The 72,089-nt window shown below is 45.0% G+C and overlaps 2 pseudogenes; both read left to right on the forward strand.

Moving 5' to 3' along the window:
* The first annotated feature begins 13,229 nt into the window (after window positions 1–13,229).
* Window positions 13,230–15,019, forward strand: LOC147705860 (18S ribosomal RNA; annotated as a pseudogene).
* Window positions 15,020–45,051: 30,032 nt separating this feature from the next.
* Window positions 45,052–45,839, forward strand: LOC147705861 (28S ribosomal RNA; annotated as a pseudogene; the record flags this gene model as incomplete).
* Window positions 45,840–72,089: the final 26,250 nt, after the last annotated feature.

The raw sequence follows: 72,089 nt of genomic DNA on the forward strand, positions 1-72,089 counted from the left end.
CCTTGAATTTGGTGACAGCACCTGAAAGAAAAAACAAGCATAAGAAAGACTTTTAATCAGTGTGGTAAGATGCAATACCGCACAGCAGTAAGCAGAGGAAAAATTAGGTTAGTGCACTAATTAATTTTGTTAAGGACTCTTGTGTTGAAACATCATATAACTTTAAAAAATGTTTTTATTGAAATCAGACATGATACATTGGAGTAGCTTGGTAATGAGACATTATACAGTGGGTATACTGAATAAACAAACAAAAAGAGAAGAAAAGAAAAACATATCTTTCTGGCATTATCATTTCATTGTGATTCATTATAAGCATGATCGAATATATTCCTTTAACCAACCCCTTGTCTATTTAGTTCCTCAATCCAAACAATAAGTGACTTCCAGACTTTCATACCTTTTTTCCTAGTTTATAAGCCTTTACATTTATATAAAGAAATTTCCTGCTTCCCAATAAATATTAATCGATTTAGCCACTGATAATATGTTGGTGGTTCGGAATCCTTCCATACAGTGGCAATCAGAAGGCGTGCTATTGATAAACTTAAGAACACAAAATCTCTTTGTGGCACATCAAATTGCATTCTTACATCATAGCCCAATAGCATTAGTGTAGAAGAGATCTTAACATTCCTCCCCAGTGTCTGTGACATAAATGACTCAATTCCCATTTTTAACTCATCTAATTTTACACAAGAATAAAACATATGTATCATGTTAGCTGGTCCAGTATGACATCTTGGGCAACCATCCGATTCTCTTTCACCCCATTTGTACAATTTCGACGGTGTATAGTATAAACTATAGATCGTTTTGTATTGTTGAGCCTTAAGGTTAGATGACATAAAAGCATTTTTACCTATTTCCAGCACCTTATCTATATTAACCTCCCCATCACTTAGTTTGCTGGACCAATTTGCTTCTGTTCTTTTTTACAGACCGTTGGGCGTAAATTTTTGCAGTTCCTGATAAAAATCTTTTATTCTATTTTTAGGATTACTCATAAGCTGAAGTATTGGTATTGAGTCAGAGCTAATACTCTCTATTGAAATACCTCTTATGCAATTCCTAACCTGTAGATATTTAAAACATGAATCACTTTGCAAACCATATTTCTGTGCAATTTCTATAAGCCTGAGCATTTCTTGATTTACATAAACGTCTGTCAGCATTACAGTCCCCTTTTCTTCCCATTTTCTGGCCATATCATCATATATAATTGAGTGCAGGAGATCAGAATGCCAAAATGATGAATAGTTGGTGAACCTGTTTATCATACATGTTTTCCCTATCTTTCTCCAGATTTTAATTGCACAGTCAATGCATTTGTAGCCCTTCTTTTGATATTTTCTCAAGTCATCTTGGTGCTGAAATATTCCGCCTGCGGCATCCCCAATCGCCAATTAATAAATACTTGGTACTTCAATCACATCATTTTGGATCTTCTTATGATAGTACAGAATACCCAGATGTTGCAGGGCCATAGCCCAATAATATAGCTTTATATTAGGAACGTTCCACCCACCCTGATCAATCGGTTGACTCAAATATTTGTAAGCACGTCGAGTTTTCTGATAACTCCAAATGAAATTAGTGAACATCCCCTCAATTTTCCGTATTTTTTTAGCCATTAATTCTAGGGGGATGGCCCGCATTAGATATAAAGTTTTTGCAAACAATTTAATTTTAATTACGTTTATCCTGCCGATTATTGTGAGGTGTAGATGCTCCAGTCGTTTCAGCTCCCTACTGATTGAGCCCATCACTGAATCTATATTTATTGTCCAGATATCGCCCACTTTCGCTGTTAGTCTAACTCCTAAATATGTTGCAGACTCCTTTACTCGAGAATCATGTAATATACTGTGGGCCTTTGAGCTGTTTAGCAGATATCCTGATCTCCTCCCAAATTTTTCTGCCAACCTCTCTACCTCTGCAATTGCTTCTTGTGGGGCTAGTGTTAACAGGGCAATATCATCGGCATATGCCAATATGTTTGTCTCATATCTATGGGAAACTACTGATCTAATTATAGGATTATTTAAAATCAGGGAAATAAAAGGATCCAAATAAAATGCAAAAAGGATTGGGGAACATGGCAACCCTGGCGAGTACCTCTTTCTATTTTCTGCCTTTTTAATATATACCCCATTATCTGAATCTTGGTGTGAGGATTATAATGCATAGCCTTTATTGCCCGAATGAATCCTGGCCCAAAGCCTCTCTCAGCCAGTTTATCCCACAGATAGCTCCAAGCCACCAATCAAGGGCTTGCTCGGCATCTAGGAGGACCACAGCCACTGCTCTTTCCTCTATCTCAGCAATATCTAATATTGATATTACTTGCAGCGTGTGGTCTGTGGTCCCCCGGCCGGGAACAAAGCTGTGTGGCTTAGTGAGATAATTGCAGCGACGTTCTTTTGTAATCGGGTGGCAATAACTTTCAAATATATTTTTGCATCTGTGTTCATGAGCGAAATTGGGCGATATGACGAGGGGAGTTCTGGGGGTTTGTATTTCTTTAAAAAGACCACAACATCTGTGTCCTGCCATGAGCTTGGGGGTATTCAACGATATTGAACATCCAAAAATAGGTCTTCCATAACAGGTACTATTTGTGCTGATAGCATTTTATACAGCTCAATTGGAATTTTGTCTGGCCCAGCTGCTTTACCAGATGAGAGAGACGAAAATGCCAACTGTACTTCCTCTAGCGTAATTTCCTGCTCCAGTTCCTGAGTCATTTCACTATTTATCCTGGGGAGTGATATACCACAGTTATCAATATCTTCTAGATCGTCTTGCTACCCTTGACCCCCTACCGATAGTTCTGCTTGATATAGTTTACTGTAGAAATCCCCAAAGATTTTGATAATCTTTTCAGAATCTGATACCAATACCCCCTTCAGATATTTCATTTTTTTCTTAAAGCTAATAGTTTCCTAGTTGTCTCTCCATATTCATATAGCTCCTTGCAATACATCTGGAACTTTTGGGCCACTTTCTCATAAAAATATTGATTAATTTCAGCTTTAACTAGTACTATCTTAGATAGATGTTGTACTACTACATCTTCCAAAGCTCTATTACATATTATTTGTACATGCTCTGATTCCAATTTGACTAATTCATTCACTAATTGATCTGTCTGTTTTTTCTGTTCCCTCCGAATGTGCGCAACAAACCCTATTATTTCCCCCCTCAGCGCAGCCTTGTACGAATCCCAAACCAGAGCTCGGGAAGTGCTAAATCTATTACAATCAAAAAAAGATTGAGTCCACTGCTTGATGTATACACAGAACTTATCATCTAATAATAGCTTTCTATTGAAAGTCCATGGAGTTTGTCTAATCAGACCCTGAACTTCCCTGATTTCCAAATTAGCCGATTGTGATCTGAATAGAGCTGTGGGAGTTTTACTATGTCCAAGTTATCTAACCATTGTGTAGGGACCAGATAATTTTTTTGGAGGTGTGAGTAGTATGTAAAACCTGGGTAGTTTTGTTGTTTTTCGACCCAGATATCCGCTACCCCGTGGCTACGTTTGAGCGAGGAAAGTGCTTTAAATACCTTAGGCTTCCTCCCTGTGAAAATATTAGTATTGTTACTTCCACCCATATGCATGTTAAAATCCCCACAGATAATCAAAGAGTGTGACCACTGTGCTAGCTCCGACTCTAGCTCCTCCCAGATACTAGGATCGTCTAAGTTTGAGCCATATGTATTAACAACAGAAAAGCCCAATGATATCTCCATTATGGCCCAGCGACCCCATTTGTCTTCTTTTGTTCGATGAACTGCACCACTCCAGTGTTTAGTATAAGTAGCCACACCTCTCGTTGTTGTTGTTTGGGTGGAGCACACTGCTAGGTTATACCCTCTGATTTCAAGGCACGTTTTACTCGCCCATGGAATGTGTGTCTCCTGTAAGCACAGGACATCTAGGCTCAGCTTTGTGATTATTTCAAAAGCCTTTGTGCGTTTTGCCTTGTCATTTAGACCACCAACTTTTGATGAACAAATTCTAAATGTAGCCATATTTCTCTATTTGGCATATCTTGTATTTCCATTGGCACTGCTTATGCCATCTTTGTCTGGTACAGCATACCCCCTTGTACATCCATCTGCATCTGTCTGAATTTCGTCTTTTTTTTCTTTCAGCCCATCCACCCCCTAACCCAGCTATCCCTATTACCCACCCTCCTTTCCCCCCTTCCGTAATCCCAACTCCCCCCTCCCTTCTCATCACCACCACCTGTGCTTCCCCTCCCGTCCCCGCTCCCACCCTCCACCCTACAACTAAGGAAAAAAGGGCTTATGGCCCTTATAGATGGGAAGAGACTTTACTCCAGTCCCCTCTCTACTCTGGCTCTTTAAATCTTAGTCACCGTATTGAAATACCAACGATATTGGTGTTTATGTTCTTGATCATATTCATCTTCTCTACATTCCTCATGAACCTACCCCTGTTAGATATATAGACAGCTTAGTCTTTTTTAGTTTATTCAATGTTCTTATTTTCAAATATTCCTATCCGGAGCACATTGATTTTTCATGTCTCAAAATGTGTTCAAGTAGTCTTGGGCTTGTATCTCTGATACAAAAAAATGCGTACGACCTTTGCAGAGTACTTTTTGAGTTGCTGGGTTCAGCAGAAAAGCTTGTGTGCCCTTATTTTGAAAAGGAGTGATTAATCTCCTTAGATGCCACCTCCTTTCCACAGTATGGTGGCAGAAATCAGGTCTCACGAAGAATTGGAATCTTTTCCCTTGTCGTTTCTTATCGGGCCTTGCGAGATCATATAGTGCTTCCCGTGCTGAAAAGTTATTCAAGTTGATCAATATGGCTCTGGGATATTTTGCTGCTGAGCCTTTTTTCCCTCAGAGAGCTTAAAGGGAAATCTATGGGCTCTCTGCAGCTCACTGGGCCAGTTCCACATTGTTAGTTCCGGAAATGCCTCCTAAAAGAGTTCCTGCACAAACTTACGAACATCCGACTCTTCCGCCCCCTCGGGTATTCCCAGTATCCTGAGGTTGTTTCTCCGGAGTCGATTTTTCAGGTCAGCTATTTTTAGTTGCATATCCTCATGGTCAGACGAGATTGTATCTATATTAGTTTTTTGCAATGTCATTTGATCTTCTATTGCTGATATCTGCTCTTCTGCCGGATTTATCCTTTCTGAGAATTCTCTGCATGTCTTAGCGACTCTCCTCACCGCATTCTGTAGTTTGCGGCAAGTCGTTTGTGTTTTCTGGCTCTGTGTTCCATTATTAGTTGATAGATTATATTCAGTGATATCTCGTCGGGATTACTAGGTGCTGTCAGTGTGTCTGCCAAGGCTCCTTCTGTTGCTCCCTCTTCTGTCCCGGGGGTGGGTTCAGGGTCACTTTGAGCCTCTGGAGAGAGAGATATTTCCCAGGCTAAGCTTTTGCCTATTCCAGCTTGTGACATATCTAATCTTGGAGTCTTTTGAGCCATCATTTTATTGTGCACCATAGTAATATTTGGGGTCCTCTCTTCAGACGTTGAATCCATAGCTGAGTCATTCTGCTCACTTGCAAGACTAGTTATTTAGCCATCTAAAGACTCAGCCTTTTGTGCTTCATCATACTCCTCATCTGAGGTGTCTGAATGGTTAGAGAGTGAGAAGAAGGGTTCACTTGAATCACTCTCACAGATCTTTTTCATCCCTTTTTCTACACTCAATCCAGAGCTTGTTTTCGCCGTCTTGCAAGAATCCAGTGCTTCAATAGACTGTACTGTTGACTTTGTCATCTGGCCCTCCTTTTCTACTTGGTTCCCAGCTGGTCGCTTCTCTGTTAATTTCACATTTTTTAATTGGGTTGTTATCTCTGGTATGCGATTTCGCTGGCTCTCTGCATAGTGCACTGTTTTATTTTTATCCTTCTTAAATGAAAACATTTGAGGAACCCTCTTGCTTTTCCCCTCATTCGAGTCCACTTTAGTATTCAAAGAGTTCATCTCCCCAACTCCCCCTCCAGGGCTCTTTTCCTGCTGCTACCTCCTATTTGGGGGTCCTGAAGCTGATTACCCAGTGGAGTATCCGTCATTCCTCTGCTCTTTCCACCTCATGCTGTTTTTGGTGGCATCTCAATGTGTCAATGAGTAAGACTTTCTTAAAGAGAACGTAGTTAATTCATATACTACCGGCTTGTGCTCCGTTGCGCCCAGTATCCTTTAACGATTGTCAGTCTGGGTTTGCCCTTCCAAACCTTAGATGTATAAAAGTGTTCTACCTTACACATCCACCCTTAAATATTTGGCTTGTTTCAATATGTGGTGCCCCTTGTGAAACCCGAACGTGATAGCAAGAGACCAATCTCTCCCTCAAGATGTTTAGAATGTCCAACAGATCATACAATCAATATAATTGTTATATAGTCATTTATAATCATTTGTGCTTTACAACTTTTCATACGCTCAACATCATATTATCTGTAATCTTGTTTTCAGCAAGACACCAAGGGCTTATGTCCAGCCTCCATAAAACCTCCCTAGGACCACAGGGACCAACAATGCATCTGTCAGGCTGCTATGTGCGCTGCTGTGTTCACTGAACCTCGATCCTAGAGTCTCTTGCTGTTGACTGCCTGCCTGTTTGTAAATCACTGCTTTCTTATTTTCTCCTTCTTCAGATGGGTCGTCATTGGTCCAGCGCTCCAGAAAATGAGGAGACAGCGCCTACCACCGTGTCTGCAGGGTCCGCGATATTCCTATCAATGACAATGCAGTTGCAGTTAAGTCCGCGCTCCAGTGCTCCCGGGTCCATTGATGTCAGGTGCTTTTTCCTCAGCAATTCCGAAGCCAACCTCGGCTGAAGGTGACATTATCATTGAACTGCAATTAAACCGCCACTTTTCACTATCCTTCATGCGATGTCACCATCATTCTCCGGTTTCTCCGGTCTCAAATGCCGAGTAGAGAGGAGCTGTTGCGGAGCTAGCCTCTCACTCGTCCCCTCACAGACGCCATATTTTTTCCCGTCCAAAAAGGTTTCCTCATATAACTTTTAAAGAAACTTGAAACTAATTGGGCCGAGAGCTCACGAAAGACAAACCCCAAGACTCCCAAGAAATACGAGTCAAGACAAATCATTGAGAACTCAGTTAAATAGACTATAGATAGCTTTTGGTGGGCAAGGAGGCAGCTGCCTCTGATAGAGTAGGGCGCTTGTAAATGCCCACTGTAAATGTTGTTTGTTATTAGTTCAGGTGCCCTTCCATTTACATCCAGAATAGTCACAATACAAAAATCAGTTCCTTTCATTTGGGTATGTTCAACTCCAAGACAGAACAATAACAGATAACTCATCGCATCAGAGAAGCACAATCTCTCTGTGCACAAGAGCAATACAGTTGTGATATTTTTATGAATAGCTAACTATATATCATTTAGTTATTCAGAAAGGTAACACCTTTCCACTGAAGAGAGAACAACCATTCTGATCGATTTAATGCAAATTGTTGGAATCCTAGACATATAATCCATAGAGAAACTCCCCAGTAGTTTGTTTTTCCCTCTCTTCCCAACCCCACTTCCTCTAAGGGTTAGTCACTGTTGCGCAAAATCTGTGGAAAGAGACTAACCCTCAGAAGAGTGGGCAGATGGCCTTCTCTTCTGCAGAATCCTAGAATTTAGGTCAGTGACCTTGACAGCAACTATATAACATCATTGTCGGACAGAGATTATAGGGACATATATGTTTTTTTATAGATGTTAGAAGTGTACGGCTTTCAAATGTATTATTAATGTGATTGAGTATTATGTCCTCTAAGAAGTCATAGGAAATATTAACAAAAACATCACGAGAAACACTGATTATACAGTGTATGTCAAGAAAATTTACATTGGTTGCACTATTCAACCACTCAAGAAAAGGGTGTTAGAACACTTTTGTGCAATACAGAATGTAGATCCACACTTTCAAGTAGCAAGATATTTATGGGATGCTCACAGGAGCTGTTGCAATTTAACCCCTACCGTGCTCATGACGGTCGGGAGCCGTCATGAGATACGGTGGGCGTGTGCTCATGACAGCTCCGGGCCGTCATGACACATCGCACCAGAGGGATTCCCTTTATAACCAAAGAGCTTCGGGAGCTCCCAAAACTCCCCTGATTTCCCTGAAATGTAGATCGCAGTGCACATCACACTGATGTCATTTCAGTGAAACCAAAACTTAAATGAACCAAGTGGCTCATTTTAGTTTCCCTTTCTATGTGCTCAGGGAGCTATCTCAGCCCCCTGAGCATGTAGAAAGACCTCCCCACAGGATCCCTGCTTGGGGATCACAATAGGAGGGCGATCCCCAAGCAGGGATACACCCACTAGACACCAGGGGGGCAGCGGCCTCTTGGGAAAGGGCTTTTGTTCCCCCCAATTTAATTTGACTCACTTTAGTCTTTTTGCCCCTCGGGCGCAGAAAGCCCACTAAACACCAGGTATTTGTTTTTTGAACATTTTTATTTAGGGGGGGGCTGTTCAAAATGGTCACCCAACGCCCCCACCCACCCACCACCATAACAGCCTTTCTGTCCTCCCTGGGGGGCAGATGGGGCATTGGCCCCTAATCTGCCCCTTCGGGGGGGTGGGCAGAAAGCCCACTTGATGCCCGGGATTTTTTCTTTGCACAATTTTATTTAGGGTGGGGTCTGCCCACAATGGGCACGCCAATGCCCCCACCCCTGCCACCATTCCAGCCTTTCTGCCCCCCTGGGGGGCATCCCCCAATCTGCCCCCCGGAGGGGCAGAAAGCCCACTAATCACCATCTTTCTTGCACAATTATTTTTTGGGTGCGGGCTGGCCAGAACGACCATGCCAATGCCCCATCCCACCCACAAAAATGACAGTCTTTCTGCCCCCCTGGGAGGCAGATGGGAGCTGTAGCCCCCAAAATGCCCCCACCCACTAGAAACCACCGATTTTTTTGTTTTATTCGTCTAGGTGTAGCGGCTGCCCAAAAGGGCATGAAAATACCCCCACCCCACACCCAGAGAAATTCCCGTCTTTCTGCCCCCCGGGAAGGCAGATGGGGGCAGTGGCCCCGGATCTGCCCCCTGGGGGGCAGAAAGTCCACTAGGCGCCAGCAATTATGCGTGGGGATGGGGGCTTCCCTAAATGGTCATACCAATGGCCACACCACCCAAAAAATAGCCACTGTTTTTCTGCCCTCCTTGAGGGCATATCGGGACGAACCCCCCCCCCCTTACCCCAATCCCCCCTAGGGCAGCAGAAAGCCCAATAGGCTCAGACTTTTTTTTAGCAATGTGCCTACCTGTAGATTTTGGGCCCTAGAGCAGCTGGTAAGTACAGAAACCTAGCACACCTGTACCTTTTTGAAAACTAGACACCCAGGGGAATCCAGTATGGGGGACGTGACTGGCTCTCACAAGGTTCTGTTACCCACAATACCTTGCAAACCCAAAAATATGTTTTAAAAAAACACATTTTCCTCACATTTCTGTGGTGGAAAGTTCTTGAATCTGCGTGGAACCACAAAATTCCACAAATCCTGCGTTCTCCAAAGTCTTGCGAGAAAAATGGTACCTCACTTGCGTGGGTAGGCCTAGTGCCCACGACAGGAAATGGCCCAAAACGCAACATGGACACACCACATTTTCACAGTAAAAACTGACCCTTTTTTTGCAAAGTGCCTAGCTGTGGATTTTCAACCCTATCTCTGCCGGCACCTAGGGAAACCTAGCAAACCTATACATTTTTGAAAACTAGACACCCAGGGAAATCCATGATAGGGTGACTTGACCTGCTCTCACCAGGTTCTGTTACCCAAAATCCCTTGCAAACCTAAACATTTGTAAAAAAAATACATTTTCCTCACATTACTGTGGTGGAAAGTTCTGGAATCTGCATGGATCCACAAAATTCCACCCACTCCGCGTTCCCCGAAGTCTTCAGAGAAAAATGGTACCTCATTTGCATGGGTAGGCCTAGTGCCCATGACAGGCAAGGGCCCAAAACCTATTGAGGCGACATCAAAATTACCTATCACAAAACAACCTAGTTTTGCAAAGGTTGTCCCATGAGTTTTTGGTTTTTGATGAAGACCCGCCTTGGCTACTTAGTAGTGCAGATCCTGGGTTGAAACGTTGACACTATCCCCTGGTCCAGTCTAAAGGCTCTGTGGAAAAGGACTAACTAATGTAATCAGTAGAATCATTAACTTTTAATATTTTGGTTTCTGGCCATCCATTTTCCCTGTACATATTTTAGTCACCTTGTACATACTACTCGCCACCTTTGTATCACTGAGCACAAGATGTCACTTTGTCACATATCACATTATACTTCACTTTATGTTTGGGTATTTATAACTTATGCAATTTATATAAAATAACTCAATAACCAGTAGGGTCTCTATATGTGTTCCTTGAATTTAAAGTGGATATTTTGATGAATAACTCAGTGAATTGTTTGGTCGTTGTAAGAAATATTTAAAACACAACAGTATCACTGCTTTTCTTTACATACGATTGTCCAGGTTCTGAGGGATACTGGGTTACCCATTGCTATTACACAAGTATCCACGAAACCTATTGAGGCGACATCAACATTTCCTACTGCAAAACAACTTGGTTTTGCAAGGGGGGGTCTCATGAGTTTTTTGCCCCGTGCTCGGAGGGTGGCCTCCCCACCCCGGGCTCTGCCCTCAGTCCTGCTGCATGGCAGGGTGCCCGGGACGGGGTCCTATGGGCCCGGGGAGGCTTCCCTTGTGCCTCCGGACCTGGGAGCCCGGGCTGGGTCCATGGGCCCGGCTCGGCCCCAGGTTGGGTGCTCCAGCCCTGGGCCCCCTCTCCCATGCAAAGGCCCGGGATGGGGTTCCATTGTGCCTGGGGAGCCTCCCCCTGCTTGGCTGGGTTCAGGGGCTCACAGGGGCCCAGGGGAGGGTGGCCCCCCACCCCGGGCTCTGTCCTCGGTCCTGCCGCATGGCAGGGTGCCCGGGATGGTGTCCTATGGGCCCGTGGAGGCCTCCCCTGGGTTTGGGAGCCCCGGCTAGGTCCAGGGGCCCAGCTGGACCTGGGTTGGGGGCTCTGGCCCTGGGCCCCATCCCCTGGTCTGCCGCTCTGCCAAAGGCCCGGGAGGGGTTCCATTGTGCTCAGGGAGCCTCCCCTTGCTTGACTGTGTTCAGAAGCTCTGACCGGGGCCCCTGAGGGCCCTGGGGAGGGCTGCCTCCTCAACCCAGACTCTGCCATTGGTCCTGCTGCGTGGCAGGGTGCCCAGGATGGTGTTCGGCAGTCCTGGGGAGGCTTCCCCTGTGCATCTGGGCCCGGGAGCCCTGGCTGGGTCCCAGGTCGGGTGCACCAGCCGTGGGCCCCGTACCCCGGCCTGCTGCTCTACCAAGGGCCCAGGACGGGGGTCCGTCATTCCTGTGCAGGCCTCCTCTGCTTGTCAAGGTGTCCGCGGGCCCCGGTTCTAAGGACCCATTGGGTCCCCCTCACAGCCTCCATGGCTGGGGCCTGCATGCCTTGGTACCCGCTCACTCTTTCCTTGGGGCACAGAGCGACCAGATGACTTCCGCCTCGTGCCCGGCCATCCGGTCATACCTTTCCCCTCGGCCATCTGCTCACACCTATCCCTTAGCCATCTGATCACACGCAATGCTTTCCTATGGGGTGACCAGATGGCCGATCCCTGGAAAACCCGATGAGGGCTCATTTACCTCCCCGATCCCAGCGAGGGCTCCAGGAGGTCATGTACTTTCACACCTTGGGTCCCCTCTGTCCATTCATGTGCAAGAATTACAAGAAAGGGGGTTAATTTTCCTCTGGATTACTAGGGAGAGGATCAGTCAGATCTCAGTGAGGTCCGGTGATTCAGAAACAGGGGAAGGCAGAACCCGGGCCTGCCAGTCTGGGCCCCCAGGGGCCCGGGTACGTATCTGTCTCTCAGCCCCTTCCCGATGGTCCTTTTTCTCTGACTCTGCTTGCCCCGGGAGCAGGCAGGGACACTAAGCCAGCATACCCCCTGCACAGGGTGACCTGCCAGGGGATGCCCCAGCCATACTCGGATCAATTGGTTACTCTCAGTCCATTTAGGGATGGACTGCATGGCCAGCCTCGGCTGTTGTTTCAAGCAAAGCGCTTCCTCCCTGCATGGACTGTCCGACTTGAGGGCCTGCCGCCTGGTGGGAGGCCCTTCACCCTACCCAGCAGAGCAAAGTCTGAGTGGCCCTGGCGGCTTGTGCCCCCCAGTGTTCTGAGTGGAAGGGGTCAGGTGGCGCCAGGCCCTCGGATGCTGCTTCCCAGTAGGTTTGTAGGCCCAATGCGCCATGCTGTCACCCCTCTCCTCCTAGCACATTTCTACAGCAGAGGGGTGCTGCCTCCGTCAGGCCCGGCACCCCTGCGTCTCACTCAGGCTGCACCTCGTCCCGCCTCTCCCTCCCGGGGGTGACTGCTGGGTTTGCCGCTGCCCATGCGACCGCACCTCTCCAGCGAGCCCTCCTGCATAAACAGGTGGGCTCCTTCCCCCAGCAGGCTCCCAGAGGTAGTGGTGCATGAAGGTTGCCAGTCAGGGAGATGGGTATTCGGCCCCCCGAACCCACCCCGTCAGCAGGTGCGACTACCTGGTTGATCCTGCCAGTAGCATATGCTTGTCTCAAAGATTAATGCAAACTGCAACTATCCTGGCTGAAGATGGCTGATAGCCAGAAACCGGTCCTAGGATGCTTGATTCCTGTCCAGGAAAGACATGGCTTGGCAGTTCGGGCTAGACTGTTCTCATGAGGCACAGGGTCAAGGCTGATTTGCATATGGCCATGTCTAAACTGTGGTGGTGTGGAGTGCAAAAAAAAACAAAATGATGGATTTAGGCCCAGATCTCTGTACTGGGGTGAATGTATGACATTGTGCTGCATTCTATCCATCAACTGTTGTTTTGCATTTGTCACCCCGAGTGGGATGGGTATGCTCAGACGTGAGTCCCAGGCTCTCCACATCACTGGAGTCAAGCTATCCTGGCTAATGACGGCTGGTAGCCAGAAAGTGGTCCTAGGATTCTGGATTCCAGTCCAGGAAAGACATGGCTTGGCAGTTCGGGCTGCACTGTTCCCATGAGACACAGGGTCAAGGCTTATTTGCATATGGCCATCTAAACTGGGGTGGTGTGGAGTGCAAAAAAAGAAAAACGATGGATTTAGGCCCAGATCTCTGTACTGGGGTGAATGTATGACATTGTTCTGCATTCTGTCCATCAACTGTTGTTTTGCATTTGTCTCAAAGATTAAGCCATGCATGTGTAAGTACACACGGCCGGTACAGTGAAACTGCAAATGGCTCATTAAATCGGTAATGGTTCCTTTGATCCCTCCATCTGTTACTTGGATAACTGTAGTAATTCTAGAGCTAATACATGCTGACGAGTGCTGACCCACCTGGATGCGTGCATTTATCAGACCAAGACCAATCCGGGCTCGCCCGTTGCTTTGGTGACTCTAGATAACCTCGGGCCAACTGCACGTCCCTGTGACGGTGAGGATACATTCTGATGTCTGCCCTATCAACTTTCGATGGTACTTCCTGTGCCTACCATGGTGACCACGGGTAACGGGGAATCAAGGTTCGACTCCGGAGACGGAGCCTGAAAAACGGCTACCACATCCAAGGAAGGCAGCAGGCGCGCAAATTACCCACTCCCGACTAGGGGAGGTAGTGACGAAAAATAAAAATACAGGACTCTTTCGAGGCCCTGTAATTGGAATGAGTATGCTTTAAATCCTTTAACGAGGATCCATTGGAGGGCAAGTCTGGTGCCAGCAGCCACATTAATTCCACTTCCAATAGTGTATATTAAAGTTGCTGCAGTTAAAAAGCTTGTAGTTGGATTTTGAGATTGAGCTGGGCGTACACCGTGAGGCGAGCTACGGCCTGTCCCAGCCCCTGCCTCTCGGCCCCCCTTGATGCTCTTGACTGAGTGTCTTGGGGGTCTGAAGAGTTTACTTTGAAAAAATCTGAGTGTTCAAAGCAGGCCGGTCACCTGAATACTTCAGCTAGGAGTAATGGAATAGGACTGCGGTTCTATTTTGTTGGTTTTCGGTACTGTAGCCATGATTAAGAGGGACGGCGGGGGCATTCGTATTGTGCCACTAGAGGTGAAATTCTTGGACCGGCGCAAGACAAACCAAAGCAAAAGCATTTGCCAAGAATGTTTTCATTAATCAAGAACAAAAGTCGGAGGTTCGAAGACGATCACATACCGTCGTTATTCTGGCCATAAACAATGCCGACTAGCGTTCCGGCGGCGTTATTCCCATAACCCGCTGAGCAGCTTCCGGGAAACCAAAGTCTTTGGGTTACGGGGGCAGTACGGATGCAAAGCTGAAACTTAAAGAAATTGACAGAAGGGCACCACCAGGAGTGGAGCCAGCGGTTTATTTTGACTCAACACGGGAATCCTCACCGGCCCGGACACAGAAAGAATTGACAGATTGATAGCTCTTTATCGATTCTATGGGTGGTGGTGCATGGCCGTTCTTAGTTGGTGGAGCGATTTGTCTGGTTAATTCCGATAAAGAATAAGACGCCTCCATGCTAACTAGTTAAGCGATCCCTAGCGATCAGCGTCCAACTTCTTAGAGGGACAAGTGGCATTCAGCCACACGAGATCGAGCAATAGCAGGTCAATGATGCCCTTAGATGTCCGGGGCTACACGTGCGCTATACTGAATGGATCAGCGTGTGTCTACCCTTCGCTGACAGGTGCGGGTAACCGTAACCCGCTGAACCTCGTTTGTGATAGGGATTGGGGATTGCAATTATTTCCCATGAACGAGGAATTCCCAGTAAGTGCGGGTCAAAAGCTCACGTTGATTAGGTCCCTGCACTTTGTACACACCGCCCGTCGCTACTACCGATTGAATGGTTTAGTGAGGTCCTTGGATCAGCCCCACTGGGGTCGGGAACGGCCCTGTCGGGGAACCGAGAAGACGATCAAACTTGACAATCTAGAGGAAGTAAAAGTCGTAACAAGGGGAGGTCCTGACTGAGACATGAGGGACTGGGGATGGGGGGCGGCCCTCATCCCTTGTCCCTCTCTGAGACGGAACCCAAGCTCACCCAGCACAACCCCCCCAGTGGTGGGAAGACACCGAATGGCAGTGCATCCCCGGGCTGGTACCACCCCTCCCTCGAAAAGGCCCTGCCGCTGGCTGGGCCCTCCGGCACCTGAGTCCCAGCCTGACCGGGTTCCGGGTTAATTCGCCATTGCAGGGTTAGCTCCGCTTCTACTTTGTCCCCTTTGTACCCCCCACAAGTTCAGGCCCAAGGTAGGGTCCCTCACCGGGTCAGCCGCTGAGACTGCCTGGCCCCGAGAAGGGGGTCTGGAGACCTTTCTACCTCGGACCTGTCCCGGGGAGGTTGGCTGCATGCTGTTTGTGGCTGTCTGTGGTGTCCCACCAGCTGCCTGCGAGCACGTGCCTCAGGCACCCACTTCCCCGGCCGGCTTCCCGGCGAGGGCGAAACCCCGCCAGATGTGATCCAGGGTGAGAGGGCGCGCGCTGCTGGGATTTCAGGCCCCTGCTCCAGCAGGGGGCTGGCCTTCCCTGGCTCCCCCTTAACGCTCCGGCGTTTCCTTCCGACTACGACCTCAGATCAGACGTGGCGACCAGCTAAATTTAAGCATATTACTAAGCGGAGGGAAATAAACTAACCAGAATTCCCCCAGTAAGGGCGAGTGAAGAGGGACGAGCCCAGCGCCGAATCCCCGCCCAAGGGCGGGCAAAAGAAATGTGGCGTACAGAAGACTGACTCCCCTGTGTCGCTCAACTGACCCATGTCCTTCTGATCGAGACTCACCCTCAGAGTCTGGTTGCTTGGGAATGCAGCCCAAAGCAGGTGGTAAACTCCATCTAAGGCTAAATAAGGGCGTGAAACATATAGCCAACAAGTACCGTTAGGGAAAGTTGACAAGAACTTTGAAGAGAGAGTTCAAGAGGGCCTGAAACCATCGAGAGGTAAATGGGAGGGGTCCATGCAGCCCGCCTGGAGGAGTCAACACGGCGGAAAGGTCGGTGGCCCGGGAGTTCCGGATCCCCTCTGCAGGACCGGCGCCCGGACCCTACCTAGCCCCCACAGGGTACATTTCCTCTGTGGCAGTGCGCCGCAACCGGCTCCGGGTCGGCTGGGAAGGCTACGGGGTGGCAGGTGGCCCTCCGCTCTGGCGAAGGTTGTTACAGCCTACCTGGGAGCAGCTTTGCCGTGTCCCAGGGGATGAGGGAGATTCGACCGCCTCCACGCCCCTTCTGGGCATCCGTTCCCAGCCACCACTTGGGGCGCACTGGGGCGGTTAAGGGGGGACGGGCCCCCCTGCTCCTGGCACGACTGTTGACTGAGGTAGACTGTTCTCAGTGCGCCCGACAGTGTTGCGCCGCTGGGCAGGGAGGCCCAGGCCAGGCACCAGGGGACTGCGGCGATGTCGGTTACCCACCCGACCTGTCTTGAAACACATCCAAGAAGTCTAACACATGCGCGAATTGGCGGGCTGAGCAAAACCCTGTGGCGCAATGAAGGTGAGGGCCGGTGTGCGCCAGCTGAGGTGGAATCCCGTCGCGCTTCCAGTGACGGGCATACCTGCGGCCCGTCTCACCCGCTCCATCAGGGAGGTGGAGCATGAGCTTGCGTGACAGGACCCGAAAGATGGTGAACTGTGCCTGGGCAGGGCGAAGCCAGAGGAAACTCTGGTGGAGGTCCGTAGCGGTCCTGATGTGCAAATGTTTAATTAAAACAAAGCTTTGTGAAGGCCCGGGGCTGGTGTTGACACAATGTGATTTCTGCCCAATGCTCTGAATGTCAAAGTGAAGAAATTCAATGAAGCGCGGGTAAACGGCGGGAGTAACTATGACTCTCTTATGGCTAGATTCTGCATAGAGAAGTCTATAGAGACAGGTCAAACAAGGTTCTATCATAGCGGTGAATGTGATAGTGAGGAATGGCGAAGCAAACTAACCGAATTCCAGATGGGGTAGTTCCTGGAGAATAAAAACCCTGTTAAGATGGCGTAAGGAGGTGCTGTCTTTTCCAGAAGTCATTACCTCCTCACCGAATTTGACAAACTAGCACCCGCTTCAAACAATGCAACAAGCAACAATGATTCAGATCACGATATGTTATGTTATGTTATGTTAAAAGGGACTTTTATAGCGCCCTAGTTCACCATCCATAGCAAAAGACGACACAACAGTAGACCTCAGCGAATCCATTGAGATTATGGCCTCCTTAGCCAAGAAGAACTTTGGTACAACAAACTTTAAAAATCTTCCCGATGTGTACGAGGTCAGCAAAGATGTAATAACAAAGAAACATGACTACACAAAAAAGTCACTTATTGGAAATACCCAAACGAAAAGTATAAATGTGACTTGTGTGGAGACATGTTGGGAACTTTTAAAGAATTGAGAAAAACATGCCTCCAACAAGCACAAACCTCTACCTTAACCCTATTAGTGCCCATTGAAAATCCTTCAGTGCTAAGCCATTTAATGACTTTTTGGAGTGCTTTGCTTTAACATGCTGTAGTTTGTGTAATTATGATTATAATGTTGGGAAACTATACATTTTTGGTTTCAGTACTTCTTGAACTATTAATTTGCATATAAAACTTACATTTATAAAACACCCTGAAGTCACATGACACAATTCAAGATGGCCGCCAGGTGACTGAGAAAATGATAAGTGTAAATGACCGCGTTGGTAGGGTAATAAAAAAAATAGTGTTTTCCAAAAGCAGATACTCAGAAATATTTATTAGTTTGTTTGCTCAATGGTAATAGGGCAGATTTTGATTTTGATTTTGTTTTTTGTGTTTTTTATGGCTCTTTGTCAAACTATGACATAGATATAAGGCACAAACATTTGTCATGTTTTTTCTATTGTTGTGCAGAATCTAAACTTATAAGCCTAGCAGAATTGGTTCACAGAAGTAAAATGGATGGTTCAGAGACTACCGTTAGTAAATTTATGAAAATACATATTTTTGCTGCTTTTGACAGCACTTTACATGCTACAAAATGGCCGACATGCTGTTTCGTCTGTTGGGGTTTTTCATATAATGATCTCAATCTTGTTATTGGACATATGTTCAACATCTCAAAATATATTTTCTGACTTTTATGCACAGTAGTGATGCATATTTTGTGAATAGTTGGCATATGATTTCATGCATATAACTCCTGAAGGTCACAGTCCTTGACCTCTGACCCTAAATGGTAGCTACTGGAAGTGTGCAAAGGATATATCTTTGTAACAGTGAAATTGTTTTTGCAAAGTGAGGTATCTTTGTAAAGGTCGTTGTCTGATCTCACAGGCCAACTAGTCAAATTTTATGAGAAGTGAAAAAAACGTGACCTTTGACCCCTAAATACACTTGTTTTAACCTTTTTTCTGTTTATTCTGTTACCCTTGGATCAGTTTCAACAAGTGTGGCATTATTGGACTCGGCATTCAAAGTACTATGTTTTCCCTTGTTCAAATTATTGTAGAGGTCATAAAATTTGACCTTTGACCTCTATTTGCCCTTATTGCAGATGTATACGAAGTTTATTCCATCACGGTGAGACCATTGTTTACAAGTGTTGCAGTGTTTGAATTGTAATGATAATTACTTACATTTTTGTTCATTAAATTGGTGGGAGGGGGGTCATGTGGTTTGACCGTTGACCTCTATTTACACTGTTCTAAGTGTTTCATGGCCTTTAATCCATTACTGTTAGATCATTTGTTACAATTGAGGCATTATTGGAATTGTAATGATGAGTACCTGCATCCTCTTTAGTTATAGTGTTGGAGGAGGTTATGCTTTATGACCTTTGACCTCTAATTATACTTGTTTAGGTGTATCAAGGCCGTTATTGCACACTACCCTTGGATAATGTGTTACTAGTGTTGCATTATTGTAATTGTCTTGATAAATACTTGTGCTTTCATTGGTTTCATTGGTGTCGGGGATCATGTCTGTTGACCTTTGACCTTTAATTACACTTTTCCAAGTCTTTCAATGTCATTATTGCATTATGGCTGGATCCTTCCTGCCCATATGACCCTCTACACCTCTACTATCATTGGTCTCTCGCCTGCAACCTCCGGTGCCACGCCTGCAGACTTTTTGGCAAAAGAAGAAACTCTATTGAGAAGCATTGGGTGCCTGGAACTTAATTGGCAACCTGCACTTGGCCACCCCTGTGCTCCTGGTGGTGTATGTTTGGTTCTACTCTGAAGCCCCCCCCTGTGCTTGTGCTAGCTCCCAACGCTTGTACAAAAGGGGGTGGTGATGGACAGAGCATCTGAATCAATCAAACACTCACACCCAGTCAAAAGATCTGGGTTTAATCCATCACCGTTCTTTAGCCCACTGTGCCACCCCAGTTCAGACATGGCTATATGCAAATCAGTCTGACCCTGTGCCTCATGGGAACAGTCCAGCCCGAACTGCCAAGCCATGTCTTCCCAGGACCGGAAACAAGCTTCCGAGGACCGGTTTCTGGCATTCCAGCCGTCTTCAGCCCGGCTTGCTTGAATCCAGTGGCAAAGTGAGCAAGGGACTCACGTTTGAGCATACCCTGCCACACTTATGGCGGCCAAAAGCGGTACAAAAGGGGGTGGTGATGGACAGAGCATCTGAGTCAATCAAACACTCACACCCAGTCAAAAGATCTGGGTTTAATCCATCACCACCCCCTTTTGTACCCCCAAAGCTTGGCACCTGCAACCAATCTACTTCTCTGCAAGCAGTGTAGCTCTAGGCATTCCCAGTCTCCATTTGAAAGCATTGGTCCAACCTCCGACTTTGACTTCTGCACTAAGCCGCCCCGGTGCCACTGGTGGTCCAGTTTTGGTACTCTCCTTACCCTTTGCCCTAGCTGACCTTTCCAAATATACTATGAATCCTTATATGGATGACCAGACTAGTTAGACCAGTATGGCCTGGCACATTTCTTGAGAGCCGGTGTGGGATGGTGGTCAACACAGGTTGCGAATGGAGACTCTTCGATGCTCTCCTATTGACGGAGACTTGGGAGCCCCTGAGGTCTTTATGACAAAAGTAGTCTGAAGCCTATCAGCAAACCCCGCCACATAACTGAAAACACGGGCATTTGTCCTTCCATCCATCCTAAATGAAATGATTAAACTAGTTGTCTCCCTGTGTGTTCACGTTGCATACAGTTGAAGGCTGCAAAAACATGTACATGGCACAACTTGGAAAAGTGTGAAGCCACAGCTTTCAACCCAGAGCCTTTCATTTGTAAAGCTACTTCATAGGAAATACCGGGTAGGAAGCAAATTGTGTTTTCATTTCAAGGCCATACATTTTCCAGAGCATGGGAGAGATCTTTACACACATAATTTGTTCGTACTGTTTACCCTGATATGGATACCTTACTCACTCAGCCACTGGATTCAAGGTAGCCTGGCTGATGAGGGGTGTTACCCTGAAACCGGTCCAAGGATGCTTGTTTAAGGTCCAGGGAAGACCTGTCTTGGCAGTTCAGACTGGACTGGGCTGTTTCCATGAGGAACAGATTCAAAGCTGATGTGCATATGGTTGGGTCTGATCTGGGTTGGTGAAGTGAGCTCTAGACCGATGATGGATTCAACCCAGATCTTTACCTGGGGTGAGTGTCTGAAAAGTTTCAGCACTCAGTCCATCATCTCCTTTTCTTATATTTACTGATAAGCTTTTCAGGGAAGACAGGCCGAAGTAATTGCACAACCATTCAAATTAAATCATAGCCAAGTATATCTTCAGTTGGAAGCGGTCAGATTGCCAAAGCATGTTCTACTGAAATTTACCCATTAGTGCATGAAAAACTACTTGTGCCACATGCCTGCATCATCATCCTCATTTTCTTTGCAATTACTTGATCCCTTCATATTTTATAATACATTCACTGTACACTATGATGCTCAAATTTTATCACACTTATTTGTAAAATATCGGACTGAATGAAAGTATGATGTGCCCTGCGCTATTCATGTTGCAACACCTTATTACTCTATTTTGTGCTGCCCCATAAGCACATTACTACTTCCACCCCTGCCACACATTTAAGACACTTGAATAAAACCCTGGAACTTGGTACCTGCCTGTTCATGCTATTTTCATTGAGGCCATGCTTTCAAGGCCTGCTGTCACTCCTGGGAGACAAGAGAACTGAATGGACAAAGCTTTATTACTTAACAGGCAAGGTTTCAGATAATGAGTGACATTTCAGCAACTATGAATGACCCTTTCTCACGATAACATCAAGCAATTTAGACGAGGTAAACATACCAATAACCTCAAAGATTACACCCAGACAGCTGAAAACACAACAGAGGCAGACTGCATGACTGCACAGTTCTTAGAGCTACAGGCCAGGGTGTGCAGGCAGCTTAGAATGACTGCTCCAGCACGGTCGCTCCCCCCACGCTCCCTGATCCCAGCTCCCACTCGTGATTGGAATTGCTGGTGGTATCCTATCTTGACTGCTGATCTCTGACCGCAATTATTTATTTAATTTGCATCGCGCATTTATTTATTTGTTTCATCTGCATCGCGCTCGTGTAGCACGCTATCAGCTGTGCTTTGGCATTCATTGTGTTTGCTGATCTCTGACCGCATTTATTTATTTCATTAGCATTGCGCATTTATTTATTTGTTTCATCTGCATCGCGCTCGTGTAGCACGCAATCAGCTGTGCTTTGGCACTCATTGTGTTTACGCATTGTGTTTACAGAGCTACCTCGTTGCGCGACTCTAGGCATAGTACCTCACCAGATTTTGTAGCTCGCTCTGCTGTACTCTGCAGCGCGACACTTGCTGAGGCTCTATTTTCCCCCTGGGACTTCGTCCGTGCCCCCGGTGCCGTGGTGCATCTGCTGCCCCTGCCTTACTCTCCCTTTGACCCTCCATCTTGTTTACCTGCTCCCTGGTCCGCCCCTCCTCCCTGCTACCGCCTCCCAGCTGCTGCCCCTCCCACGCTCCGCCCCCTCCTCTCACCATTTATGTCAGATGTCCGCACGCGCAGCGTCCACGCGCAAGGTGCGCCAAAGGTAAGCCCGTCTACGCCCTTCCGCGCCTGGACCGCACCCAGCGCCAGACCCCCTGGCCCCCGTAATGCCCAGCCCACTCGCATCACTTACGATGCCACCACCCTCCTAGCCCTTAACCCCGGCCGCTCCCCCAACTGCGTCCAAGACGCTCCTGGACACACCCATGGACCCTTCTCTTGCAACTCCTGCAAGTTCGACGGCACCAAGAACAACTCCTCATCCACTAACACCAATCAGATATCTGACACCAACCACCTTAAATGCATCCTGCTCAACACCCGCTCGGTCCACAGACACGCCATCGACCTCTGGAATCTACTAGACACCATTTCACCGGACGTCGCCTTCCTAACAGAAACATGGATGAATGCCTCTTCAGCCCCAGACATCACCATTGCCATTCCGGAAGGGTACAAGATCATCCGAAAGGACCGCATCAAGCATACAGGAGGAGGCATCGCTATCGTCCATAAGAACTCCATCCGCATCTCAACCAGCTCAGACGTCAACCTCGCTAGCGCCGAACACCTTCACTTCCAGATCCACACTGACCCCAAGACCACACTCAGAGGCACCCTCCTCTACCGGCCTCCAGGACCCCGTGCACAATTCAGTGACGGCATCACTGACTTTATCACCCCACACGCCCTCCCCTCCGAGGACTACATTCTATTGGGAGTCCTCAATTTTCACCTGGAAAAGAGCAACGACAGCAGCACCACCACCCTTCTGGACAATCTCGCCGACCTCGGACTCAAACAACTTGTCTCTACGCCCACCCACATCGCAGGTCACACGCGCGACCCTATCTTCACCTCCAGCAAACATATCTCATTCAGTCACACCACAACTCTTCACTGGACGGACCACAGCTGCGTTCACTTTACCTACAATAAGACCACAATCCACAACCATCCTCAACCCACCCTGCGAAGAAACTGGAACAAAATCACCAGCGACCAGATCTCCTCATCGCTTCTACTAAACCCCCCCGCCCACTCCTCAAACCCCGACCAAGCAGCCATCAACCTCACCCAATGGCTATCCAACAGCGCCGACATCCTAGCACCGTTGAAAATACGCCAAATCAAGCTAGGCAGCAAAAACGCATCCTGGTTCAACGATGATCTTAAGAAATCGAAGAAACACTGTCGCTCCCTCGAAAAGACCTGGAAAAAAGATCCTAACACCAGCACCAGGGACGCCTTCAAAAACACTACCCGCATACACCACCAACTAATCCGGTCTGCCAAGAAAGCTGCATTCAAAGACCGTCTAGATAACAACGCCCACAACAGCAAGGAATTATTCAACATCGTCAAAGAATTCACCAACCCCATTGCCAACTCCAACGACATCACCCCCTCCCAAGCCCTCTGCGACTCCCTAGCTTCCTTCTTCCACAACAAAATCGCAGACATCCACAACAGCTTCGACAACCGACCCGAAGACCAACCCACCCAATCTTCTGCAGGACCTTCACCCCCCTTGAACATCCTTAACGACTGGAACCCAATCTCCACTGAGGACACCATCCGCCTGATGAACTCCATCCACTCAGGATCCCCAACTGACCCATGCCCTCACCACATCTTCAACAAAGCAGACTCCATCATAGCACCACACCTCCGAGATGTCATCAACTGCTCCCTCAACTCCGCCACCTTCCCGGAAAGCTGGAAACACGCAGAACTCAGCGCCCTTCTGAAAAAACCCACAGCTGACCCCACTGAACTCAAAAACTACCGCCCCATCTCGCTTCTTCCATTCACGGCCAAAGTCATTGAGAAAGCTGTCAACAACCAGCTCGCCGCCTTCCTCGAAACCAACAAATCCCTCGACTCCTCACAGTCCGGCTTCCGAGCCAAACACAGCACTGAAACCGCCCTCATCGCAGCAACAGATGACATTCGAACTCTACTGGACAATGGAGACACAGTCGCCCTCATCCTCCTCGACCTCTCCGCTGCCTTCGACACAGTCTGTCACAGCACCCTTCTACAGCGCCTCAGATACGCAGGAATCCAAGGAAAAGCACTGGAATGGATTACCTCGTTCCTCACCGGAAGAACACAGAGAGTCCGCCTCCCACCATTCAAGTCAAAGGCCTCTGAAGTCATCTGCGGCGTGCCACAAGGATCGTCACTCAGCCTCACCCTCTTCAACGTATACATGAGCCCCCTTGCAGCCATCGCTCGCCAACACAATCTCAACATCATCTCTTACGCGGATGACACTCAACTGATCCTATCACTCACCAAAGACCCTAACACCGCCAAAACCAACTTACACGAAGGAATGAAAGAAGTAGCCGAGTGGATGAAGCACAGCCGTCTGAAACTGAACTCAGACAAAACAGAAGTCCTCATCTTAGGCACCTCCCCCTCTGTCTGGGATGACTCTTGGTGGACTGAAGCCCTTGGAAAAGCCCCCATCCCGACGGACCACGCACGGAACCTGGGCGTCATCCTGGACTCCTCACTCTCGATGACCAGACAAGTCAACGCCGTTTCATCATCTTGCTTCAACATTCTTTGCATGCTCAAAAAAACATTTCGCTGGATCCCCACCGAAACTAGAAAAACGGTCACCCAAGCACTGGTCACGAGCCGCCTGGACTACGGAAACACACTATACGCCGGGACCACCGCAAAACTCCAGAAAAAACTCCAACGCATCCAGAACGCTTCAGCCAGGCTCATACTAGACATCCCGCGTAAAGAACACATCTCTGGTCACCTGAAAAACCTCCACTGGCTCCCCGTAAATAAGAGGATTACTTTCTGCCTCCTAACCCACGCACACAAAGCACTTTACGAACTTGGGCCCGAATGCCTCAACACACGATTATCCTTCTACACCCCCTCCCGCCAGCTGCGATCCTCCAACCAAGCCCTTGCCACTATACCTCGCATCAACAAAATCACCATGGGAGGTAGATCCTTCTCCTACCTGGCAGCTAAAACCTGGAACTCACTTCCCACTCAACTTCGCCTTACTCAGAACCACCTAGCATTCAGAAAGCAACTTAAAACTTGGATATTCGACAAGTAATTCCCCACCCTCCCTCCAGCGCCTTGAGACCCTATGGGTATGTAGCGCGCTATATAAATCTCTTGACTTGACTTAACTTGACTTGACTGAAGCATCTGTGTTATTTACTCAGCCAGCCAAAGCAAGTTAGCTGAACTGCCGTAGCACCCACCTATTAACTTTGGCTCCTTTCTACAAATCTGCACTAAAGTTTTACAAAAAAAAAGTAATCTGGATTCAATTAGGCATGACAAGTTTATGGTCCACCAGTGGGCGTGAGAGAAAAACAGAGGTGCCATGAAAGTGATTTTACATTTTAAATCACACCGAATCTATGCTCTCCAATACAGAATAAAACGGTCAACAAATGACATTATTCAGTGATTTTCAATACCATTCAACACAGTGATTTTAAAAAAACGAGCATTTAAAAAAAATGGGGTAAGCTTTAAAGAAGGTGTAACGAATAGAGATATCTGGATCATTATTCAGCATATGGTCTCTGAACAGGTGTTAGAGGACCGCCACAAGTTAAATTGAAAGAATAAGCAAACAATACTATAGTCCATTTTAGGTATGTGAATCCAAACTCGGTTTCACATAATCAAAGCTCTATATTGTGGTCACCATTACAGGACTCATGTACATGCCCTGCAGCAACCCCTCACTACACACAGCCAAACAAAATAGTTCTGCCACCTGCTGGTATCAGGAGCACCCCTACTTCTCATACCAAGTGTGGGGCTTGCATGTGCTTGTAAATCATGTCTACTTTTTTCATTTAATTTTCAACATTATTAGTTACTCCATTTTTTGTTGCTTTTAACTACGTGATTGCCACAGAAGATTTCTTTCAAAGTAATTATGTTTTTTCTTTCTTTCTGTAATTGAAATGCCAAATCGGAAGTTGCAAAGTGATTCATTATTTTTTCAACTAACATAACTCGGGGTTGCAGGGCCCTCAGAAGAACAGATAGCCTTTTTTCAGTTGAGTGAAATAACCTTATGTATCAAAATATTGTACAGCTTTCGCATGTCTGTAAAATTCTTCAGACTTTGAAAGCTGCTTTTCTGTTCTATGTATAATCTCGGCATCTTATTTTGACAGAGATGGCAGAGTGGTTTTATATAGATCACCCACACTGCCATTCCCCTCCCCCTCGGGAACATCCTTCCCGCCGGGAATCAGTGAAGTCAGAAGACTGTGAGGTCCCAACATGAAAAACACCGACCATAGTTGTAATATCGAGTCTTGCACATTCAGTCATAATCACTGTGCATGCAACACTGAAATGGTAGCAGGCCCAGCACTATGAACAAAGCTCTTCAGAGGGGTGGCACAGGCAGTCGTGCTCCTTCAGTCACGGTGAGCTAAGAACGTGACTGCAGGCCTCGTCAGTCGGCCTGTGCCTCTAGAGAGAACCATGGCGCAGTACTGGCATGGAAGGCAGCATAGAGTTGGTAAAATTGACTCTAACAGCCCTTTCACAGATAAAGGCTGTATAGTTTGCATTTTACAGGCACCGAAAGCTCCAGCCGGAAGGCAGAATCAATTAGGAAATGGACAGCTGCACACAAATGGGAATACGAAAGGAATGAGAAAAGGCGAATATAAGTGTCAAAATTCAAAAGTAAAGTTGATGCATTGTTTGGAAAGTAAATTAGCCGTACCTGTGCTGGTTTCTTCATGTCGACAGTTCTGTGAAGCCACGATTCAAGTCACGCGCCCACATTTGCTGCACTGTCTCTGGGGCTGACGGCAGATTAGAGCAATGGCTCTGAGTTCTCTGCGCCCTCTGCTGGTCTAGAAGGACCTGTGCACCTTTGAACAGACGATTCTGTTCTGTAAACAAAATGTCACCGCAACTTTAAAGAGAATAAATATCTGTAAATGGATAAGAATGTGGAGAAATACAAGTACATTATGAAAGAGGGAGGTGTTCTGAAGTGGAATTACAGTTAAGTTTGGATTTTTAAGAGGAATATTAGGAAAGAAACACCTCCCAAAAGAGTGTCAGCACATGGGCCGATCAGATCGGCCTGAGCACTTTCACTTTTAACACAGGGCCGATTAGATCGGCCCGTGGCACTTCTTAGGTTAAAACGTGTTGCTCAAAATGTGACAAAGAAGCTGAATACCACAATATTGCATGCCATTATGCCAAATGTAAAGGAAGACCTCAAAAAGGAGAGCTGCCATTCCTGTGCAACTTCTGTGACCTCAGATTTGGAACAAAGATTGGTGTTTCACAACATGCTTGGCATTTGCATCCAAGAGCACAAAATGAGGCTAGACTAGCAGCTTTAGCAAGCAGAAAACCATCAAAATTATGGCCACAAGAAGAAATACTGCTACTAGCAGAATTGGAAAAAGTGTACGAAAACAAGAGAAACATTAATGCGCTGATGGTTCCACATTTAGACAATAAAAACAGAAAACAAATTGCAGAAAAAAGAAGAGATAGAAGAGATAAGAGCAAAAAATTGGCAAAAGATGTACAGCAAGTATCAAATGTTTCTGAAAATGACTCTTGCGATGAACCAGAGGTTACAGCGGAAGTAACAACAGAGCAGGGCAGAGACTTTATCAATCGCAAACGTGCACAAAAAAAACAAGAACTTTGATGAGCTGGAAGATAGAATCACAGAAATTGAGAAGTACACCCAAAAGTATGTTTATTGTGTGTGGTTAATTAAAACCTTTACAATTTTGATACAAGAAATATTCAGTAAAATCAATAAAAGTACATCGACATTCTATGATGTCCTATTTCCTTAAAAAACAATTTTACATTGTCTGAACTCTGAGCCTTTTGTTACCCTTCAGGTTGAACGTGGGGTGAGGCAAGGGTGTGTCCTAGCGCCAACCCTCTTCTCCATTTATATAAATGGTATTGTTAAACATCTAGAGAAGATTGCTAGTGATGCCCCTGTAATAGCCGGCTCTCGTGTACCAGTTCTCATGTTTGCGGACGATACATTATTACTTTCCCGCACCCCTAGTGGGTTACAAAAAGTAGTTGATGCCTTTGGTGTATATTGTGATGATAAGGGCCTAGAATTAAACACTACCAAAACGAAATTCATGTGCCTTAATCAACAGTCCTCCTTTAAGGGTGTAATAAAATACAAAGGAACACCCCTAGAAAGAGTGGACTCTTTTTCATACCTAGGCATCACCCTCCAAGAAAACATGAGCTGGAAACATCACATAACTACAACCCTTCTAAAATTTAGACAGTTAGCAGGTGCCATCTCGCTAAAACACCGTACCTCTCTGACAAAGCCTCTGAACTGTGTCATGGAAATTTATTCTATGAAAGTCCTGGGGGCTTGTTTATATGGTTCTGAATTATGGGGTTTCTCAAACTTGACCGATCTGGGCCGAGCGGAAAATAGGTTCCTAAGAGGGATCACAATGGTCCCCCAAAGTACCCCAATAATTCCGTTAAAATTAGACCTGGGCAGAAAATCAGTTGTGGATATAGCGAGGCTTCGGCCCCTCCTGTACTGGAGGCGAATTATGGTGACCCCAGAGTTAGGCCACTATGCAGCTGCATTGATGGATGTCATCAAATTCGATCGTTTCCATACTATCCCATGGCTAAGGGAGTTGCGGGGTTTACTTACAGAATTGAAATTGGACCACCTATGGGACAACAAATATCCAACTTGTTTCCCCTCCAAGGAAAAGCTAAAAGATCTTTATTGGGAGATGATATATCTTGCAATATTTAGTGACAGTACAAGTGCAAAGCTAACATCTCGCTTCTTAAACTTAAAAATGTATCCATCATACGAATGTTTTTGGGACATAATTGAAAAACCGTATGATAGAAAACTTTATTTTCAATTTCGCATTGGTACATTACCGCTAAATGCGTTTAAGAAGCATTGGTCCCAGACATGGGATGAACATTGTCACCATTGTAATGAGGAAATTGAACACATCTCCCATTTTTTGTTTTGTTGCCCACTGTATTTGGCCCCCAGACGTAAGTGGTTAAAACCGGTGTGTTTAAAGTTGGGAACTCGAAGCCAATCTGAAGCCCTCAGGATACTTGAATCAGATTGTTCAACATTATATGTGGTTGGTGTAGCAAAGTATCTGGCATGGTCGTGGTTAATTCGTACCCGATCATTATTGGCTACTGTATTATAATGAAATTATGTATATCCATAAACTGTTTTATTGCGACAAACTATACGTTTTTTAACCTATGAAATGTGTCTTTTAAATTGTAATAATGTGTTGTAATTTTATGACCTTTTACTATGTTTTATTCGACATCAAATGTTTAATATGTATTTTTAGAAGTATTTTTAAAAGTAGTATTTATTGTATAGGGCTAGGTGAATGCTTTTATGACAAAATGTCGAATAAAGCTTATAAATTGAATTGTTACCCTTCAGGCCTTTGGTTTTGTGCCGTTGGTCACTGTTTTTTCAGTTTTCAGTATTAGGAGGCTCACCTTCTGGAGGAATCTGGTGGCCCTGCAAGCTGTCTGCAGCCGTTGACTGTTCAATGCTAACATGACTGCCGGCCAACATGTTCTGATTTGAAATGAACGAAATATATGAAATAGATAGTAAAGTCTCAGGTTAGTCAGGGATGGGCAAATGCACAAAATATGAATCAAAGTTTCTTCTGTACGGCCGCAGAGTCTGCAGAGTGATGTCGGCCATGTTTGCTTCCATGCAGGGATCTGGTCTTTTGAAATGTAAGTTCCCAGCCGTATTCGTAGAAGCATTTTTTGTATGGATGCTGTTATATAGTTGACTAAGTATGGCACATCTCTCGTACGTGGCCAGTACCATCCAGCCATGTTTTTTCTTTGCTAGTGCGGCTTTATCTGCAATCCAGGATTTTTGTTTTGCAGTGCCGTTGGTTGTTTTTTTAAAGGCCGCAAAGGTGTAATTGGTGTTCCATGCCTCTTGCATGTTGAGATTTGTCAATGCTTCTTCAAGTACTGTTTTCCATGCATTTTTTGCTTTTGTTTGAATATTTGTTTCGGTCCAACAGAGACCCATCAGCGTGTCCTCTTGTGCTGCTCTTAATTTCCAGCACATTTTTTGTATGGAAGCTTGTCTGACTGGGTGCTGATTTAATAACCCAAATTCAAGACGTACTTGCGCTTGTGATGCAAACTTCGGAATCTGAAAGATGTATTTGAACAGCTCTGACTGTTGTAGGTTCAGGAAGTTTGCATCTTTGCCTCTGAATAAATCAGAACCGTACGTAAGGGATGGTAGAAGTACACCCAAAACGTAGAGCTGCTATGGATCTGATGGATAAGATAGTGACTTATATCTCAGAAAACACCACTGATATAAGTCCTGTACAAGCAAGTGAACCAGCAAGTGAACTCAATAATGAGCCTATGGCCTCTGCTCAAGATGAGCACCAGAATGCCTCAGTGGAAAACAAGATAACAAAAAAAGACAAGAAAAACGGAAGGCTTAATCAGACACACAAGAAAAATTATGCAAAAGCAAAGGGCTGTTATTAAAAATAACAGGTAATGTTTAAAAAACACAAAAAGAAAATTGCCAGGATTATCACTGATGGGGCAGAAGATGCTACTTGTCAAATCAGTGCAGATAACATTTTTCAATACTACAAAAGCATAATTGAAAAAGAAAACAAGAAAAAAACTAAATTCATGCTGATTGATCAGATACCGGATGAATGGGAAATTAGAAATTTATGTAAAGAAATAACACTGCTTGAAATAACTAATGCCTTCAAGGACTCCGATTTAAAGAAAGCAGTGGGGCCTGATAATATTGGTCTGAATGACTTGTATAAAGTGCACAGCAGGCAACCAAGACTGCTGCCCAGAATTTTATCGTCTTGGTTATCAATAAGAAGAGTACCAGATAGTATAAAAAAGGACCGTCAATATTAATACCCAAAAATTTATTGATTAGTGAACTTAAAAAATCAGTAATTGGCGTCCCATTACCATCGTTACTGCATTCATGAAGTTATTCACAAAAATACTAACTAAAAGACTCTCATTTTTTATTGAGTTGAATACGAAACAAAAAGGTGAGAGGTTGTCTCGAGAATCTGACTCTCCTGCAAAATATCATAAAAGGGGCATGAAAAAACAGTCACTCATAAGCAGTAGTGTTCATAGATATCTCAAAAGCCTTCGACTCTGTCAGCCATGGTCACATTATACAGAGTCTCGCAAGGCAAAGAGTTCCATCATACATCAGAGACATAATAAAAGACTTATACACTGACTCAACAACATTTTTCAAGGGAAAGAACAATGAAGCAACTCCTGAAATAACAATGAAATCTGGGGTTAAGCAAGGTGACTCTTTATCCCCACTGCTATTTACCATTGCCATGGATCCTCTGATCTGTGATCTTCAGAAAAACGGTAAGGGGTTCACATTTGGATCAGATGGTCTCATTGAGGAATTTACCGCCCTCGCCTTTGCGGATGACATCGCAGAACTCAGCAGCAACTGGGAAGGAATGAGTACAAATCTGAAAATGATTGAAAAGTTCAGTAAAACAAGAGGTTTAAAACTTAATGTGAAAAAGACCCATGGATTTTATATCAGTCACCATAAAGACAAAATCCTGATTAACAACGGTAAACCATGGCAGTTTGAAAAAGAAAATATTGAAAACATTCATCCAGAAGAAAGTGAGAGATACCTTGGATTGGACTTTGATCCACACACTGGCCATAGAAGCACCAACAACAACAAGATTAATGAGGTTCTTGTTAATTGGGCTAAAAAAATTGATAATCTACCACTCAAGCCCACGCAGAAAATAGAAATTTTGTGTCAGTACTTGGTCCCTAAACTGTCATTTAAATTGGGAATGACAGGAACAGAAGCTAAAACTTTAAATGATCTGGATCAAACAATAAAAAAGTATGTCACACATTTTCTACACCTTTCTGCATACACATGTGATGGTCTCCTATATTCGGGCAGGTCATTTGGGGGCCTCAGTATACCAAAGCTATGTACAACAATTGGTCTCAATAAGTCAATAGTCTATTGTATCTCAGGGCAGCTCCAGATCTGTACATAGCTCATTCATTCATGTATGCAGGAGAAGTAATAAATGAAAAAATTGATAACATCATCAAAACGCACAAACTCAACATTTTAGATAGTAAGGGCCATATGTATAAAGCAAATTCGCATTTTTCAAAGTGCCATGCAACGCACATACATGCCCTTAGGGCATATATGTACGCCACATGTACACCCATGAATATTTCAGGGGTGCATTAGGGTGTCCTTTGGACACCTCTGTACCCTTGAAATTATTCTCAATTAGCGAATTGCGAATCGCAAATTGAGAATAACTTCCCATTCATTCCTATGGGCCTCCTGGCCCATAGAAATGAATGGGAAAGTATGCCTTCATTGCGATTCGCAATTTGCTAGTGACAATTAAGGAATTTTAAGAAATCGCCAAAAAAATTCGATTTTGTACATACATACCTATTTGCGATTCTCAAATAGCGATTTCTTAAAAATCGCTATTTGAGAATCGCAAATCAGGTTGATGATAAATATGGCCCTAAGTTTCTGAGTTATGATTTGAATTTGTTAGCAATTTCAATTTTATTTATTATGTTTTGGCTCTCAAAAGAGGGCCACATAAAATATACAGAATTAACACACAACAATTACAACGCAACAGTTACATTGCTCCAAAAAGCAGCATAAGAAAGAAAGAAAAAAAAAATGTATCCTTAAAACATCCTAAGGTAAATACGGGACTGACATATAAATCAAAAACTACAGAAATCGGACGGTCAAGGTACATCTCCAGAGACATATTAATAAATAGTTAAAAATCCTTTAAAAAAGTTAAAAATATGGAAGCAGAACATTTCATGGGGAGGGCAATAAAGTGCAAACAGGAAATCGTTCAAAGTGACAATGCCAAGATCCAGACAGATAACTTTTAACCATCTAGAGCGCAATTTACGAAGGGCAGGGCAAATCAGCAACACATGCATACAGTCCTGGATATTTACTTTACAAAAATTACACAGAGGAGAGGAGCCATACCATTTAGATAACAGTCGGTTTAACGGTAATAAATCATAACGTAAAAGAAACCAAAATCTGCGGATACCATGTGGTAGGTTCCATCTTACATAGGGTTGAGGGAGTTTCCACAGATAGGAATCAAGGAGATGATCTACCTTCCTTTTTCCACAAATTACTTTTTTATCCGTCTGGAAACACAAGTCCCATGAAGCTGCTTTTAAAACAAATTTTAACTGTGAAGAAGAATACAAAAACAAGGCAGTTTCATCTAATTTTAAGAGGATTACAGCTTTTCTAAAATTACGCACAAGTTGAGAAAACTCATTAAAATTACCCAATAATTCACTTTTGAGGATAGCTCTCATTGTCCCTACCTCAGCTCTTGCAAGGCGGGCCACCCATCTAACAAGGGCCGATAGTCCCTGTACCCAACTACTCCTGAGGCCGAAATCAAGCCTACAGGCAGCTAAAGGGCACGCGGTATTTAGGGAAGAGAGAGATCTTAGAAGTTTACCCTCTATCTTATGGCAAAAGTCCCACTTTTTCACATCTATAAGTTCAATACCATACAATATTGTTGCGGGGATTTTAGATCTGTACACTTCCAATAAAATCGGAAAGTGCCGTTTCCCCGTTGCATGGTATAGGGAGTTTAAACCTTTGCCATAGGCAATAGCTTTGCGTGTACAATGCTCTATGTGGAGTTTCTCACTCAAGTTAGCCATAATAATTTTCCCCAAAAAAGTATAGGACTTTACCACCTCAAGTTTTTGGCCCCCTATAAACCAACCAAAACCAACAGAGCGGCACCTCTTCGTACCAGCTATACACATGACTTTACTTTTAGTAATGTTGATCTTCATATGATGTGCCACAGCAAACATATGAAGAGCATTTAGCCGATTTGCAAGTCCTTTGGGGGTTACATCAAGAATAAGGACATCATCGGCGTACATCAGGCAAGATATAGGGGACCCCCCGAGCACCGGGGCAATGCCCTCACTAGAAGAAAGGGCAGCGGGTAGGTCAACCGTGAACAGGGAAAACAAGAGGGGGGCCAACAAACAGCCTTGTTTAAGGCCATTCAAAGAAGGAATTATATCCGATAAACCCCTTTCGCCCCCCATCAACACCCTACACCAGGTCTCTGTATGTAGAGCCCGCACCAGCTCCAACAGGTAGGATGGGAGACCAAGCACTGCCAATTTTCTCCACAGCGTTCCGCGGTCCACTTTATCAAACGCTGTGGAGAAATCGATAAAGGCAGCATACACCACCCCACCTCTCACCTGAACATACTTGTCAGTAACCACATGAAGTGCAGTAAGGTTGTCTAACGTACCGTGGTCCCTACGAAAGCCAGTCTGTTCTAGCGGCAGGATATTATTCTCCTCTACCCAACCGGAGAGGGCTTTTAGTAGACATTTCGCAAACACTTTTCCGATGGAGTCGAGGAGAGCAATCAGGCGATAATTACTGGGGCTGTCCCTAACTCCCTTCTTAAAAATAGGGACCAGGATACTTCCCCTCCACAAAGCAGGGACCATTTTCGTCATAAAACATGCTTTGAACAGGGGAAACAGAATTTTACTCCACCTTACAGGATCAGACTTCAGGACCGTCATAGGGAGTTCATCGGGTCCCATTGCCCCGGAGACCCGCATGCTTTTTATCGCCTTCTCAATTTCCTTCTCAACGGGGTAGTTAATAAGACCCGGAGGAGTAACACTGATGGCGATATCAAAGCCTAAATTAACACTGGTATCAATATCGTCACTTAAAATCCCATTCCCTGCATAGAGTTCCCGAATATAAGATATCCAGTCCTCTTCCGCTATAGGGATAGGGGAGGGGCCTAGTCTAGACCCACACCCCTTACCAATTATTGTCCAAAAATCTCTAGTCCTACCATGGACCACCGATTCCCTCAAATTAATCCATGCATTGTCCTCCCTTACTTTTTTTAATTTTAACTGGAATCTGCTTCTCTTTCTTTTTAACCTTGATATTTCTTTACCACGATCCATGACTCTATCAAGATATTGTTTGCGAACCAGTTTGTTTATTTCCTTATTCAGGCTACGCAATATACTCGGGACCACTACCCTATTTCTAGGTCGAGAAATTTTTTTGGCATAAGAAGTAATATTACGTACAAATTCTTCAAAATATGCTATTTCATTCCCATGCCACTCATTTAAAATTAATAGGGTCTCGTCTAGAAAGTCCTGTACCCCATTAATGGCGGTGGGATTCCAATAGCACCTTCCCGAGGAGGCGTGAAAAGCGACATCACTACCCTTAAGAGACCAAGGTGCAATTGTCAGAGGCTTTAAGGAAATAGTAACAAGCAATATACTATGGTCGCTCAAAGGAGTAGATATTATCTTAAGGTCCTGAACAAGAGGAAACAAACCGTAGTCTGCAATAACATAATCCAAGATAGAGGACCCAAACGGAGACTTGTGAGTAAATTTTGCAGGCACGTCAGACGGAAATCTCCCATTTAATATAAGTCCATCGACGGCCTCTAATTCATTTAGCAGAATCTTCCCTCTTTTATTTGTCACTAATTTATCAGGGAAGAGTGCCTGCGGAACAAAATACGCCTCTTCTTTAGGTTTATTCCTAAATAGATCCAGGCTAAAATTAGAAATTTTACAATTCAGGTCTCCTACCAACAAAATGTCCGGAGGGGATGGGACATTTTTGATTAGATCAATGTATCGAAATACCTGCTTTAAAATCGCGTTAAAACACTCTTCCGGAGGAATATAAACATTCACAATTACAATAGGGGATTTTATCCCGTTATTAAACAAATTGTCGATGGTTATGGCATGGAACAATTTACTAGAATCCATGTAATGGCTGAATTTCCAATGTAATTTATTAGATAATAGGCAAGCAATCCCGCCCCTGGCATGGCCTTTCTTAGAGGGGACGGTGGGAACTTCCAGGACATAGTAATCCTTAGAGACCTTCAGCGAATCAATACACCACGTTTCCTGTAGGCAGATCACATTTGCTCCTAGAGAAAAAAGCAACTCAAACTTCTCTGGGCTACTGTGAATCCCTGCGGCGTTCCAGGAGATAATATTTAGTGGGGTGTTAAAGATGCCGAAACAATCTTGGATCATCTTTTGATTTAGTGGATAAGGCACTTTGCAGCCAGTTCCACTGATTATTGTCCTCTACCAGAGAGGAGTTCTGAGTCAGCGGAAGTGGCTTCACTTGTGAAACCAAGCGTTTTCCCTTAGCTACCCAAATCTTCAGGTCCCTAAGAGGAGAGGCTACCCCATTTTGTTCCTCCCTTCTGGGTACCTCCCCAAACGCCGAGTTTTTATTTCCAAGGTTAAAGATCGGGAGAATATCAATGCCTATACGTTGGAAGTTCTCAGCTTGCTGTAGTATCAGATTTACAATAATAGGAGAATAAAATTTCACCCTTATACTCGTTACATTGCCTTCACCAAACAGGGAGACTAATTCAATATCCCTAGTTTGGATATGATGTAGACTATCAATCTCACTAAAACGCTTAAGAAGCCAAGCTCTGTTTAAGGGCAAGTCAACGTCAAATAAAGGTAAAAAATCTAACATAAGGGTTTCAAGTGGAGCGTTTAAAGTTGTTAAAGGGCGATCCGGGAGATGGCGATCTCCATTCCCTGAAGCTACACGGAACGGAGAGGCCAAAGGGTTAAGGGACCCAGATGGATTTTGTATAGAAACTTCAGTCATTGATGGTTGAGGAAGACTGATAGGAGGGCCCCCCCTTTGAGAGATGGAATCCAGAGACATTGGGGGACACAAATCACTTTCTACCTTAAAAAAGGTACTAATGGGTAAATTCCGTTCGATATCAATATCTGCCTTTCCAGATATAGAAGATGGCTCCAGATCAATCACTTCATTCTCCAGTGCAGAGACTGAGTTTTGGAAAATTATCCGACGCTGCCTTTTCTTCCTATATTTACGAGTTGGTTTCCTTTTATTCCCCTTGTTGCTTCTAAATTTCACATTTTTTGCCTTAGCCTCATCTTTAACATCGGGAGAATCTTTTTTATTTTCCGACATGAAGATGGGAAAAAGGTCCTGAACCACTTTAGGGTCAGAAATGGATTTATTTTCCTCCATTATCACAAGAACTGAGTTATTTATACAGTTCGGCACTGCAGTTAAGGGGATAGCCGCAGTATGTGGTATCAAAACCGATGTCCCAACTTTCATGTCAAGCTCCACTGAGGCCACGTTTATTTCCCCCCCTGGCCGACCATGTTCGGTCATGAGGGGAACATTCCTCAAATCCGGTGACTTTTGTAACAATGTCTTCAGTATTTGGGTAACGGATTCCAAAATACAATCTGAATTGCCAACAAATTTCCCTAAAAGAGATAAAATAGAGGCTAGTAATTGTTCCAAAGCAACCATGGATTCAGAAATAGGTTTTTCACATGCTTCCAATGGACGGCAGATGCCAGAAAGATTAAGGCCCGGGGTCCCGGAAGCGACTAACAAATCGGACATATCCTGATCATTCAATGAGGGGGTACTACTATACAACATTAAACCAGATGGGGTAGCACCCCCGAGGGATTTATTAGGGGCCGGGGACTCCCTATTCGCTATCTCTACATATCGGCCGCAAAGTTCATGATCAATAAGTAATGCAGATAAATCACCATCCAACTTATCCTTCAACGTGGTTTGAGACATAGATGGAGGATTCGTAGATTCCCTCTCATGTACTAAAGAAGAGAGTTTGCTTTCCCCATTCCCTTCAAGGAAAACAGGGGAAGAAGACACCACTGGCACAGGTAATTGTAGTGCGAGCTGAGACGAAGAAAGCTGCAGGCATGTACTAGGTTGCATATGAACCTCCTGGGCCGAGGCGCAGGGGGCTTTATTAGAAGGTAAATTAGCGTTCTTAGGGGAGGGCAAAGCCCAGAGCTCATACAAATGGCATTGACCCTTAAGGGGGGGATTATTTACCGATTTGTTTCTCGTGCGAATAGTTTCATTATTTGCACTAGGCATACCACCCACTTCCCTTCCAGAACGGAGTTTCTTAAACATATTTTCGACAATGTGACCACAAATTTATGTTGTAACGATGAATTTCCTCCGGATGAGTGGATAAAAATAGTGCAGTATACCACAAAGATAAAATAGTCCTGGAGATGCGACAGAGGCAGTCCAAAAATAAAGTCAATAAAGTCCGAGGAAGCAAACAGTCAATATAGATGAATGGTTTCTTCCGCAGACAGTCAGGCGTATTTCCAGTAGGAGAAAGGATCAATCACTTTTAGTAGAATAATACAAACGATGAAAATAACCGGGCCCAGCCCAGCCTACCTCGGCCACTGAGGGCCACAGAGGGCCCGCCCTTTGCCCGGGCTTAGACCGGCGTCCCGCAAGCGTCCCGCTTGACGTGGAGGGCGTGTCCTAAATAGGAGGAGCAAGGGGCGGGAAGAGACACCAGGTGCGCTCCGGTCTTCACGCGCTGAAGCCTGGGTCTCGCAGTCCCAGACCCTGTCTAACAGCCTCAGGTACAATCAATGCGAGTGCCACTTTACTCCTTTTTCCTCCGCTGGAGCAGGCAACACAAAGCACAGCACAGTCACGGCAGGCAATAACAGCTGCGAGCGGCCCCCGCGGAGCGGGGGCCGCGAGCTGTAAATACTCGAGGCAGGCAATCAAGGCGGAGCGAGCAGCCAGCAAACAGGGCGGAGCAGGGGCGGGAAGAGACACCAGGTGCGCTCCGGTCTTCACGCGCTGAAGCCTGGGTCCCGCAGTCCCAGCCCCTGTCTAACAGCCTCAGGTACAATCAATGCGAGTGCCACTTTACTCCTTTTTCCTCCGCTGGAGCAGGCAACACAAAGCACAGCACAGTCACGGCAGGCAATAACAGCTGCGAGCGGCCCCCGCGGAGCGGGGGCCGCGAGCTGTAAATACTCGAGGCAGGCAATCAAGGCGGAGCGAGCAGCCAGCAAACAGGGCGGAGCAGGGGCGGGAAGAGACACCAGGTGCGCTCCGGTCTTCACGCGCTGAAGCCTGGGTCTCGCAGTCCCAGCCCCTGTCTAACAGCCTCAGGTACAATCAATGCAAGTGCCACTTTACTCCTTTTTCCTCCGCTGGAGCAGGCAACACAAAGCACAGCACAGTCACGGCAGGCAATAACAGCTGCGAGCGGCCCCCGCGGAGCGGGGGCCGCGAGCTGTAAATACTCGAGGCAGGCAATCAAGGCGGAGCGAGCAGCCAGCAAACAGGGCGGAGCAGGGGCGGGAAGAGACACCAGGTGCGCTCCGGTCTTCACGCGCTGAAGCCTGGGTCTCGCAGTCCCAGCCCCTGTCTAACAGCCTCAGGTACAATCAATGCGAGTGCCACTTTACTCCTTTTTCCTCCGCTGGAGCAGGCAACACAAAGCACAGCACAGTCACGGCAGGCAATAACAGCTGCGAGCGGCTCCCACGGAGCGGGGGCCGCGAGCTGTAAATACTCGAGGCAGGCAATCAAGGCGGAGTGAGCAGCCAGCAAACAGGGCGGAGCAGGGGCGGGAAGAGACACCAGGTGCGCTCCGGTCTTCACGCGCTGAAGCCTGGGTCTCGCAGTCCCAGCCCCTGTCTAACAGCCTCAGGTACAATCAATGCGAGTGCCACTTTACTCCTTTTTCCTCCGCTGGAGCAGGCAACACAAATCACAGCACAGTCACGGCAGGCAATAACAGCTGAGAGCGGCACATGTTAGCAACATATGATTGGAAAAAAGAAGAATTTGAGAAATGGGCAAATCTCTCTGTCCAAGGTGATGGTATAAAATACTTAGCAAGTAATCCAACCTCAAACTTCTGGATCAGCAAGCATAACAAAATGAAAGAAAATCAGTACATAGCTGCGCTGATGTTAAGAGCAAATGTTTTATATAGTAGAGAAACCATCACTAGGGGAAGAAATTGTACATTTGCTACATGTAGGTATTGTAATGATGTTTGCGAAACAATTTCACATATTTCAGGCGCATATCCCAAAACCAAGGCATTAAGCAGACCCTCCAGCTTTTCGCATTTTCGCGATTCACGAAACAATTGCGAAACCGGCCGACTAGCACGATGGCTGCGATATTTACAATGATTGCCGTGATAATTATAAAAAAGTGTCATCAAAACAAACAATGCCCTTTTATTGGCTGTTCGCGCACACGTCACTAAGTACCGCCGTCCAGCTCTCGAATACCTGCTGCCTCCCCCTGGGCAAGATCCAATCCTTTAGCCTATGTGGCTTTGATGTGCAAATGTGACTACTGGCGCCTCGCTCGGTCAGTCCAACGTGAACAGGACTTTTAGGGAAAGAATATGCAATTCAAAGTTTGCCTAACATACAAAATGGATGCACAGAACACAGCCTGCTGCAGACGGTCCTGCTGAGAAAATGTGAGAAAGTCTGGAGGTGCAGTGCTGGAAATGGCAAGCACGTGTTATGATGTATGCGGCTGGCAGGAACTGGAAATCATTAAGTTGTTTCAGCAAAACATATCACAACCTGAGCCGGTGGTTGAGTCACGGTGTGTGGTGGGCGGCATGTGACTGGAGTAGCTGCAGAACTCTGTGTTCTCCGCCAGACAGAAAGAAGGCTGTTTATAAGGTTGGAGGCTGCAATTTCATCAGGCCGAAAGACATTCCCTTCAACTGTGATTGTCGAAAAACCTGTCTGATAGTGAGTGGTACGCACTGTGATGCCTATTTGGTTGCCTTGGTATGGGGGGGGCGGTGGGGAGGGGGGGATTAATGTGTTTACCATTAACTGAAAAGCAAATACGAGTGGTGACCTATCTATATGGGAATTCCAATGAAACTGCACCTAGACTGCAAATCTCTTAATTCAAACTAAGGGGATAGGATAACAATTAAACCAGTCCCAGAATTACATTTTGGGGATTCGGCTTTATACGGGAGCTATTTACATTACAAAATGCATCACTCTCCCATGTCTTTGTGAGGAATTTACATAGAATGATAACTTAAGTGCATTTTATTACTAATATATATTAATGTACTTCGCATGTGCAGGGTTATGACATTTCACAAACTTCCTTTTTGTTTACTTATTGTTCTTATGTCATCCCTTGTACACTTTACCACTCGTTTTTAGCATATTAACATACTCAAATAAATAGGTGCACATTTCGTACACGGCAAAGTGTGATAAGTGTGTTTGTAAACATTTATGAATGTGTGATTTTGTGGATGTGAACTAAGGGCCAGATGTAGGTAGGCTTTTACCTGTCGATAACGGCCGAAAAACCAGTAAAAGCCTTTTCCAATGTATTTACCGAATCAACATTTACCGATTGACACCCTTCCACCCTTGACTTTTTCCCGATTTTACCAAATCAGTAATTCCCGATTCGGTAATTGACATTCATTCCTATGGGCCTCCAAGTCCATAGGAATCAATGGCAAATACCGAATCTTACAGATTCTGTATTTTTTACCGAAGTATTATCTACATTGCAATTACCGATTCAAAAATACCAAATCGGTAAAATTCTATATTTTCAAAAATTACCTACATCTAGCCCTACATTTCTAATGCAGGTCTCTGGCCACTCCTCTGATACTATTATTTGGCCGAGGTTACAACCCCTTGAGACATACACCACTACATCTCTGCTATCTGGATATAATGTAACGTTTGAGCGTGCATTACCTCGTCATCCACTTCCTCGTCCTTATACTTTACTTCAGTAAGGAGAATCTGCCTTCTTGAGACTGGCACCATTTGCAAAAGTCTTTTGACATTTTTAAATTCAGTCGTTTTCTCTCCACCACAGTGCTTCCTAAACGTTTTAGAACCACAACCCATGTTTTAGTAGGACAAACTTTTGCAACCCACCTAGCATTGGTGGACATGGGGCGGGTGATTTTATGAAAAGCGTGTATGGTAGCGCATGGTCCTTTACAGACTGAACATTTTTCATTGAAATGGTCACTACCTTTGCCAAGACATACAGTGTTACTGATAAATCTATATTACACACAAATGACAGTGCGCGGAAATCACGTTTTGAATATTTATTATTTGTGCACCACTAAGTATCTTAGTTTTTTCTGATTCCCCCCTGAGATATGCCCCGAGCACCGATGCAGTGAAAATCAACTGAGCCCATCGGCTCATTTCACTTTTCAAGGAGAGACGTTTCCATGGCATCCTGACCAAGTTCCTGGAAGAAGATCGTATCTTTGACATAAGCCAAAATGGTTTTAGGCCAGCGCAAAGCACGGAATCCAAGCAACTTTGCACGCAGATCATCAGTCCTGAGCCTGCTTGACTTGAACGTCGCCTTTGATACGGTGTCTCACAAAAGTTCGCTTGAGCATTACAGGACATTGGCTTGGGAGGGGCTGCACTGTCCTAATTCACCTCGTTCCCATCTAAGCACTCTCACGAGGTGCAGATTGGAGCTGTGCTTCTATAGAGCTGCAGACACTTTAAACATGCCATTTTCACAGTGGAATTCCCTGTTAAATCAGTGTACATTGATTTAAGGCTGAAAAGGAATGATTACGAGTAAAATAAAGTGCCGCAATAATGCCGCTAAATTTTCATTTCTGTGCTGCTATATTTCCATTTTTGTGCCGCAAAATTTGCAAATCTATGCCGCAATATCCTGGGGGGTCTGATTAGGATAAAAAGACATAATAAAATTCTGGAATTGCTCATTAATAGAGCAAAAAGGTGTGGTTAGAAACTCATGTTAAGAATAATCAAGGTGAACTACGAAAACCAGATGTAGTGTTTACCAAAAATGTTACAGCTGTAGTGATTGATGTTTCAATTCATTATGAAAACCCACAGAATTCCCTTGAATTAGCGTTTGAGGGTAAAATGAAATACATGGCTTTATCGTTGGATGTTGTAGTATTTGGCCTCAAGGTAATGATGTTGTTGTGGCTGATCTAGGTCTGCAAATGTCATTCCCATTCAAAGAAAAATGTTTGCCTAACTACTTTAATGGACACTCTTTAAATGTGCCAAGTATTCATGGACAACTGAGTATCAAGCTTATACTGAGATGAACACTTTCTTGCAGCACACATGTCACCCTTATGAAACATATTGTTTTAACATATTAGTCTATAGTTGACAAAAGATTTATTATAGATGTGAATTTTATAGATGTGAATTTTTTGAATTTTATAGATGTGTATTTTCTAGTTAGATGTGCAATTTGTAGATGTGTATTTTTATAGATGTGTGCTTATAACAATTTAGATATAATTGTGTACATCATACTTATTGAAATGTCTTGAATGATGAATAGGTCTCAAATAATGTCATACACATAATTACCACACATTGATTATTGATGTCTTGCTAATCATACTTTATGTCACGGTTGCCACTCCTCGGGGTCGGAACAATGCTCGAATGGGGTCCACCTCCAGAGGTCCCTGCACTCTGACTATCAGTAACATCCAGAGCACAAAGGCAGTCAGGCAAGGGAAAGTTAGGGGTAGGAGCAGCAGGGATAGGGACTGTAACAAAAGAGGACATACGTTATTCCACAACTCACTTCTTTCCTATTCTATCTCAGTAATTGTTCTTTGACCCTCACCTGATAATGTTCAGGAGGCGACCCCTTCCCTCTGCTGAATCCTTCTCTTGCTAAGGAACGGAAAAAACAATTAGCGCCCTTTCCGTCTACACTATGTGTCATGTATTCACATTTGCATTTCTCACAACCCAATACACACTCACCCGGTGCCAAGAGATGGATATTGAAAGAGTAATTCCTCAAAGTCTCTGTAAATTAATTTCTCTCCTTTCCCCCCTAAGTAAATGCGGACAGTGTGTCTCTGCTTCAAGAAAAAACAAAGATAGCCTACCGGCTCTTCCTGGGTAATTCGGGAATGTAATTCAAATAGCACAAATGAAAATGTATGATTTATTCCCATACAAGTTCCAGGATGGTGAAATCCAACGGCTCCTGACTCTGGAATAATCCGATACACTCAGCCGAGTGAATCTCCAAGAGTTCCCCCGGGGAGCGCGGAGGGTGAAATCCGGCGTCTCCAAAAGACACCCCAAAGAGAAACAGAAATGCTTGAGGACGCAGAGGGAGCAATCCAGCGTCTCACGTGTCTCGCAATGACCTTCTGAAAGCAGCACCAGCCGGTGATTGCTATGACCGCTCCGAGCGTTTACCGAGAGAGGCGCGGAGGGGGCAATCCTAGCGTCTCCAGCGACTCATCCCGAAGACATGCCAACAAACGTAAGAGCGCGGAGGGGGCAATCCGGGCGTCTCACGGGAAAAAAGTACCGGCCGGTAACTGCCTTTACAACTTTGGTTCCAATGAACAGAACACAACCTGCTCCGCAGCCACGAAGCAGGCGAACAACACTTCCCCAGTAGCTCCGCGGGGACAGGACGTTCGCAGCATCTGACACTTAAAGGACAAATCACGTGCACTGATCGCTGTCTCCCATAGGGCTTTATGCCTGTCGTGATCCGTCTCATTCCACGCTAGGCATTCTGGGAGATGTAGTCAATCATTCGGGCAGGCACCTCTGTCAGACCCTGACACTTTAATTTCTCAGGACTGTTTGTAGACAATTTTAAATTGTTGGAATAGTACTGCAGGGTGTACTATCTCTGGCCTATAGGTGATCCCTACTCCAGTGAGGACAGCGTTCAGTGTGGCTGTACTCCGGAGCAAAAGAATGTTGTATTGTTGGAGCAAAACTGATTTGAAGCTGATAGGCAGCATGATAACCCAGAATGAGCCACCGCGAGGTGGTACAGAAATAGCCATATGCCTCGTCATCTAGTTAGTGATGTGCATGAATGGATGAACGAGATTCCCACTGTCCCCACCTACTATCTAGCAAAACCACAGCCAAGGGAACGGGCTGGCAGAAACAGCGGGGAAAGAAGTCCCCATTGAGCTTGACTCTAGTCTGGTACTGTGAAGAGACATGAGAGGTGTAGGATAAGTGGGAGCCCTTGGGCCACATCTGAAATACCACTACTCTTATTGTTTTTTCACTTACCCGGTGAGGCGAGGGCGAGCCCCATGGGGCTCTTGTTTCTGGCTCCAAGCACCCACCGCCTACTGGGCGTGACCCGCTCCGGGGACAGTGGCAGGTGAGGAGTTTGACTGGGGCGGTACACCTGTCAAATGATATTGCATGTATCCTAAGGCGAACTCAGGGAGGACAGAAACCTCCCGCGGAGCAGAAGGGAAAAATCTCGCTTGATCTCAATTTTCAGTATGAAAACAGACCATGAAAGCGGGGCCTCACGATCCTTCTGACTTTTTGGGTTTCAAGCAGGAGGTGTCGGAAAAGTTACCACAGGAATAACTGGCTTTTGGCGGCCAAGCGTTCATAGCGACGTCGCTTTTTGATCCTGTGATGTCGGCTCTTACTATCATTGTGAGACAGAATTCACCAAGTGTTTTCGATTGTTCACCCACTAATAGGGAACGTGAGCTGCGTTTAGACCATTGTCAGACAATTTAGTTTTACCATACTGATGATGTGTTGTTGCAATAGTAACCCTGCTCAGTACGAGAGGAACCGCAGGTTCAGACATTTGGTGTATGTGATTGGCTGAGGAGCCAATGGGGTGAAGCTACCATCTGTGGGATTATGACTGAATGCCTCTTAGTCAGAATGCTCCTAAACAGTAATGATACCGCAGTGCCCTGGAGCCTCGGTTGGCCTGGGATAGCCGGCCTCCCTTGGTGCAGATAGGACTAGCTAAGCCAATGTTTAAAGAACTTGCTGCAGAATGGCAAAAGGCTGTATCACTTTTCTACCTCAGTATGGACAGCGCCGTGTTAATCCAAAGGTAAAACGTTCTACTAAAACACAGACATTTGAGGTGAGTTTAGCCTGTGGGCTAACAGACTGTTGGACTCTTGTTTGGTCACCAAGCAAAGTCTGCGAACTCTGAGAGTAGTTTGCATGTTAATAAACTCTTAGATCCACATGGGGTTTAAATCTACCCTACTGATCTTACGATGTGGGTGATGGGTTGGTAGTGTAAGAAAAGGTCTCAATTATCATTTATATATGTGTGTACATACCCATTACTTCAATCATGTCACATTATGTTTGTGTCTTTACACAGCAGTACCCGAAGAAATTGGCCTATGGGCAAGTTGTCTCGGAGTGACTTCGGATGATGGCTATCGTAGCGTAATAATGAATTTCTGGCCCTCGGTTTCCTATACATTTCTGTCTCGAGACCTGATAGAGTACCCGCGATCAGTAGGTCCAAAAAGGCTAACCTGTTTTTATCATATTCCACAGCGAATTTCAGGAACTCGTTTTTGTTGTTGAGCCATGTTAGAAATTAGCCAATAGACTCTGTCTCGCCTCGCCACACAACAAGGGCATCTTCTATGTAGCGTCTCCATAGACGTATAGAATTCCAAAAAGGATTGGTCTTTGTCAGCACATGTTCCTGTTCGAAACCATGCAAATACAAATTAGCCGGACTAGGAGCGAAAACGCTTCCTATACTGGTACTGGAGATTTGTAAATAAATGGTGTCTTCAAACTTAATAAAGTTCTCCTTCATTGTAAGTTGGGCACCGGCCATAATAATTGCACTGGGGTGATGGAATCCAAAATTCTCTCAGTCAGTAGTAGTGCAATGGCATCAAGTGTCTCATCCTGAGGAATAGGTGTGTAGAGGGACTCTACATCAAATGAAACTAAGACATCAGTTTCCATGTCAAAGTCAGTCTGTGGCAGAAACCGCAACACATCTTTTGTGTCCTGCAAAAAAGTGTGCATTTCCATGACCATCGGTCTTAAAAAGTGATCCACAAAGGTGGACAGAGGTTCTAGGACTGAACTCAGTCCAAAAATAATAGGACGCCCAGGAGGTGGCTTCTGTGGTTTATGCACTTTGGGAAGTACATAAAAATAGGGCATAACTGGATGTGCAGTTTGTAAAAAAGCTGCCTCTTGAGTAGTAATCCAGTCTTCGTTTAATGCTTCTTTTACCATATTGACTTTCATAGGGCGATATGCTCTTCTATCACTTAGCTGTCGTAGGCATTCAGCATGAAATATCTCAGTATCGAGCACCACAATCGCCCTGCCCTTATCGGACGGTTTAATGTTAATTTCATCATCATTCATTAACACTCGTAGGGCAATTTTCTCCTGTCTGGGAAGATTGCAGTAGGAATCATTCTCTTTCTTGCAGTGTGCCATTATATCTTCACTCACTGCTTTCTCAAAGGTTAGTATTTGCGCAGGAATGAGATGGGCTAAAGGGTTAAACTTTGACCTTTTTTCAAACCAGTATTCATGTCGGCTGAGTTTGCATGTTCTTGTTGTTCCTTTTTGAAGATAAATTGCAAACAGATTCTACGAAAGAATTTAGCAAGTTCGCAATGAGTCTGAAAAGGATCTCCATTAAATGTTGAAACAAAGCCAAGACCTCTGTTCAGAACTTTTTGATTATCCATAGTTATGGATCGCAAGCCTAAATTGATCATTAGTCCGTATCTGCACTGGTCCCTACCTGTAGGGGAATCTTCTTCTTGCTGCTGCGCAGACTCCTGGGTGACGGAGGGTTGTAGCCCTTAGTGCCACTAGAGTGACACTAGGAGGAGACCCAGATGATGAAGCATGTCACCATTGGTGAGTGATGGGAATCCGTCCTTTTATAGGATTTTTCCTTCCGTAGCCTGCTAGAGGTATATAGGTTCATGGTCACTATCTTTAGGTCTTTTGTAGTTCTACCAGTCTTTCTAGACTCGTGGATACTGTTGTGTGTATTTAGATTGTGACTGGGGAGTATATCCACGCTAGGTCTTAAAATATTCCCTTAGACCCTACATACGTCGTAGTTTTTTCTTGCGATGAATAGAATGCCAGGATTGGGAAGAGAAGACAGAAACCACTCACAAAATTAACAATATAAAATGTTTTTACAGTTTTAAAATGCGCTTTTGCAACTACAACAGAATCAAAGTGAATTTATAATACAAAAGAATAAATAAACAAATTCCCAAAAAATACATGGTGACTCAAAAAAGGATGTCTCTCTTTTATTTTTGCTTCTCAGGATCGCTTGCATGATTACTATGCCTTTCATGTTTCGCTTTTAAAAATATTGAAACTCGTTTTAAAATATTTTTAGTACTGTTTCCCTGGCGCATGATCGCTATGTTGCCTATCTTTACTGCTGTGTGTGTATTTTAAATAGTGATCCTCATTGTGTTTTGTGTGCACATTTCCCCGCAGCCCTTACCTCATTTACACCGCTTCTGCCAGAGCCCCGGTCCACCACAGGTTTTCCCGTTTGTTGTGAAGGGTGCCGGCAAACATTTGGGGTCCCGCACTGATTGGCTCAAAGAGGGTCATATGGGTCTCGACACGCAGGCTCCACCCTATTTAATACGGAAGGCTTCTTCCGCGCACAGCGGTCGCGCACAGCGGTCGCGCACAGCGGTCGCGCGCCGAAGTTGCGCCAAAGTTAAGCCGTCTGCGCCCGTCCGCGCTGAGATCGCGCCGATACTCTGCCCTAGCTGATAGTAAGTTGTATACTCTCTCTACCTTGCTCTCTTTTAAGCCACCTTTTAAATTATGCCATCACACTCTATCCCCCGTCACACTCTATCCCCGATGACTTTCCTTGCACACATTGTTGTAGCCGCGATATAAGACATTTCAGGACTAGGCACCCTAGAAAAGGCCGGGTTTGTCCTGGGGCAGTTAAGCCTACTGAAAATCCTATAAAGGAGGTGGGATTTCTCATCAATGCCACATCCATGGTTAAAAACAATGTGGCATTTAGTGATTTTGTCTCGCAGAGGGAACCCCCCGGGTTTTATCACTGAAACCTGGGGATCGGACACCTCAGGCCCAGATCTGGTTGATGCTATCCCTAAGGGATATGCCCTGACCAGGATGGACAGAACTGGTCGCAAGGGTGGTGGGTTAGGAATTCTGGTTGGAGATTCCTTTACCTGCCGCAATGACCCCCTCTCATCTCCCTCGGATACTTTTGAGGCAATATACTTTTCTATAAACTTTACCCCCACAGCCTCTTTTTCTGGCATCCTTTGTTACAGACCTCCTGGTCCCAGAGCTACGTTTTCCCAAGACCTGTTGAAATTTTTAGAGCCCTTTATTAACAGGCCAAACTTCACCCTCCTTGGTGATTTTCATTTTCATCTAGAAGACGTATGCTCTAGAGACACATCGTCTTTAGTAGAAGGCTTGGCCGCATGTGGCTTGATCCAACTGGTAGAAGGTCCTACTCATCTAGCTGGTCATACGCTTGATGGTGTCTTTTCAAATGACACCAGACTGACGACTGGAATGCCTATTCCATTAGCCTGGTCAGACCATCTGGCAGTGTCCTTTGAGCTCAATACCACTCTCACTGCCCCCGACCATTCCAAGTGCAAGAAATGGGAACTGAGAAGGAACTATAAGCAGATTAATAGTGATACCCTAGCTCCGTTTATGGATAAACTTAGTTTCCTTCCAATGTCGGACCCTAATGCCCTGTCAAGTGCGATGGACATCCTGGCCCCCGCCAAACAACACTATTCCGCCCGAAAATGTCCCTCTCTGCCCTGGTACTCTGACCGTCTTAGGCTGTTACGGCAGAAATGTAGACAAAAGGAGAGATACTGGCATGCCCACCCCGGTTCCTCCGGAAAAACTCAACACAAACTTTTGTTAAGGGAGTATAAGAGGGCAATAATTGAGGAAAAAAATATCTACTATACCAATCTGACTGCCTCACTAAAATCTTCTAGAGATCTCTTCAAAGTCATTGATGCACTCTCAGTGCCCAAAACGGCTGATTCCATAGTTGACACGCAGGAGCTCTGCGACAATATCGCGAGCTTTTTCCATTCAAAAATAGCTGATATTTATAAATCACTTGAAATTCTCAACTCGGAGCTGGATGCTAATCCCGCAACATCCCTTTTCCTTCCCTCACTTTTCCAGGATGGGATTCCCAAATTGGGTTTTTCTGTCTTCCCTCAGATGACCCTGGAAGAATTTAATCGCCTCCTCGATAATATCAAATCCTGCTCGCCTTTGGACCCTTGTCCGCTTAAAATTCTGAAGGCATGTAGGGAGGTGGCTCTTCCCCCGCTACTTGAGGTTATTAACCTGGCTATTACCGAGGGGATCTTCCCCCTTTCCTGGAAAACAGCAGTTGTTAAACCCCTTCTTAAGAAGGCTTCTTTGGATCCGGGAGTCTTAAAAAACTTTTGCCCCATCTCCCTTTTACCAGCCCCTGCCGAGATTCTTGAGGCGTATCTTAACCGCCATCTATCCACCTTTCTGGAGAGCTCAAATTTGTTGGATATGTCTCAACATGGCTTTCGTAATGCTCACAGTACGGAGTCTGCCCTAACCGTTGTGATTAATAACATCTGCTCCAAGGTCAACAGGGGCCACACCACTCTCTTGGTCCTACTTGACCTTACGGCAGCCTTCGACACCCTGTCCCCTTCAGTCCTGGTTTCTAGGCTTGAGGGGATTGGGGTTGGATGCTCCGCCCTCAGCTTATTGGCTTCATTTCTCCATCATAGAGAACAGAGAGTCAAGATGGGCAACTTTTTTTCTCCCTCTCAGTCAGTGCAATGTGCGGTCCCGCAGGGTTCTTCGTTAAGTCCCCTACTATTTAACATCTACATGACCCCAGTTGCCAATGTGGTGAGATCCTTTGTATTTGAGGTGCTGTTGTATGCCGACGACACTCAGATCATGGTTTCTATTACACAGTCGGTCAGCGACTCAGCCCTCAAATTCAGATCATGCATGGAGGCAGTGTCCCAATGGATGATTCAGAACTTTTTAAAAGTGAATGGGGAAAAGACGGAGGTCCTGATTTTTGGGGGGAATCAGGAGATCTGGTCTGACGACTGGTGGCCGGCTTCCCTTGGGGACTGCCCCCACCCGGTCCATTCCGCCAGGAACCTTGGTGTCTAGATAGATTCTGCCCTCTCCTTTGACCTTCAGGTCAATAGGACGGTATCCACCTGTTGTGGCATCATCAGGACTCTTAGAAAAATTGCTTCCTATCTGTCCCCGGCCGCCCGAAAACAAGCTACAGTTGCCTTGGTTTCTTAAAGGCTTGATTACTGTAATGCCCTGTACAGCGGCATAAATAAGCGCTCGGTCCATCGCCTTCAGATGGTACTAAATGCCGCAGCCAGGATGGTTTTGAACCTTCCAAGGCTTGCCTCAGTAACTCAGGCTAGGAAGAGTCTCCATTGTCATCCTGTCCATTGCAGGATCTCCTTCAAACTCCTCTGTTTCGCCCAGAGGGCGGTCTATGGCTCTGGTTCCGAAGGCATCAGGTCTCTTGTCTGTGCCTATACTCCCAGTAGAACACTCCGGTCTGCCTCCAAAAATCTGCTTTCTGTCCCCAGATTTTCTAGAGCTAAGTGGGGAGGTAGAGCTTTCTCCACCTTGGTTCCCAAATTATGGAATCCCTTCCCTCCAGAACTGATTAGTCAACCTTCACTGGTGATCTTTCGCAGACATCTTAAAACTTGGCTTTTCACTAAGGCCTATTAGTAATCTCTAGATTCCATACTCTGAGACTATCTGTTTGTCCGTTGTCTGCGCCTTGATGCCCTTGGGCTAAGTTGCGCGATATAAATCCCCGTTCATTCATTCATTCATTATTCCCTGCAAGGTAGCCCAAGGCATTTGGGGCGCAGGGACTGGCAGTACTTCACCAGCCATGCACAGCTGAAGGCCATGTTCTGTGGGGTTTGCCCATGCCTTAGCCATTGGATGCAGATCCTGGTCAAAAGTCTGGCCCTGCAGCCAATCCTCACTGTGCATGGGCAAAAGCTGTGTTGTTGCAAAGTCTTCTTTTGCCCTGGGCACCCCCGAACGTTTTGACTGATACTGGTGGTAATTGAGTGTGACTGACCCTGGGCTCTGCCTAGCCAGGCCCAGGGCAAGTGCTATGCTGAAAGAGACACATTAGAATACAGTTAAAACACCTACATACACTAGGGTACAAAATTGTATGGTTGGGTACCCCTGTGATTGGCATGACCTCCCCTATAGGCTCCAAGTATATAATAGGGCTGGGGGGTTGAAACTACCTAGAAGTCCCCAGTACCCTAAGGCATGGCATTTTAGAGGCCAGCAGCGTTTTTCTGCACTTGCATGTGTGCACTGCTGAAGCCTGAGGTCCGTTTAAAAACAGCCTTGGGTGCTAGGACTACTTTGATAAAGTAAATTGTGCCCAAACTCGACTTTGGTGTTTGAGGCACTTAAAGATAGATAACCTACAATGTTTTGGCACATGAGGGATCCCTAGGGTCTCCCCTAGGTATCCCAGGGGTAGGGTCGGGTATTTATAAGGTACACCCTTATAAAATGAGTTTTTATATGTCTGGGGAAAGTGAAATTTCACATTTCACTCCCCACATTGTGTCAAAGTGCTACTCAAATTCGACTTTGAGGCTATGAGCACTGTAGAGGGTGGATCTGCAATGTTTCTAAAGATTCAGAACCCCTAAACTCTCTCCTTGTTGCACCCGGGTAGGGGTTCCTGTGGATATAAGGCAAGTACTTATAAAATATGTTTTTGTAAGTCCTGGTGCTAGAAAAATGGCCCAAGTAATTTTTCCCATTGCAAATCCCCTGTGACATATGTTAACATGGTAGGACATTATTGATTAATAACTCTTGATAGAAGAGGGCTAGAAATACCATTCAAAGACTTCCCAGAATAGTATTAATAAATCCAGCAATATCATATTGTTGAATTTCTCCTAAAGTGTACATACAAGAGGTTGTACAACTTTCTTGTTTGTAAGTCCAAATTCAGCCTCCCAGTGGTCTGCCCTGACTGGTCAGAGTTAAGTGGATTAGCCAAGCTGCTTCGAAGAGGTGATATAGAGCCCCTGGGGTCAGCCAGCTCTGCTGGCAGGGCAGTGTGCCCTGCCAGATTTTGAATCTATTTCCCATTGGTCCACATACATCGATGACATCTTTTTTATCTGGACCAATGGGAAAGAAACACTTCTTGAGTTCTTAGAGTGGATTAACCTAACAGATGGCAATCTGAAATTTACTGCACATTATAGCGAAGATCAGGTAGAATTTTTGGATCTTCTCATTAAAGTTAATGTTGATAAATTAGAAGTGGATCTTTTCGTGAAAAAAACAGCACGGAACACCCTACTACATTTTAGTAGCTTTCATCCAAAATGCCAAAGAGAGAGCATTCCGTTCTCACAATTCCTTAGGGTCCGCAGGAATTGCACTAATTTACAAGACTACGACAGACAAGCTGCAATTATGCGCACTAAATTTTGTGAACGCGGATATCCACACAGATTAATAAGGAATTCATATAAACGTGCAAGATTTTTTGACCGTGATGCGCTACTTGCCCCCAAAAAGAAAGAGGAGAATGATCGAATTGTATGTGTAACAACCCATTCGACCATGAATGAACGGATCAGACAAGTAATTAATGCCAACTGGCATATTCTGAATTGCAATCCCTCTTCTACCTTTACCCTGTCCAAACCTCTGTTTGCGCACAGGAGAAACCGGAACCTAAAAGACAAATTAGTCCATTCTAAATTCAATCCTAAGCAACAGAATGGTGATCAAACACAAAGATCACTTCTAACTAATTTACCAGTACGGGGCACGGTTCCATGCTCCTCCTGCAAATCTTGTAAAAACATTCTAGGTGGCGAAATGTTCAACCATAATGGCATCACATTTAAGGCACATGACTTATGGAATTGTAAAACCACTAATGTGGTTTATTTCATTAGTTGCCCGTGCGGTCTGGGCTAAGTTGGTGAGACATGTAGGTCGATCCAGACGCGCCTTACCGAGCACAGATCCGCCATTAAAACCCAAAAACTGAACGCACCATTAGTGAAGCACTTCATAGATTTAAATCACAAACCAGAAGAAATACATTGGCGCATCCTAGAAAAGATCATGACCCCAGACAGCAAAGGGGGATGCGCCATTAGGAAAAAACGAGAAGTTTTTTGGATTTTTTCCCTTGACACCCATAGAAAGGGGTTGAACAACGAGATCCCCTGGGAAAATGCCATCTGTCTTTAAGGTAGTAATGCCACCTTGGAAGTGCCGTCATATTCCAATGATTTGGTAACATTAGTTTTTGTGACTTCAATATCTTTCCTGTCATTTAAAGTATGCGTAGCACTTCTAGAAATAGCTAAAAAAATGTCTTTCAACGCGCTAGAAAAAGTATTACTGCGGGTAATATATAAATAACAGGATATGCATATGGTTATACTATACACATAAATAGGCTATACCTACTTTACTAATTTTGATGACCTTTTAGCTTTCCAAAAGTTATTTTCTATCAGCTATATAAAGAAATTGATCTTCTTACAGAAATATCGTAATGCAACATTGTTGCTTATGTTATGAAGTCATGGTTTTGATTTTTAATGTTATTTTCTCACAGTACGACATAGTTGCATATGCTATGATGTCCGTTTTTTTGCTATTTAACATCAGCAATCTACTTGCAACAATGTTGCTGGTAAGAACGAGTCCGTTTTCGACACTTTGCATTTAGCAGTATCTCACTTGCATTAATGTAGTCCGTCGTTGCTATCCGTTTAAAACCACCCTTCATGACGCGGTAAATTTGAACAACTAATCACCGCATTCCGGCGATTGGTCATGTCCGCTTTAAAAGGAAGGAAAATCGATTGAGCAGTTGATCTCCTTTTCCAACGGCTGCGGGACGCCACTGGAACTATCATCCGTGACGCCCGCGGGTTGATGCACAAGCAGAGTACATCTTAATCATCGGTAAGCATACAACCGCGTTACTCGCCGTGAACCCACTATAATGTATTTTCCTGTAGCTTGGGTCTATTCAGCAATGCTCTATCGTATTGCATTTTTACTTCGCAGCTTGGCAATACGACACCAAGGATACGAATATTTCCACTGCGGTCCAAAGTTATTTGAATATGCACAATTCCCTTTAAATATCGGTAAGCTTTTAACTCCGCCGCCCTCCGCTTATTTACCTTATGCGTATTTTATTTAGTGCAGCCTGTTACTCAAAGTAAAGTCTCTATTATATTTCCCTTTACCCCTCAGTGTTGTGTGCTAATACGAAGGGAGCAGATATATCGGCTGCAGGCCCTGGCTGTTTAAAACACGCCGAATGCATTTTTTTAACTATCGGTAAGCGATCTACGCCATCGTGCTTTCATGACTTGCTCTAAACACATTTCTAGAGTGAACCCCGGTACTTTAAAGTTAAATGTTTGTCACTTTCGTTTCACTTCTCAGAAACAATATAACAACGTTAAGTGAGCAGACATACCGAATGCTGTTCCTGGCCATCTGATCGTTATAGATTTTATTCATTTCTATTCATGTAAGTGCAATAATTGTATGTTAAAAAATATCCGGATTTATCTTAAAAATAAAAACAGCTCTAAAAAGGGCTCGTGTTGTTAGGAATTTTTTAGTAGAGTGAGCATTTAGCAAACTAAAACTGTTAATAATAACATTAGCACAAAAGTAAATGTGGGTTCCTCTTTCACATTTGCAGTTTTAAACAAACCCTCGAATAAAAAAAGAAAAAACGCTAGACCATCAGCTGCTGCCTGGTGCGGCCCATACAAACAGCTACCGATTTAGGTAAGAATGGGGGCACAATGTGTATATTATTGTATTGATCTTAGCAGATGCTGCCCGGTCTTTGGTAATGTATTTGCATAAGTTACCCCTCTTTTTTGTAAAACCTCACGAATATAAGGAACTAAGCCTAGGAAATTTATAGATCTTTGCCTAGTTGTAATAAAACATCTATAAACACATAGATATATAGAACCTTATATACATATATACATAGAACCTTTCCTACTGTTAATCAAGAACAATAGAAAAATGCAATTGAGGCAAGGGCCTGATTATCATACAAGGCCCACCTCTCTATTTAAATACTACACCACTGCTCAAATGTAACATCTAAAAAGTTTTGTACCTTATGTAGCCTTATAGCTGGCTACATAAGTAGGGAGTTTGCGGTATGTAATTGGTGGTTGGATTATATGTTTGCATGCACTTGTACTGAGATACTGATTGAAAGGCTAATATTACTCATCTGGAAAGAGAAATTGAATTGATATATACGTTTTTCAGCTTGTTTTTGTGGCTCCTGAAGAAGGCGTTCCAGTGAAAAACGCCGAAACGCGCGTCGAGAAGAGGACTAGTATTGTCCGCCACTGTTTTAGGAATTAAGAACTAATGATGTCATGTGTAATGTTGTATTGTGTTGAGGCCTTAGAATAGGTCACAAACTTTATTTTACTATATGTCGAAATAATTTCATGTTTTTATTCTGAGTATATATACTTATTAATAAACAAAATTTTGTACTTTTTAATTGATTGTTGTGCCTTTCACTTATCGTTCTCTCCCTGATGATATTATATTCTGTGCCTTTCTTTACATCGTCTGTCCCATAGGAATGCCAGTCCAGGGGGAGGAGTCGTAAAGTATGTTCTTCAATGAGTAGAGGAGAGAAAAGTATAATTTACAACTTTGAACTTCCCACCATAGGCAGATGGCAGGATTAAGGAAGATATGAGCACATGCAGGGGGAGAGTCTACGTAAATTAGCCATCCTAGGAGTGGGTTTAGCCAGCTCTTACCTCCTTGCTGGAAAATCAGCCATTATAGATTTGGAAAATTTGATGCACTCTGGGACAAAATAATGCCACACTTTACAGGATGTGGTCATATCTTGGAAGAGTTACCCTGCTCCCATTGGTCAGAAGGGACCTCCTGCTTGACCCAGAGAACTTGGAATAAGTATGTGAGAGGGGCAGAGACCTCCAAATCTTCTGCTTGAAACTTACTGAAGCAAGACATTGCCAAGCTGGGATGTTTTGCTGTGCAAAGATTTCTAAGGCCTGACCTCTGAAAACTGCACCATCTGAAACTACAGCCCTGTGGATTGTTTTGCTGAAAAAGAACTAAAGAGTGGACTCCCTGAAAGTGACAGGTTAAAAGAGCTCATCTGGAAAATCACCACCTACATCTGCACCTTGGAGAACCACCAGTGGAGTTTTAAGGATTTTGTACCAGTGGATTGTGGGAACTGAAGTCCTCAACTTTCAAGGACCATCTTGGAGCTTCCTGACTCTTGGAGTGAGTTTGAGACACTTTGGGACCACTTGAGGAACTTCAGGAAGAAGTTCATGAAGTTTGGAGAACTTTGAAGCAACTTTGAAAAAAAGCTCCAGAGAGGGACTGACTCAACCTGGCCAGCAAGGCCGCATGCCTTCAACTGTGAGCCGGCCAAGCCAACCAGGTTTGTCCCGCTAAAAGCTCCATAGCTCCAACTTTCAGAGATTGACCAGGACTAGAAGAAATCTGAAGCAGGCAAACCCTCAACGAATCCGGCTACATGAAGAGCATTGAGAGACCCCGCAAGAAAAAGCTCCAGTAAAGTATCTAAGTCCGCTCATAGAAAAGGTGACCGGGAGCAACCACGAATGTCAAGCTGTCTGCCTTCCATCCTGTGCTGACCTGGATCCCAGGATTGCCCCGATGAAGCGCGAGAGAAACATTTTCTAAGTCCGCTCCAGGGACGTTGACTGGGAGCTCGTCAAAAGACAAGCTAGCGAACCCTCAACACATCTGGACTCACTTGGAGCGTCAAGGGACCTCAGGAAGAAAAGCTCCAGAAAAGTTTCTTTTTTTTTTCTTCTGTGTGAAGGTAGAAACTGAGACTGGGACCTCCCGCGAGCTGTAGCCGCTCAGGGCTCCATCGCACCTGGCCTGAAACATTGACTTTGGTCCAGTCTATCGAAAGCAGGTATCACAATATGTGCTATAATCTTCTAAGTACTATATTTTATTACATCTTTGAAAATTCATATATCTGGTTCCCTACCTTGGATTTTTGTCATTTTGTTGTCATTTTAAAGATAAAAATATTTCCTATTTCCATAAATTGATATTGTATTTTTTGTGTTGTGTCTTAATTATTTACTGAATTTTTGTTTTTAAATGCTTTACATACCTGTCTTTGAAGTTAAGCCTGTCTGCTCGCAGCCATGTTACGAAGGCATGAGCATAGGAATAATTTCCTAAGACCTATGCTGAGTCCTATCATGTGTTATTGGCCTTATTGCCAGTGGCAGACCTACATTTGCCCCTACCAATAACCCACTTTCCAACACATGCAGTGTGGGGTTTGGCTGCCTGTGATCGTAATGGTTTAGGTGCAAGGCCTGTTCAAAGACAAAGCCTACTGGGCAACTCTAGTGGTGATGGGTTTATGGCCTGGTCGCAGCCACATTCCTCTGGGAAATTTCCACTGTTCTTAGATGAAGCTTGCCCACATGCCTTGTTGCTGCAGGGCATGCACATAGGCCAGGTGCTACTGCCATAACACCCTGTGCATGTACAAAAAGAGGGCTGCAGGTAAGGTTCTGCTGCTAAGTGCCAATGTGCACAGTCAAAGGGGTTGGGTGGTTTTACGTCCAACCACCGGCTGTGCATGGACAGGTGTGGTTTAAAGCGGGACCTAGTATATCATAAAAAAATAGAAATGCAATGAAAGAAACACATTTATTGTTAGCTTTGCTTATAACATCATAGTAGTTTGTTTATCTCTAAAAGACACTTAAAAATCCACAACCGAAGTACAATTATGAATACAACTTAAAAGCAAAAAGAATGCCACAAATGATTAGCCCTGCAAACCTTAACTTGTAGAGTAGCACAACAACCATGCAAACCATAACTCACACACCACATGCAATAATTTTTACCTCAAAAAAATTATACTATTAAACAAGAAATAATGTCACATAAAAAACATAGCCAGATCTAGAACATCATACCCTATACACAGACGTCAAACTGAAGACGTTAATGGCAACCTCATATTCCATGTCACCAGTGAGATGAGTGTCTTGATATGAAAACAACCTCCACTGAGGTCATCCATTGTTGACTGTTCCTGTATTCTGGTGTGAGGCAAAACAAGTGTTTTGTCTATCCTTTATTCCACTCTTGAACTGATATTTGATACTGCAGTTTAGTAAGCCCAGAGACGTATTTTGCAGGGTGGCGCTATGATTGCTAAATATGGAAATAAGGCAGGCAGAACTGTAATCCTCTATCAGATTGCCTCTACACAATGTGATTCCTTTCACCTGACCTGCCCACCCCAGTTTTACCTGTTTTTGATGACGCCAAACTCATTACCCTGTTAAGAAAAATGAATGGTGGGTGGATCTTGGCAAAGGCAGACTAGGAAGGGATTAGAAACAATAACAAGACAGAAAATCTTTTGTTGCAGAAAGAGGACACAGTGTTACATATCCTGAAGCTAACTGCTCCCTCCAAAAGGAAATGCTATAAATGAATGTTAATTAAATTACCACTCCCACATTAGGAGTACAGTTTAATTATTTTTCCACAGAGGCATCTCTTGCTACATTGCTATGGTTGTTTTCTTTTTTTTATTACTTTAATGGTAATAAATTAATGTAAACCCAGTTGATTAAGACCATGTACTTCTGGTCATTTTCTTAATACACCTGGGTGTCTGTTGTGAATCTGTCCTTTAGGACAGCCGCTTTGACATCGCTTTCAGGTGGCACATAGTGCCTTAGTACAAGTCGTCTATTAAATCGCAATCCCTGCGCAAAACCCTGTTTGTGAAGTAATCGAAATTGCAAGTGGTGAAATGTTCTCTGCTCCCAGTAATTACCAGTTGCGATAAAAATCGCACCCTTCGTTACATTTTTGGAAAGTAAAACCAGCAGGAATTTAACAAGAAAAAAGGCCCAGTATTGACTGGGACATGTAGATGCTAGTGCTGTAAACACCAGAATATGGGCCAGATGTATCAAGAATCCGTTTTGCGAATCCTAAATAGCGATTTTTTGCGAATCGCTATTTAGAATTCGCAAAACGGTATGTATGTACAAAATCGCAATTTTTTTGCGATTCCTTATTCTTTTATTTGCAAATTCGCATTTTGCGAATTCGCAAATAAAGAATAATTTCCAATGCATTCCTATGGGCCAGGAGGCCCATAGAAATGATAGTGCAATAATTCTCAAATTGCGAATTCGCAATTTGCTAATCGCAATTTGAGAATTATTTCAAGGGTGCAGGGGTGTCTCAAAGACACCCTGCTGCACCCCTGAAATCTACATGTGTGTGCATGTGGCACACATACATGCCCTATGGGCATGTATGTGTGTCACTTGCCACCCTCACAAATGCCAAATAGGGCATTTTTAAAAGAAATCCCAAATTACCACCAAGTACAAGTTGGTGGTAATTTGTGATTCCTTAACTTAAAATCGCAATTGCAAAATGTGTCATACATATCATTTAAGGAATCGCAAAATTTGTGATTCCTTAAGTGCTATGGCAAAATAAGGAATCGCAAATAATTGCGATTCCTTAAATTGCGATTTTTTCATACATCTGAAAAAATGCAAAACGGCCGTTTGCGAGTCGCAAAGGCCGAAATTCTGCGAATTTTGGCCTTTGCGAGTCGCAAAAGCCTTGATACATCTGGCCCAAAGTATTTTATTTCCAAAGAACCTAAAATATGTAATAAGTATTGGATTCAATAACTTCCAAACTCCTCAAGTCTGACTTTTTTCGGCAGGGTGTACTCATAATCAGGGCTATGGCCTCTACGTACGATGCACATGAGCACCTGTGTTTGCCCTCGGACTTATATTTTTGGACTTACCTAATACCCATATCCCATTATCTGGTGGTTTCTTATGTTTCCCACCATAAAAGATTCAAATTAGCTGTGCAGAACCGAAGGTGAGAATTTTGCTTTCATGAGTATCTGCTACTTAAATACACGTTTCGCTCCCAGTTTGTTGGACTTGACCCTCTCTGCAGGGTCATCCCCAAACTTTGCATATTCACCCTTCCTGTTTTGCTGAATTCGTTTTGGTTGGCTTTAGGACTCTTTCCACATTACCACTGCTAGCCAGTGCAAAAGTGCTTGTGATTTAAACATGGTACAATTTATCTTAGTGTGCCACCTTCTTAAGTAGCCTTTTTAAACATGTTTTAGGCTTACAATTGCAGCCTGTGTGCAGTTTCAAACTGCCATTTTGACCTGGCAAAAATAACCTTTTGCTAGGCCTAAGACTTCCCTTTTAATGCATATGTCACCCTTAGGATAGGCCTTAAACCGCCCATGGGAAAGGGTGCATTGCATTAAAAAAGTTGGACATGCACTTTTAAGTTTTACAGGTCCTGGTAGTGGAAAAATTTTAAATTCGATTTTCATGACTTCAAGGCCTACCTATTCCATAGTTTAAAATAGGGGCACCTCATTACATTCAATAAGTGATTACATTTGCTTGGGAACAAGTAGAAATGTCATTATGGGTCTCTAAAGAATTGTAATTTAAAATCCTTTTTAATGGTAAAGTCGAATTTTAAGTCAAAAGTTACTTTTAGTAAGTTGACATTTTCTTGTCCTAACCGTTTGGTTACTGCAGTATTTGTCCTGGGTCACATTACTCAGTGTAGTTGGCATTTGGCCTTTATTGTGTAGTGTATTTATTAAGGGTGGGCGGGCAGCTACGCTCCGTGCACAGAGTGTGCGTAGTGCCGGCTTCTACGCATTTTGCGTAGCAGGCGTAGAATTCGACACTACGCACGCTCCGCAGACGGTGTGTAGCTGGCCGCCACCCGCCTCCAACGGCGCAGATGAAGAGAGGGAGCCCCGGAGACGCGGCGGGCAGCGGCGCGCAAGGTAAGTGCCTTTTAATTCTTACTAACGTTTAAATTAAAGTATTTAGGGAGGGCGGGAGGGAGGCCTGTGGTGCGTAGTGGGGCTACGCGGAGTGCGGAGGTGGGCGTAGTTTCTCGCCCACTTCACGTAGCTCCGCGAAGCCCCACTACACCCACTACGCCCAGGGTTAGTATTTATCCCAAACAGTAACACACAAGGGGACTAGTTGTTTACAGAATGGACCAACCTGACAGGATGGGAGAACGAAGTTTTGCACAGCCCCACTTACATTTCCAAGGAGCTGCCTCAGCATAGTCAGATAGAACTTCACATTAGCCTTTTGTTTCCCTAGTCATCATGGGACAAGGGTAGGGAGGAAGGAAACTCTTGAATCAGATGTGGGTGGAAGTCTGGAAGTTCCCCCTTCAAGCTAGCACCAGGTTCAAATACTGGACACTGAGAACTATACTTCAGAACATTCCTGAACCTCTGGATACTACAGAAGAAGACTGCCTTGCTGACATGGGACTGCCCTGCTACTTGAGGCCTGCCCTGCTGTCTGAGAAGGAGGAATCGACTTACCCTCCTCATCTAAAGCTACCTGAGAGAATCTAAGGGTTAGTTGGCTTACTACGTTCTGAGCTACAGGATTCAGCATGCTCCAGAGGCCTCCCTGCAACTGCCCAGCTGTCCTTCTGGACCTAACTGAACCTGCAACTGGACCTGACTGAGTCCTGCTGGCCTCTGCAAGAAGTGTCCCAGATCCCGAAGTGTCATCTCCCCTGGTCCTGGGACCTCAGTAGGCATTAGAGTGCACTCCTCTGGACACAAAGAAGACATCCTAAAGTTTTGGGCTTTTTGTGACCGCAAACGGCCTGGCTCATGCCAAAATCTTGCCATCCCCCCAACTGCCAATTTGAAGCTCTGGTGAATCCACCTTCATGGTACAGCAATCACCAGAATTTGCACTACATCATCAACAGCCTACAAACACTGCCTACAGGAAGCTCCCCCCAACAACTGTCTTCCATGCCCAACAGGATCTTTGTGCTACAGCATCGACCATCAGAAACAACCGGGCTGCTGTTCGCCCTTCAGCGACAACCATCCATGTTTCTCTCCCTGACCCTAGATGCCTCTTCTACTGCGAACTTGAATCTTTCCTCCGGAATTTGTGAAGGTAACTTTTTCAACTATACTATTCTGGTCCCTATATCAAGCCCTCTCTCCATCGTGTTTGGCCTGGTCTAACATTACCAGAGTGCTGCTTTGGGCTGTTAGGTGTTATATTTACCTAAAACTCCAAAACTGCATATCTGGGGTTCTGCTGATTGGAGTTTTTGCATTTTGGTGTCAAAAAATGTATTACAATGTTCTCTTTTCTTCTAAATTAGTGTGAGATTTTTTCTTGTTTTGTGTTTTCACTTTTTTACTTTTTAAGTGTTGCATAAATACTTTACACATTGTCTCTAAGTTAAGTCTAATTTTTTGGCAGACTACCAAAGGTTTACTTTTGTGGCTTTTGTGGTTCACCCTGACATGGATTATTGCTGTTGCTTGAGAAGGGCCTACAACCCCCTCAACCAACAACCCAATTTCTCATACAATCCATCCAAAATGTTCCAACCAAACCCCCTCATCTCCACCAAACCAAATCAGCCTATGCCCGTTTGAAATATTGAATGAAAACTATGCATCTCACCATAGCATGTAGCGTGTGAGCAAACGTCTACATCTATATTCTTGATCCTTTCAAGGAAGGTAATATTAATAATAACAATAATAACAATAACTTATTTTTATATGTGTCTTCATACCACATTACTGCTGTTCCAAGCACTGAAACTAACAGGTTTTAAGGTCTGCAGTCTCACTGACCCAAACCAATCTGTGACGAGTGAGGAACTGCTGTCTTCCCTCAATGGCTGACCTAAGGGCAGCCAATTAGGGAAGGCAACAGTCCCAACCCACCTGGGACGTTGAAGACTTGGGACTGCTGCATTCCCTCATTGGCTGACTGTAGCCAATGAGAGAAGACAGCATTCCCAACCCTGTGGGATCTCCAAGGCAGAGGTGCACAGGTAAATATGATTTTATTTTTTATGTTTGGTGCGTGCATGCATGCATGAATATATGAGAGTGAGTGTTCTGAATAGATGTGTGTATGTGTGTGTGTATGGGCATGTGTGAATGAATGCATGAGTGTGAGTGAATGTTTATGTGTGCGTTTGTGCCCCCACTGTCCCTCACCCTGCTAATAGTACAGGCCGCCATTGATTAAAAAATAGAGAGAGCCTGTCCTCCACAAAACATCAAATGCACATGTTAGAGTGCAAAAGTAAAAATCAAATGTTGGTGAAATTTGGAAAATGTAACTTTTATTTCTTCTTAAGCCAATTAAAAATATGCCCCCTTTTAGCTTCATTTTCAAAACAAAGACACAAGGAAAAGTCACTGGGCCTGATTCACAGAACTAACTTAAGACAAAATCCTAAACGCACTACTTTTGGTATTCACAGAAGTTAGGATTTTGTCTTAGGTTTGTCTTAAGACAGACTTAAGACAGACTTAAGTTAGGATTTTGTCTTAAGTCTGTCTTAAGTCTGTCTTAAGACAAACTTAAGACAAAATCCTATAATCTATGAATACCAAAAGTAGTAAGTTTAGGATTTTGTCTTAAGTTAGTTCTGTGAATCGGGCCCACTGATCATAAACTCTAAGAGCATGGAAACTTATGGAATATTGGCTCGAATTGTATAAGAACGTTTTAACATTTTAAGACATCCTTGCCTACTGTGTATTGGTCTCACGAACAGTCTCCAAATACACAGGTTCTTTTTTATGTAAGTCAACTCTTCTAATTCTCTTTCTTATCCAATTAGTTTCAGGGACACTCTCCCATTATACATTTTTGAGTTGTCTTATGTACACTGGCTTCTTCTCACTCAGCAAACAATGTAAGCAGAATAAAATAGTTTGAAGAGATTTGCAGTAGTAAATTCACTTATTGCAAGTGTGACTTAATTTTCTTTCCGCATGGGTCTTTCTTAGTGCTCGTGTTTTCATGCAATAAACCACACTCCAAGCCATATATAGCGTAAAAGGCTATTTATTAGGACAGGGTTGCAACATTCTAATTAACATTATTCATTTTAAACAACAGATTCAATCTACATCTTAACATCAACCAGGAGTATTTCACACTCCCCGTGCCATTCGCAACGCACCATCTCAATTATTTTAGTCTTCCCCATTTCACACTCTGACCTTATTCAATACCCCCAATCTCTGCTTTCACCCGTTCTCCAATCATCTCATCATCCTCCCTTGAAGTTCCATCCGCCATCAGTAACCCGTGCACCCTTCCCCCCCTCCGAGGGGTGGATCTGCCCATCTGAGACTCACCAGCCCTCCAAGTACCGCCATCCAGGAAACCCCCGTAGGGCGGATGCCTGCGCAACTCATGAGAATTGTGCACCTTTCGGCCCCATCAATCAGCCCTTCGACACCATATAGATTCATTCCATTGCTTGCTCACCGCATCTAGCATTTCCATCATGTAGTATGCGTTTCCTATCTGCAAAAGGTGCACCCCATCATCTATGAACAGACATGATTCTTCCTCCTTTAGCCCCAAGTGAGCAATTACTTTAATATCCTGAGTTTGGCAGAACACTCTCATTGCCCTGTTCAATTTTCTATGGGCCTTATCAATTGCTGCATGCTTGACAGCCCCCTCCAAATCCTACACAGTACTAACTCAGCCCACATGATACATGTGCCAGAGAAGTTCCTCCGTATTGCTGACAAATCCCTCTGCATATCCTGAATCAATATAAGTCCAGATAATAACCGAAGATCATTTCCCCCCATGTGTATTAATAGCATTTCCGGGCAACCTCTCTAAGGCATCAACTTTGTCAACCAAGGTAGTGGCACCCCAACACATACACCCTTTTCCCCACTAAGAAACCTCATGGCGGCTGCTCCTCAATCCCAGGCTACATCTGTACACCTGTTGATCCGCGTACATCGCTGCCCAGTGCACAAACAAACGTCCCACAATCCAGGTAACCGTCGTGGTTCCTGGCCCTCTCATGCATCCTTCAGTAGAAAATAGAAAACCATTAGAAATAACTGTCCTCCATCCTCCCCCTTCTTTTCCCCCAAAACCCTATAGCCGTTGCCCCTTTACTTCACATGCGCACATAGTGTTCGCAGCACGTGAACCTCCATCTCCCAAACTGCCAAATTCTCCTCCAGGCTCGCTGCCGCCATGGCTGCCCCTATTCTAAAAGAGAGGGTACCAAACATAGCCGGATCCCAGCCCAGGTTGCTCAAAAGTTCGTCCTTGGAGGGGTCAAACCCCAGCTACAGCTTACCATAGAACAAAATCCCGGCCAACTGACCCGCAGTGGTCGTATGTGACAAACCTTTATCAATTTGTCCTAGAACAAAACTCAAAACTCCCTGCTCAGTGTCTAGCAAACGAAGGTACATATCCTCCAGTGAATCTCCCATGAATGCCCTGAACTCGCTCCGTGCCAGTCTGTAACTTTTCCTGGTAGACTCAGCCATAGACTTTTCAACCAGACAAATCACTCTCATTGCCACCAGGCCAGATGTCCTCCGGCAGCTCTGTCTTGCTCACTTCTGCTCCTGGCCCAAGACTCCGGAAATTGTGTCACTGTGAAAGAGATAAGGAACCAGCGATATAATTGCTGGCTCCCGGTACGTGCTTAGCCCTAAAAACCACATTGAGGTGCAGACAAACCTGAATGAATCTTCGCAACAACTGTAACACCTTCAAATCCCTTGCTCTCTGTCTGTTCACCAGTTCTACAACAGTCATGTTATCGACCTGAAAAAGCACTGTCCTGCTCTTCAGCTCTTCTCCCCATACCACCAATTCTACTATTAATTGGAAGAACTCCAGCATAGCAATGCTGCGCCCCCGTTGCAGCCAGTGTGCTGGCCACTTCTCAGCACACCATCTCCTGGACCTTCAAAGTCCGGGACCCTTGTCCCCAGCTGCATCTGAAAAAATGTGAACTTGCCACACTGTATCCTCTGTCAGGAATTCCAAAGGCACCCCATTGAAAATCCTTGAGGAATGCCTGCCACACCCCCAAATCTGCCCTGACTCCCAAGGGAAATTTTCACCCTGTGGTATGGGTGTATCGCTCCGAACATGGCCTTGCCTAGCCTTCTGCAAAAAGTCCTCCCACTCTGCATGCAAAATTAAAAAATCCTAGCAATTTCTGCACCATTCTCAATTGAATTCTACGTTTGCCCATCACTTTCAGCAAGAAGTCCTGAATTTTCTCCACCTTTGTCCTTGGCAAGCAAGCGACCCAATGCACCAAGTCCATCTAAATGCCCAAGAAGGTCAGCACACAGCTGGGCCTAGCTGTTTTCTCAGGTGCCTGCGGCACTCCAAATTCTTGCATGAGATTTGCAAATTGATGTAGAGCTCACCCACAATCTCACAACCGTTGAGCTCCCACAAACAGGAAATCATCCAGGTAATGTGACACTCCCGGGTGACCCGAACTCTTAGTGAAAACCCATTGCAGAAAGGTACTAAACAATTCAAAAACAGCACAGGAGATGGCAAAACCTATTGGCAGAACGTTGTCCAAGTAGATGGCACCCCCAAACTGCATCCCAAGTAGAGGGAAATCCACAGGGTGAATAGGTAACAACCAAAAAGCGGATTTGAAGTCGCAATTTACCATCTCTACTTCCCATCCACCAAGGCATACAAAAGCCTAGAATCCTCTTCATCGATGAAGTAATTTACTGACTAACTTTCTGGCCAAAATAGGTGGTGAATCAACCTGTATTACCTTGCTTCCTTTTTTGGCACAACCACCAGGGGAGAAATGATCAAATCGGCCAACGGCCAATCAACAAATGGTCCGGCTGTCCTACCCTCCGGCACTTCGTTCACTAGTTTTGCCTCTATCACCTGCAGGAACTGCTTTGCGGATTTCAAATTGTCAGCCCATCTGTCCCCCTTCGGACCCTGGTATCCAACCCGGAAGCCCTCGGTAAACCCCCATTATAAGCTTAACGCAGCTTCCTTTTCTAGCTACCCTAAGAGCCATGGGATCATGGCCTCAACTCTATCTGGAGTAGGGGCCCTTGTGTCCAGACTGACCCGCCCTCAAGAGGCCTTCCACTGTTCCGCTGAGGTGGTCAATATGACACACAGCAAGATTGGGTGTCGGCCTCTGCACTTAGAGCACTCTTGTTTGAATTTGCAAGGGTGTCTAGAACATAATCCCTTATTAAAATTCCATCATGCCTGCTGTTTCAGGGGTATCCTTTGCCACCCACCCCCTGGGGTCCTGTTCCACCTGCCCCTTTTGGAGCAGGACGAGGCTGAAAAGGCCGGTAAGTCACTGGCAAACCACTGGCCATATGAGTGGAAGCTCTGGATTGAGTGGACGGCATCCACTGCATCCAAAGTTCTAAGTCCACCTCCTGCATGGTTTGACAGGATTAATGCTGACTATGGCCTTAAACTCCTCATCGTAGCTTAACCAGTCATACCCTCAAAATGCATCTAAGCTTTGTGAATTATATCCATGTACTTCAACAAATCTATTGCCCTGTCTAAATGCTAGCATAAATCAGAAAGGCTGACGTCCAATTTTCCATGTTGATGGGTACCCTCGGACGCCTCGTTAGTTCCCACTCCTCTTCCTTTGATCCCTCTTTGGCCTGTATATCCCTGTGCAATAGCTTAAATACATCTACATATTGATGTTTCCAGATTCTATTTTTTGTTTATTCGGACAAATGAGATCCGAGCGGCATCGCTAACCCCATGTATGGCAGTTTCCTGTTATACTTATCCTTGGACTTCTCGTCCTGCCTGCCCTCAGGATTGTCCATCTGGACACCTGCACCACCATTTGCTTAACAACATCACCTGTCTTGCGTTTCGCAAGTGTTGCTGTGCCCCCAGGGTTTGGGTCCTCCACCACTCCCTCACCTACCCCCACTGACCTGCTTGTTTTCTTCTTTGAACCTTCACCACCCCCTTCCCATGCAGCCCACCACTTGTTTTTACCTGGCAGAACCCTGCCTCCAACCACTTTGTCCTTGTGTCCTGGCCCGCTGTTACAAGGTCCATTGAGCTTGGTGGTTTCTGCATCCGCAGTTTTTTCCCAGCGAAACCCCAATTCCTTTGGTTGTCCTCCGAGATCGCCCCACAGCCTCTTCATCTTCATCATGCAACTCTCCTTCTGCCCTCTCATCACTCTCATCCTCATAGTCTAGCATCAACTCTGCATCCCCTTCAAGCATATCACACACCTTCTCTGTCAGGCCACTTGTACTAGATTGCTCCATCACTTCAATCCTCCCGGGGCCAACCCTGGCTGCAGTTCCCTGTGCGCGAGCCTGTGATGGAGGGCAGGCCCCCCTCCTGCTTCAGACCAGCGTCCAGGGAACGTCTTCCATCCTGCCGGCATCACCACCTTTCTACCGACCACTCCTGCCGGTCTCGCTTCCCCCCCCCCCCCCCCCCCAGGCTGCTCCAACTTGAGGGGCCCCAACCACCATGGGCCCATCTGCTGTACTGGCTGTCCCTGAGCCCACTTCAGTCTCCCTGTCCTCCGGAACCCAGACCCACTGCCCTGTCTTGTAGGTCCCCCCTGACCCAGTCCAGGAGCCTATCACATGGGCTTCAACCCTCCCAGGAGGGGGCTTCTCCTCCCTCTCCCCGCCCTCTCCCCATGGTGCCCATTCCCATGTTTGCTGGCATGCGTTCCCCCTTGAAAACCCACCCACCATCGGCCCAATGAGAGGGCGAATGCCTTTTCTTGTGCATACGCATTGGCCCTCTCCCTATCCTCGCACAAGCGGGCCCACCTTTCTTCCTTCAGCTGGATGAGGAGGCTCTGTTCCCTTATTTTTGCCTCCAAATCCAAACAATGCCCTCTATTCTGTAAGAGGTCAGGGTTCCTCTGCCCGCACCTCCCAACCCACCCCCCTCCCCCATGGTGTAACTGTCCCCACCTACCTGCAGCTCATGGGTGCACCCTCATCGCCGGTACTTGGTCCGCTGGGCCCACCCTTCACCCACTTCAGTTTTTTGCTGGGTGGCCCAGGGGGCCAGTGGCAAAGCCAAGCCCTGAGGCGAGCCGATGGATCAATAGGCTCCAGTCCCTCAGCAGGAGGCTCTACTGCCGCCTCCCCAGCCGCTAACAAATCGGCCTGCTCGGCTTAAGGCAGCACCTGCTCGTCAGATGCATGCCTTGCCCCTTGACAGCTGTCCCTGGACCCAGTTCACGTCACCCTGGAAGAGCTTGTCTGCCATGTTGGTGAGGCATTGGTAGGCTGTTTCAGATGTGACATGCATTTGCATGGAAACATAATGGAATGCCTGCCGGAAGCGGACCTCAAACTAGTCACAAGCTGTATGCATGGCTGAATGTAATGCACATGCTGGCTACTCTGCCTCAGCAGCCTGGCATCCATAGCCTTTTTGGAATAGATTGTACCAAACAAAGTCCTCCTCCAGGGCATGGGGATTGAAAACAGATTCAAGGGTGCAGTCCCATATACAGAAAAATTGTGTGACAGGTGTTCAAGGCATTAGATGCTCAGAAGATAGAAATAATCCATCTGCTACAAGTGGAGTCATGCCTCTCATCTTAATTTTGATTCAGAAGGTCCCTGCAAAATGCTCTGGATACGCCCATTGAAATCAGGACCTCCGACTGCAGATGTTACAAGTGAAGTCTAGAAAATGTTTGCCATCTAGCAGACTGTGCGACAATGAATGCAACTTGTTCCTAAGCTGGTTGCACATGAGGAACTATCAGGTACATGGATCAATATTGCTTTTTGCGATTCCTTAATTGCGAAAAATAATGATTCGCAATTAAGGAATTGCAAAATGCAATGCATCAAGAAATCTCTAAATAAATTGCGATTTCTTAATATTCCTTAATTGCGACTCGCAAATTGCGAGTCGCAATTAAGGAATACCTCCCCATTCATTCCTATGGGCCTAGAGGCCCATAGGAATGAATGGGAAGACATTCTCCATTTGCGATTAGCAATTAGCGAATCGCAAATTGAGAATGCGATTTCAAGAGTGCAGGGGTGTCCAAAGGACACCCTGTTGCACCCCTGAAATCAATCTGTGCACATATGTTGTGCACACACATGCCCTTAGGGCATGTGTTTTCACAACATGAAACTTTGCAAAATGCACAAAAGTGCATTTTTCACAGTTTTCGCAAATTACCATGAGGTTCAACCTCATGGTAATTTGCTCCCCCTAATTGTGAAATCGCAATTTTTAAAAGTTTCATGCATTGCCTTTAAGGAATCGCAAAATGCGATTCCTGAAAGGCAATCGCAATTTTTAAACGTTTCATGCATTGCCTTTAAGGAATCGCAAAATGCGATTCCTTAAAGGCAATCGCATTTTGAGAATTCGCAAATATTTGCGAATTCTCTAATTGTGAGGGCCTTCACCCTCCATGCATTCCAAAAGCAGATTTTGCAATCGCAAACGGACGATTTTTGCAATTCGCACCGTTTGCAATTGCAAAATCCTTTGATGCATGTACCTGTATAAGCCAAGACTGACCAGGAGAATCACAGACTGTCCATGGGTTCAGCCTTATTTCGTCTGTAGAATTTATTTCAAATAAACAGGCTCTTCAATAAAGCATTCTAGTATGGTTACCAGTACTAACAAGAAAGCATTATAATTTTCTGGGTGCTGAAGGGGGCGTGGCTATGCAATTAATGGAGTTGGGCGTGCTCAGTTAGAGCTCCCTCGCTGACTCCCCCTTCCCCGCCACAAAGCATCCGACACAGTGGTTATCTGGATTCGACGACCGGCTCCACTAAACCCTGAGCTGCCCTCACCCCCAACGGTGCTGCAGGAGCAGAGGACAACCTGAGCCGTGAGGCAGAGGGAGGAGAACCTCAGAGAGGTCTCTACATGAGACAGTGGATGCGCCTCTGCTGGTGGGCCGTACTTTGCAGCCGGAAAACATCGCACTTCAGCCCAAGGCTCCCCTGGGCAGGTGAAGAGGCTAGACGGAGGTTGTAAGCAGCCGAATCACAGTAGCAGAGCCAACAGTTTAAAGGACAGTCAAGATTCAGTGCCATGAGCACGTTCGACATCC

Source organism: Lissotriton vulgaris, chromosome 7 (assembly GCF_964263255.1).
Source record: "Lissotriton vulgaris chromosome 7, aLisVul1.2, whole genome shotgun sequence".
In the NCBI taxonomy this organism is placed as follows: Eukaryota; Metazoa; Chordata; class Amphibia; order Caudata; family Salamandridae; genus Lissotriton; species Lissotriton vulgaris.